This window comes from Aegilops tauschii, chromosome 1 (genome assembly GCF_002575655.3).
Source record: "Aegilops tauschii subsp. strangulata cultivar AL8/78 chromosome 1, Aet v6.0, whole genome shotgun sequence".
In the NCBI taxonomy this organism is placed as follows: domain Eukaryota; kingdom Viridiplantae; phylum Streptophyta; class Magnoliopsida; order Poales; family Poaceae; genus Aegilops; species Aegilops tauschii.
This window is the reverse complement of record NC_053035.3, coordinates 433820731-433891335: the sequence shown is the minus strand read 5'-3', so window position 1 is coordinate 433891335 and position 70605 is coordinate 433820731. Positions and strand designations below refer to the sequence as shown.

The following is a 70605-nucleotide window of genomic DNA, read 5'->3' as shown; positions in this document are numbered from 1 at the left end:
TCTTGACTAGGTCGGCTAGGTCTTGACACTTCCGTGTCCACATACTACCTAACCTATCTATCATCGCACACAATCAGTTTGCTCGCTATAGAATTCCAATTTTAAAAAATTGATAAACACCAAAAAACTGAGTTCATGGTTGCTACTACAGAACTCATAACAAGTCTGTCGAATTTCATACCAATAGTTTCTTTACCTGTTAAATATGTAGCGATCGTCCAAGATTATCTGAAACTCGGATCATCTTTGAAAAAAGGCCATGCTGACATACATAGAAGTTTAAGTGTGCTGTAGGATGGTGGAGCTTTGGAGTCAGATTATTTTCGACTAAACCTTGGCCAACCCATGTTCTAGTACTCCAGTTCGCTCAACGAATTACCACATACAAATATACACAGATGCAACAGTGTCTTCATCATTCACAGCAATAGCATGTATACACTGTACACAGCCTAAAATAATACTCAGGTTTCAATTAGCCAACAAACCAGTAGTGCAAAAAGCAATTGGTTCTTTAAGATAGCAGGCACATCGCAGTGCAGAACGTATCGATTCCCGATTAGTATGATGATGCAGCCATGCACAGAACAAACATAGAATCATATGCTCTTGCCAACAAGTAGTGCACATCAAACATTGAAATGAGTCAATCCAGAGCAGACTATGGCAATCAAACTTTATTTGTTAAAAAGGAATTCAAGATACAATATATTTAAAGCTCCAGAACCACAATTATTATCTAGGGCAAAACATCATTTACCATATCCATCCATGGACGAGGAGCACTCCATGGCCGAGATCCTAGACTAGACGAGTGGATCGAGGCGTGAGGGGGCGACCCAGAGGGGAACGAGAGAGGGCAGCACAGAGGTACGTACTGGCGGCAGCGACGACGCGTCGAGGAGGCTGCTGCCGGCGGAGGCTCGTCGAGGAGTCTGCAGGCTGCGGCGTGAGGAGGACTCCGCGGCCGGCGGCGGCGCGAGAAGAAGGTTGCGGTCTTCGGCGAGGCTCCAATTCCGCGAGGGTCTCCTCGGGCTTTCTGACCCGCGTGGATCAGGGCGAATGGAAGGGGGATCGGGTGGATTGGGCCAGCGAAACCTCGCGTACCAAATGGACCGAAGAGGATTGCAGCGGGTTCTGGGCCACGCGTGGAAAATCCACTCAAAACCCCTCCAAACCTCTTGTGCCAAACGAGGCCTGAGGGAATCACAGACCCGATGATCGCCGAAGCCTTGGCACTCCATGATGGCGTCCGGTTTGCGAGAATCAGAGGATTCAAAGATGTCGTCATGGAGATGGACTGCGCGGTGGTGGTTCACCTCTGGAATACTCGCCATAACTCACGTTCTGTTGTGGCTCCTCTTCTACTGGAAATTGGGGACTTAGCTTCAATTTTTAGTATGTTTACTATTCAGCATATTAATAGATCTTCGAATCTTCCGGCTAATCTTTGTGCAAAACGAGCTTGTTCGCTGGCAGGATCTTGTACCCTCTTTCCTGCTCAGTAGCCTCATATCTGACTGTGCTAGGTCTGCTTTTGTTGAATAAAGAGCCCCAAAGCTCCACGCAAAAAAAAACCCTTCTGGCTTGTGTCCCTCAAATGAAGGCTACAGACCAAATGGCCAGAGGATTGCACAATGGAGCTGGCATTTGAGCTAGTGGCACACGAATAACATGTTCTTCGTAAGTTTTCGTTTCCCATGCGCGCAGACGAAACAAACAAAACCGATCGAGTTCCGGAGATGCTTTGGCCTTCACTTGAGAGGAATGAACCTCGAGGAGTGGGTGGCGCCGATACCGGGCCTCCCGTGCTTGACGGGCTTGTAGCTGATGGAGAACTCGGCGAGGTAGTGGCCAATCATCTCGGGCTTGATCTCAACCTGGTTGAAGTTTTTCCCATTGTACACCGCAATCTGGCTGCCTGTCATCTCTGGCACGATGATCGTGTCGCGCAGATGAGTCTTCACAACCCCTGGCTTTTCACCAGCAAGTGCCTCCATTTTCTGTACATTTTCAGAGAAAACGGAATGAGCTTTGGGACGTCATGATCTCACACAAACAGTGCAACATAATCGATGGTTCAAGCCAAAACAGCATCAGACGTGTGCTGTTAAAACTTGATGTCGCACAGATATCTTATAACTTACAAATGTGAAAACACTCAAATCAATACCTGTACAGGTCACACATCGTTCAATACATATCAAAGAGCGTGCGCATACTTAGAAGTTCATATCATACATACCTTGACACACTAACAAAATGGATATTCCTCACAGTACTTACGGAACATTAAACATATCAGTGGATTGTATAAGATGCAAAATAGTCCGCACTACTATAGAGCCATCTAGTGGTTCGTAGTGGTTTAAAGAGCATAAGATATTCACTCGTCTCAAGGTTCACAGTATGCATTGATACTCCCCTTTCTCCAACATCAATATTCCCACAACCTCGATCCAGAACCGGAAATAATCAAGAATATATGGTATGTGCGCTAGATGAAGTTCATTCTTCTGTAGTAGCATAAGCAAGATATTTGAACCCGTTTCAAACAGAAAAGTGATGATCAACATTTGGAAGCTGCAATGCTGCAGAAAAACTCGCAAGCAATACTCCCTCAGGTCCTTTTAGTCCGCACATAACTTTTGCCTGAAGTAAAGATGTCTCTAATTTGACCAAACTTATAGAAAAAGTATCAACATTCACAATACCAAAACCTTTTTTGAGGGGGCATGATACCAAAATCAATATCTAGATTCATTATGGAATGTAGTTTCATATTATATATATTTGGTATTGTAGATGTTGATACTTCTTAACAAAAAATTGGCAGGAATAATTTTATATTCTACTAAAAGCGACGAGATACTGCTGCGCGCGGTATATCCAAGCAGATAAAATTAAGCACCTGAAGTACGCATCAACAATAGCTATATTGCCGAAGCATCTGAAAATTACTCCCTCCGTTTCGAATTATAAGGTGTTCAACTTTTTTTTCTGAATCGAATGTATGGAGATGCGTTTTATGCCTTGCCAGTTTGACCAGAGTATACTTGTAATAATATAATTTGAACTTTTCAAGGTTATGTAGAACTTGACAGTCCCGACCTAATGACATTTGGTGTGTTGCCAAACATCGTAGTGCTGCGAACAGTACATGCCAGGATTCTTAAACACACGGGGAGCACAGCAAACAGTAAACATATATTTTATTCTGTATGTACTTTCTCTAAATGCTCTTATATTTTTTTACAGAGGGAGTGCTTCCTAATCGGTAGTTTAACAGTTACAGTACAAATAGCAGGCAGTTCCAGGGCAGGAGCATGCATGGTCCATTACCGCCTTGGCCTTGCGCAGCCTCCTGATGAGCATCAATTGCTTCCTCTTGAACCCCCTGTAGAACCTACAGCAACACGAAAGCACAGCATTTTTCTTCCAGTCAAACGAACTAGCAGTTCAAGAGACCCCGCTCTCGATCTCAAGAGAGACGCACGCCACTCTGGGTTCTACCTTCTGCGGGCGCGGGCGGGGAGGACCTGGATGAGGTCGGCGGCGGACATGTCGAGGATCGCGTCGAGGTCGAAGCCGCGGTAGCTGAACTTGCGGAACGTCCTCTTCTTCGGCTGCCCGGAGGCGGCGCCTCCGCCTCCACGCCGCCGTCCGCCTGCAATGCGATCACGGAGCGCATGGGTTTTGGGTTAGCCCGCCCGGTGATCAAGAAACGCTGGAGGGTTGGTTTGGGGGGCTGGGGGCGAGTTGGATGCAGCTCACCATGATAGTTGCGGTCGATTGGGGGGGGAGGAGGAGCCGAGGAGGGGAGGCCGGCTGGGTGCACCGTGGAACAATGAAGGCGACGGCGCTAGGGCTAGGGCTAGCCCCTAGGTGAAAATGGGGAATGTTTACGCATGGTTAGGCATTTATTAGACTTTTTATTTTTTGAGGGAAGGCCATCATAGCTACCTTTAATAACTTAGATCAAAATTACATCGTTCACAAGGTTATTGACGATACATGCAGGTGATTCGTCGGTCCAACTATCTGATACTTTATTACAAAGCCTAAACTTAGCTAGCTAGCTCATGAGGTGCGGTATTCGCCGCACGAAAACAATGCTTGAAGGTGACCCTCCCAATTGATGTAACAGTATCCAGACACTCCACAAAGACTGCTGCCGATGCATCCCACCACTGTGTTTGTCCTGTGCAGAACTGAATGACTTCAAGGGAGTCTGATTCAGCCTCAACCCGATTAAAGCCTAATGAATTTGCAAATTGAAGGCCATCTCGCATGGCCCTAGCCTCCATAGCGGTAACATCTGAAGCACAATCATTGTATTTGCATTGAGCAGCTAGAAATTGCCCCTTCTCGTCTCTGATTATAGCGGCCGTTGCTCCTGCACCTGCATCTTGATAAAAAGCAGCGTCAACATTTACTTTAACAAACTTTGGGTCTGGCCTCTTCCATCTATGCTCCGTGTCCTCCCTATTTTGGTTCGACACTTTGTTATACCCGCATGTAATTGCCATCACTGAAATGGGCCATCTATTGGGAGGCGGAATTGTCTCATTATGTGTGACCTGCCTACGGATCCACCACAAATACCAATATCCCACTGCTATGACGTCAATACTTTGAATAGTAGGCATGAGGTGAAACAGAGTGGTTGGTAAGTTTAGCAAGTGTTCCAGAACTATTGATCCCGAGCGATCCACGTGAAGGGCCGATCTGATAGAGTCCAAAACGCCTAATTTCTCCCACAATTCTCTCGCTGGAATGCATTCAAAAAGCAGATGGCGCACATCCTCTGGTCCAACGTGACAGATTGGGCATTCTCCACTCACCGGGATGTGTCTATTAGCGAGTACAGACATTAATGGTACAATTCCGTGCAGAATTCTCCAGCAAAATATTTGAACTTTACGTGGGACTTGAAGATTCCATAGCATAGACCACACTGCCGGAGTCGTAGAGCTTCCCGGTCTGCCCAGGGCAGTTGCATGGCCCCCATATTTGTGTATCCACTCAATATGATATGCAGTTTTCACAGAAAAGATTCTGTTTTTATTCGGATGCCAGGCGACAAAATCATCAAATGCTTGAAGGTGTAAGGGTATGTGTAAGATCCTTCGAACATCCACGGGGTTAAAATGGTCTTGAAGCAATTGCTCATCCCACGTTTGGGTAATAGGATTAACTAGTTCAGAAACCTTTGTTAAAATAGACTGATTCTGCGGAGTAATAATCATCCTGTTTGGGCTTGAAGGTATCCACGGGTCAGCCCAGATGTCAACATTTTCTCCCGTTCCTATTCTCCATATGTATCCACGTTTAAAGCAAGCTAACCCCGCAATGATACTCTGCCAAGTGAAGGAAGATCCCTTTTTCGGCCCTGCTAGGAGAATATCACAATTTGGGTAATACTTTGCCTTTAAAATCCTAGCACAAAGCGAGTCCGGGTTCGTTATCAATCTCCAGCACTGTTTCGCTAAGAGAGCAAGATTAAACGAATATAAATCTCGAAATCCCATCCCACCTTCACTCTTTGGGAAACATAGCTTCCACCAAGAATACCAATGCATCTTCTTGTTATCTTCTTCGTCACCCCACCAGAATTGAGCTATTACATCTGTAATTTCTTTGTAAACGCCTTTAGTAAGACAGAAAACTGACATTGCAAATACTGGTATAGACTGAGCAATGGCCTTCAATAAGATCTCCTTGCCACCTGTGGATAATTGTTTCTCCATCCATCCTTTTATCCTCTGCATAACCCTGTCACGAAGATGTTTGAAACAGTCACTTCTGTCAGCACCAACCATGGCAGGTAGGCCAAGATATTTATCAGATAAGGCTTCCGTATTTATATCCAACTCTTGACAAATTTCAGCTTTCGTGTGGTCACATTAGTATTTGGGATGAAAAAGATGCTCGATTTACCCACACTGATCATCTGTCCCGAATTCTCACAGTAGGTTTCTAGTGCTTGCCGTAAGGAAGTTGCATTTAACACATCTGCTCGCATGAGAATAAGAGAATCGTCAGCAAATAAGAGGTGTGAAACTGACGGTGCATTCCTGCATAGTCTGATCCCATCAATGCCACCAACTTCTTCTTCATACTGCAATAAACTAGAAAGACCTTCTGCACAAATCAAAAATAGGTACGGCGAGAGGGGGTCCCCTTGCCTGAGACCCCTTGTAGGGGTAAATATATTCGTCTCCTGTGAGTTAAATCTTACTTTGTATCTTACTGAGCTCACACAAGCCATCATTAAATCAATCCAATTCTCATGGAATCCCAATTTACTCATCATATTTCTCAAGAAGATCCATTCTACTCTATCATAAGCCTTATGCATGTCCAGCTTGACTGCACACAATCCAGCAAGACTGCTCCTCGTATTCTTTATTTTATGGATACACTCATAGGCAATAAGTATATTATCGGTGATCAATCTACCAGGAACGAATGCACTCTGGGGAGGTGAAATAATTTCAGGCAATATACTCTTCAATCTGGCAGCCAACATTTTGGAGATAATTTTGTAAAGCACATTACAAAGACTAATAGGCCGAAATTGAGTTACCAGTTTTGGTGCATCCACCTTTGGGATCATCACAATTGACGTATCATTCCACTCAGCAGGGATTTGACGTGTGTTGATAGCATGTAAGACTTCATGAGTGATGTCACTCCCAAGAATGTGCCAATACTTTAAAAAATATATAGCATCTAACCCATCCGGCCCTGGCGCTTTTAGATCTCCAATACTTAACACAGCTTTATGCACATCTTCGGCAGTAAAAGGAGCCATCAACATATTGTTCATCTGATCAGTCACTTTACTATGAACTTTTTCTAACAAAACTGGATCTATTTGATTAACTTCCGAAGAGAACAGATTAGAGAAGTAATTCTGGACATGCGGATTTAAAGATGAATTACCTTCCAGCCATTGCCCATTATCATCCTTTAACCTTTTAATGAAATTCTTTTTTCTCCTAGCTGAAGCATAAGCCATGAAGAAACCTGTGTTCCGATCGCCACTTGTCAACCATGTAGCACGCGAACGTTGCCTACATGCAATCTCCTCCAGCTCAAGCAAATATTCCACCAGTTCAGCCAACTCCTTCCTCTTCTCTTCATTTTCATCTGTCATAGGACCAGTCATCGCCTGTTCCAACTCCCGTTGCGCCTTGCGTAATCGCTTCTTAGTTTTTTTTAAGACTCTCTGGTCCCAATCATGGAAGCGACCATGCATGCATGAAAGTTTTTCATACAGGCTAGTTCCTTGGTTCGCTGAAACATGAGCCCATGCGTCCTGTACTACTTCAGTAAATTTTCTTTCCTTCAGTCAGTACGCCTCAAACCTCCTTGGTCTTTGGTTAGGATCCACATGTTCCTGAATGTAATATTCAGTGTTCACAAGAATAGGTCTGTGGTCTGAATGATTGAACTCCAGATTTTCAAGCGCAGCATGTGGGTATAGAATCGACCACTCGTCGTTTATTAGACCCCTGTCCAATCTCTCCCGTATTCTTTCTCTCCTCCAGGTGAACATATCCCCGACAAATCCCATATCCTTGAGATTGCAATCATCGATAGCATTCTGAAATGCTGTCATATATTGCTGGGGGCGAGGATTACCTCCTTCTTTTTCCTGTAAAAACTGTATTTCGTTCAGATCACCAACTAACAACCATGGCTGACACTGTGATTGATGCAATGCCCGCATACGGTCCCATGTTTTATGCTTATTCTCCCATCTAAACTCTCCGTACATACCAGTAAGTCTCCATGTGTTATCACTTGTATCCGTGATCATCACATCTATAAACATAGGGTCAAGATCCAACCTCTGAACCTTAAATTCTTTTTTCCAAAATAGAATAAGACCTCCCTTCCTCCCATCGCCATGGCACACAAATTTTTGGTCCATCTTAAGGCGGCGACGTAAACATTCAGCCGGATAGCTTTCTAGGTGAGTCTCCGACAAAAACATCACATCGGGATTTGACTTTCGTTGGACATCGAGCAAAGCACGGATTGCCGGTTCATTCCCGAGACCATTGCAATTCCAACTCAGAACCTTCATTGTTGCTCTCTCACGAACAAGCCGTGAGAAGACAGAAAAACTCCAACCCCACCTAATCCAAAGCTGCTAACAATTTCACCACATCCAATCAGAGGACTGGATTTCTACTTCCTCAGAAATCTTCAAAATCTCCAAAACAGTATGCTCCTCCGATCAAATCGATTGAGCAGAAAAAACTGATCCAATACGGATGACCATATGCAAGACAGCGAAACCCTAGCCGCCTTAGTGATCCCTCACGGAAGAAAACGTCAGAGGGCCCGTTACTCGGATTAGACTTAGGCATTTATATTAGACTAATTAGCTAGAGTAACTTGTTACTACCTCCGTCCGGGTTTATTGGGCCCCTTCGTATTTTGAGCCAGACTTTGACCATCTATTCACTATTAAAATATAAAGTATATGCTTTAAAAAATTATACTGTTGGATTTGTATTTGAAAGAGTTTTCCGACAATATATTTTTTGTGATATATAGTTTAGATATTATTACTTAAATTTTTAGGTCAAACTTTAGCCCAAAATAAGAGGGGGCCTAATAAACCCGGACGGAGGGAGTACTCTCTTCTTTCCGGTTTATAGGGCTTATCTCAAAATCTTAGTTTTTCCATTTTATAAGGATTAATTTAGTTTTCCCGATCACACACTAGTAGGAAAAGGGGCTTTTACCCCGGTTTGTAAGGGCCTTTTGTCCCGGTTCTCGAACCAGGACTAAAGGGTCGTTACTAAAGCCTCCCCCCTTTAGTCCCGGTTCTTACACGAACTGGGACAGAAGGTCGTCCACGTGGCCGCTGCTGCCAGCCCAGGCATGGGGCCTTTGGTCCCGGTTGGTGGCACCAACCGGGACAAATAGGCAGGGCCTTTTGTCCCGGTTGGTGTCACCAACCGGGACCAATAGGCATCCACGCGTCAGCAGCTGGCAGGAGCTGAGGTTTTTGTTTTTTTTTTTGAAAGGGGGTGGTTTAGGGGTTTTGGGGGGTTAATTTAGGTGTTTCATATATTGTGTTAGCTAGCTAATTAATAGAGAGAAGTGTCCTCTCTTATCTCCGTGCTTGGTCGACGCTATGTACTATATACGTATGGAGAGGAGTAGACACGCTAGCTAGTAATCAAATGAAGGAAACAGAAGATCGTCATGAACATATGCATACAGAGAGAAGTGATATCGACCACCTCTCCTTCTCCGAGATATTGGTCGAACAACAAGTTCTCGTATATCTATCCGACACTACCGGCTACATATATACAATAATTATCTCTTACAATACAATCTCCTAATTAAATTGTAGGAACACAGGGTCCACATAGTATTCTCCGTTTTCAGCGATCACGTGGTCAAGGAAGAATGCCGCCAATTCCTCTTGAATTCCTCGCATACGATCTTCTGCTAGGAGTTCATCCCGCTTACGAAACATCTAATTTGAAGAAGGGGGTCAATACATATATATATGAATAAATGAAACTCAACACAAATGATGGTAATAAAATAAAATTGTGAATATTATTGCTTACGCACTTCATATTGTTCTTCAGTGTAGCCCCGCTCACAGGTCGTGTAGCGGATGGACTCGCAAACATAGTATCCACAGTAATTATTCCCGGATTCCTGCCACAACCACTTTACAAGAAATAGAGGTCAATCTAACTGATAAGCAAGCATGCTAAATGGTATTGATGAAACTAGCGCTTGAATCACTAGGAGATGCGCAGAACATGCTACTATAGTACTTACTTTCGGGTGATTAAATTGCAGCTTCTTCGGCAGTCCCGGAGCTTTTGAGGTGAATTTTCTCCAAACCCTGCCAGACAAAGAAAACAATTACTTGATATCAGGAAATGAACAAAGTTGCTGATATGATGGATAATGATCGATTTAACTTACTTCTCGAGCATTTGAGTCATGTTCGCATAGTCCTGGGGATCTTTTCGTCTCGAGTCTAAGACGGTTACTACTCCCTGCTCAAGCTTAATCTCTAGGAGAATATAGTGGAAGCTGCGCATGCATGCATAAGTCATCAATTACATTACCATAACCTGGACTAATAAGGGAAACCGAATATGCACAAGACAGTAACACTCACTTGAAGTTGTAAGGAAAGAGTATTATATCTTTGTTTTGATTTAATAACAACGATTGTAGCAAGTTGGCCTCGGCTTCTTTGGGATGTTTTTCAACCGTATATGCATCTATGAGATTTGTGTTAATGAACCCAATATCACCGATTTGTTTTTTCTTCAATTCGGCGATCTTCAATCTGCATAATATAGTGAGGATAAGTATAAATACATGCAATGAAAGAGCTGACCTATATAGAGAGACTTAATGACAGAAGTAGTACTACTTACAGACAGTAGCAAGTGATCGTTGTTTTATCGAGGGCCTTTTGATTGTAAAACTGGAAGAAATCCTCAAATGGAACATTCAGCAGATCAATTCCAACGAGGTCATGCTCCGGTTTAACTCTCAGCGTCAAAGTATCCATCCCATCAGACTCTCTGCAGGTTTTCATGTACCAATCATGTAGTCTTCGCATCATCGTTGATAGAGATCTTTCATCTTTGACGAGAGGCTTCCCGTAATGGTATTTGTGTTCGTCCACCTCCATGATTTCATAATAATGTACATCGTCGGGCAGGTAATCTCCAAGATTGCTATAACCGGGCACCATACTTGGATCATTAGCGACGATGTCTTTTGACACCTTGAGCGGGGGGCACGATTGGTTCGCTTGTTCGCCGAGCTGGGCAATTTTTTTCCCAGCTCGTCGTTCTTTTAACCTTTTATCACTGACAGTACTTCCCGACCGCTCCGCTTCGGCATATGTCTTTGCAAGAATGCGCTCATAGTTGCCTCTCGGCGGAGACGTTGGTGGTTTTGTCAGGGCAGCCAGAGTGCGCTTTGCTTTCACCGGATCTACCTTCTCCTCCGGAGGTGGATGTTTCTTTGCTTTCACCCCTTCAAAGAAGTTCTTCACTTTGGCTCGCACGATCTTTGCGTTCTCCTCCTCGGTCCTCTCGTATGGTAACTTCTCTGGAGTCTTCAGAGAAGGACCGAATCTGTATTGCCTCCCGCCTCTGGCAGCTGTACTGCTAGACGCCGGCAGAGCAGACGGAGCGGCTGCGGCTGTCTTCTTTCCTTGCTTACGAGGCGGAGGAGAAGGACTACGACGCGCCGGAGCAGCCGCAGCGGCGGTGGGTCTCTTCCGCCCTTGCTGATGAGGTGAAGAAGGAGGAGGCTGGCTGCTCTGGCGCGCCGGCGCTGGCGAAGAAGGAGGCGGAGTGCCGTCACGCGCCGGAGAAGGAGGCTGAGTGCCCTGATCACTCGCCGGAGGAGGAGGCGGAGGAGGAGGCGGAGTGCCCTTACTCGCCGGAGCCGTCCAGTTCGGAAGCTTGATGAGCTCCTTCCGCCATAGGCATGGAGTCTTCAGAGCAGAACCCAGCCGAGTCTCCCCTTCACCGGTAGGGTGGTCAAGCTGGAGCTCCTCAAATCCCTCCGTTATTTCATCCACCATCACCCTAGCATATCCTTCTGGAATCGGCCGGCAGTGGTAGGTTGCGCCGGGTTCAGGAGGTAAAACAGAGCCAACAACCGCCTTGACTTTGAAGTTCTGCCATTCCGCCATAAGGTGGCAATGTTGAGACTCCGTGATAGCATCCACGGGGTAGCTAGCAGGAGCCGCATGCTCCAGCTGAAGCAGCTCGGTGGAATCCACGCTGCTTCTCCGCTGAGATGGCGGTGTAGCTTCGGGGGCAGTTTCGGCATGTCGATTGCCGTCTCGTTCCTCTAGCGCTTGAACCCTTTCGTGCAGCTTCTGAATTTGGATCTGCTCCACTTTTTTCCTCCTCTCCTGGTTTTTGTAACCGCCCGCGTCCGGAAAACCAGCCTTCCACGGAACGGAGCCTGGCGTGCCTCGTGTCCGTCCAGGGTGCTCAGCATTCCCGAGGGCCATTGTGAGCTCGTCGTTCTCTCGGTCTGGAACGAACGCCCCTTCCCGCGCTGCATCGATATATTGCTGAATCTTCTTGACTGGTATTCTCAAAAGCTCGTTCGTCCAAACGCACCTCCCTGATACAGGGTCCAAGGTTCCGCCAGCCCCGAAGAACCAAGTCCGGCAACGGTCTGTCCAGTTCATTATCTGTGGTTCGATCCCTTTTTCAAGCAGATCATTCTCAGCCTTGGCCCACTTAGGTCGGGCTTTGAGGTAGCCACCTGACCCCGTGCGATGGTGAAGCTTCTTCTTCGCAGCATTCTTCTTGTTTGTCGCTGACATCTTCTTACTCTTTTCCGATGTCTTGTGGGCCACAAATGCGGGCCAGTGATCTCTGATCTTCTCATACCGGCCGATGAATTCAGGTGTCTCTTCTTTGTCGACAAACGTTTTCAGCTCATTCTTCCACCTCCTGAATAGGTCTGCCATCTTCTTAAGAGCATGAGACTTGATTAATTGCTCTATAACTGGCTTCTCCGGATCCTCCTCTGGCGGTAGGGTGAAATTTGCCTTCAGCTCTGTCCAAAGATCATCTTTCTGCATATCATTGACATAAGACACCTCAGGGTCTTCCTTCTTAGGCTTATACCATTGGTGGATGCTGATCGGGATCTTGTCCCTAACTAGAACCCCGCACTGAGCAGCAAATGCATCTTTTGTCCGGATGGGTTCAATCGGTTGGCCGTCGCGCGCGATTGCTGTGATCTCAAACCTTTCATCCGAGCGCAACTTTCTCTTCGGGCCTCGTCTCTTTACCGCAGTTGTGCTCGATCCGGAGGGCTAGAAAAAAGAAGAAAGACGAGCGTTAATTAATATGTGTACATACCAAAACAATGAATGCATCAATTAGCTAGTCAGCACAGGCTTAACTAATATATTTACCTGGCCGGACTCTGTTCGGTCACCGGAGACGTCACCACGGGCTCCTTCTTGCACCAACATTGGGTCACCGGAGCCATCATAATCATGTCTTTCCTCCTCCACTCTTCGATCACCGTAGCCTGCTTCTTCACCCTGTTCTTCCAGACCATCATTGTCGTTAAGATACGACAAGATATCACCTCCGGCTAAGATTATGTCCCCCAACACCTCTTCTGCTTGCTCATCTCGTCCGTGCTCCATTGTTTCTGCAAATATTACAACATGGCAATTATTACACAAACATGACAGCAGGTGGATATATTAGTGCAAACGTAGACCTAGCTTATTCCGGGTTTGGGGTGGCCTAGGCAACGCTTCATGGGTAGGGGTGCGGCGGGAGGGGGTAGGCGACCGACATCGTTTTTTTCTAGGGTTTGGGTGTCCTCGAGAGTTTTGGTCGAGCGAGAGGGCCGGGGGGTGCTCCCGTGGTATAAGTTATCACGGTCGAGAGGGGGTATAAATATCGACCGCCCATCATGTCGAAGTTATTTGGAGGGAGTTATATATATCGACAACGACGACATACATACATGGGAAAATAATGTTATCGGGGAGGGGGTATATCGACCCCCCCCCACGTGTTGAAGTTATCGGGAGGGGGTTATATCGACAACGACGACATACGTACATGGGAAAATAATATTATCGGCGGGGAGGGGGTATATCGACCCCCCCTCGTGTTGAAGTTATCGGGAGGGGGTATATCGACAACGACATACCCGATAAAAAATAAGAAGACGAAGAAGAAAAAGAAGAGGAGAAGAAGAAAGGAATAGAGGAGAAGAAGAAAAAAATAGATATATTTATCTATTTTTTTCTTCTTCTCCTCTATTCCTTTCTTCTTCTCCTCTTCTTTTTCTTCTTTTTTCCTCTTCTTGTTTATTTCTCCTCTTCTTCTCCTTTCTTCCTCTTCTTATTTTCTTTTTTCCTATCCTTCTTTTTCTTCTTCTTCTTCTTCCTTTTCTTCCTAGCTAGATATATAAAACTTTTCTAAAAATGTAACTTTTGCATATATATAAAACTTTTTCTTCTTCTTCCTTGTTCCTTCTCTTCCTTCTTTTCCTAAATATATAAAACTTTTCTAAAAATGAAACTAACCTAAAATGGACTAAATCAGAGAACATATATAGATAAAACTTTTCTAAAAATCTATGTTTTGCATACATGAACATATATATACACAGAGAACATACATACATATATACATTTTTATAAAAATGCAGAAAAACAAAAAATCTGAAAAGAGGACATATAATCAGATATACACACATACATATACTCACACATATACATATAATCTGGAAAAAAACATCATATATATGTGAAAAAAATAGGGAGGCAGGGGGCGGCGCCGGCCTGACCAAAGGAGAGGTGCGGCGTGGTCGGGGCAGGGGCAGAGGCACGGCGCGCGTCGGGGTAGAGGGCGGCGACGGCGGCGTGGTCGATCAGGGCAGGGCGAGGCAGAGGCACGGCGAGGGCCCACGGCGTGGTCGGGGCAGGGGCGGCTGCGTCGACGAGGCAGAGGGCGGCGACGGCGTCGACGGGGCGAGCTCGGGCAGCCTGGCGGCGTCGTCGGGGCGGGGCAACTGCAGAGATGAATCTGAAAAACGCTAAGTGTTTTCTTATATACTCAGAGCATTGGTCCCGGTTCGTGGCACCAACCGGGACCAATGCCCACCTTTAGTCCCGGTTGGTGCCACGAACCGGGACCAAAGGTCCCTTTTCAGCAGCGCAAAGGACGGGAAGCGGCGGCCTTTGGTCCCGGTTGGTGGCACCAACCGGGACTAAAGGGGGGGCATTGGTCCCGGTTGGTGCCACGAACCGGTACCAATGCCCCCTTTAGTCCCGGTTGGTGCCACCAACCGGGACCAAAGGCCTTGCGCTGCCCGCGGCCAAAAGTTTAGTCCCACCTCGCTAGTTGAGAGGGGCTCGGAGTGGTTTATAAGCCCCACTGCGGCTGCCCTCTCGAGCTCCTCTCAAATGCAGGCTTACGTGCCTAATGTCACACTGTGCTGTCTGTGGGCCTATTGGGCCTTCTGCGGGCCTGAATCCTGGCCCAGGTTGGGTTTCTAGTCGTATTCAGGCCGTGGTGGCCCAATAGGTAGCAGTTTTTTCAAAAAAAATTCCAGTTTTTTGGTTCTGTTTTTTGCATTATTTATTTTCTTTTGTTTTTTGCTTTATTTTTTAATTCTTTGTGCTTTTAGGTCAGAAAATTTATAAACTTTCTGTTAGTGCCATTAGTTTTCAAATTTAAATAGTTAAAATTTGAATTCTATGAAATTTGTGTGAATCACAAGTTTGTGATTAACTTTACTATAAAAATAGTTTTTTTTCAGTTTTTTTGTTTTGTTTTTTTGCATTATTTATTTTCTTTTGTTTTTTGCTTTATTTTTTAATTCTTTTGCTTTTAGGTCAGCAAAATTATAAACTTTCTGTTAGTGCCATTAGTTTTAGAAAAAATATAAACTTTCTATTAGTGCCATTAGTTTTCAAATTTGAATTGTTAAAATTTGAATTCTTTGAAATTTGTGTGAATCACAAGTTTGTAATTAACTTTAGTATAAAAATAGTTTTTTTGTTTGTTTTTTGCATTATTTATTTTCTTTTTTTTTCTTTTTTTAATTCTTTTTGCTTTTAGGTCAGCAAAATTATAAACTGTCTGTTAGTGCCATTAGTTTTAGAAAAAATATAAACTTTCTATTAGTGCCATTAGTTCTTTATGAAAATTCTTTTTGCTGTATTTAGTTTTTTTGTTTTCTTTTTTGCTATATTTATTTTGTTTTGTTTCTACTTACAACAAAAACTTATTTATTTTATTTTATTTTGTTTCTAATTACTTATTTATTTTACTTTATGATAATTCTTTTTGCTATTAAAGTTTCTATCAAAAAAAGTTCTTTATGAAAATTCTTTTTGCTTTTAATGATTTTGAACAGAAAATACTTCGATAATTTTAGTTGCATCAATTTTATATGATTTTAGTTTCAATAATAATAGAGGTTTCTTATAATGTTTTGAACAGAAAATAATTTGTTAATTTTAGTTTCATAAATTTTATTAAAGTTTATTTTATTTTGTCGGAACACAAGAAGTCCGGAGTTGTAATAAGTTATTAAAAATAAAAAAGAGGCGCAATGCTCGTTGATTTGCTTCAAGCCTTTCGGAATAGTGTAGACTGCACTGCACATAGCTCGATGCAGTCTACCTTATTCCTCAAGGCTTGAAGCTAAGCAACGTGAGCATTGCGCCTCTTCTTCATCGTCTCTGCACTCAGGGCTTATAAACCGCTCCTAGTGCCTCTCAGCTAGCGAGGTGGGACTAAAAAACTGCTTAGTAAGAAACTCTAGTACCGGTTCGGGCCACGAACAGGTACTAAAGGTGCTCGTGGGGCCACAGCCTCATTAGTACCGGTTCGTGGCACCAACAGGGACCAAAGGGTGGAATTGGTCCCGGTTCGTGCCACCAACCGGGACCAATGGCCTTGCACAGCGGCGTGGTGGTGAGTTTAGTCCCACCTCGCTAGCTAAGAGAGAGCCGCACCTGTTTATAAGGTGCGGTGCGCCTAAGCTGTCGAGCTCCTCTCTAAAGCAGGCTTACGGGCCTAACCTCTCTGTACATGCCTGTGGGCCTACTGGGTTTCTAATCGTATTCTGGCCGTGGTGGCCCAGTAGGTGGCATAATTTTTAATTTTTGGCCTGTTATTTTTCATGCATTTACTAATTATTTTGAGCTATAAGACCCTAAAATTGAAAAGCATTTCAAATGAACTCTGAAAAGGTTGAAAGTTGGCATGGTATCATCATTCCATCCACATAGCATGTGCAAGAAAGTTGAGAGGGTTGCGGCAGACACTAGATGCACTTCTTGTACAAAACGGACAATGGTATCATACTCGTCTATTACAAAGTTGGCATGGTATCATCATAATAGTTGCGGGAGAAAGTCTTCACTTTTTCTTCGCTTGTGCCATTTGCTTATTGCGCCGTAACCATGGATAATGTTCATCGTTACCAGGATGCTTGGGTCAGCCTTGACTTTGAAGGGAGGAATTTCATGAAACTTTTCATAATCTTTAGACATGTCTGTCTTGCCCTCCACTCCCACAATGTCCCTTTTTCCTGAAAGAACTATGTGGCGCTTTGGCTCATCGTATGATGTATTCGCTTCCTTATCTTTTCTTTTCCTCGGTCTGGTAGACATGTCCTTCACATAGATAACCTGTGCCACATCATTGGCTAGGACGAACGGTTCGTCAGTGTACCCAAGATTGTTCAGATCCACTGTTGTCATTCCGTACTATGGGTCTACCTGTACCCCGCCTCCTGACAGATTGACCCATTTGCACTTAAACAAAGGGACCTTAAAATCATGTCCGTAGTCAAGTTCCCATATGTCCATTATGTAACCATAATATGTGTCCTTTCCCCTCTCGGTTGCTGCATCAAAGCGGACACCGCTGTTTTGGTTGGTGCTCTTTTGATCTTGGGCGATCATGTAAAATGTATTCCCATTTATCTCGTATCCTTTGTAAGTCAATACAGTCGAAGATGGTCCCCTAGATAACGAGTACAACTCATCACAAACAGTGGTGTCACCTCTGAGACGTGTTTCCAACCAACTGCTGAAAGTCCTGATGTGTTCACATGTAATCCAGTCGTCACACTGCTCCGGGTGTTTGGAGCGCAGACTGTTCTTGTGTTCATCGACATACGGGGTCACCAAGGTAGAGTTCTGTAGAACTGTGTAGTGTGCTTGAGACCAAGAATATCCGTCCCTGCATATTATTGAGTCCCCCCTCCAAGCGTGCCTTTTCCAGTCAGTCTCCCCTCATACCGCGATTTAGGGAGACCTATCTTCTTAAGGCCAGGAATGAAGTCAACACAAAACCCAATGACATCCTCTGTTTGATTGCCCATGGAGATGCTTCCTTCTGGCCTAGCGCGGTTACAGACATATTTCTTTAGGACTCCCATGAACCTCTCAAAGGGGAACATATTGTGTAGAAATACGGGCCCTAGAATGACAATCTCGTCGACTAGATGAACTAGGACGTGCGTCATGATATTGAAGAAGGATGGTGGGAACACCAGCTCGAAACTGACAAGACATTGCGCCACATCACTCCTTAGCCTTGGTATGATTTCTGGATCGATCACCTTCTGAGAGATTGCATTGAGGAATGCACATAGCTTCATAATGGCTAATCGGACGTTTTCCGGTAGAAGCCCCCTCAATGCAACCGGAAGCAGTTGCGTCATAATCACGTGGCAGTCATGAGACTTTAGGTTCTGGAACTTTTTCTCTGGCATATTTATTATTCCCTTTATATTCGACGAGAAGCCAGTTGGGACCTTCATACTGAGCAGGCATTCAAAGAAGATTTCTTTCTCTTCTTTCGTAAGAGCGTAGCTGGCAGGACCTTCATACTGCTTCGGAGGCATGCCGTCTTTCTCGTGCAAACGTTGCAGGTCCTCCCGTGCCTCAGGTGTATCTTTTGTCTTCCCATACACGCCCAAGAAGCCTAGCAGGTTCACGCAAAGGTTCTTCGTCACGTGCATCACGTCGATTGAAGAGCGGACCTCTAGCTCTTTCCAGTAGGGTAGGTCCCAAAATATAGATTTCTTCTTCCACATGGGTGCGTGTCCCTCAGCGTCATTCGGAACAGCTAGTCCGCCGGGACCCTTTCCAAAGATTACGTGTAAATCATTGACCACAGCAAGTACGTGATCACCGGTATGCATGGCGGGCTTCTTCCGGTGATCTGCCTCGCCTTTGAAATGCTTGCCTTTCTTTCGACATTGATGGTTGGTCGGAAGAAATCGACGATGGCCCAGGTACACATTCTTCCTGCTTTTGTCCAGGTATATACTTTCAGTGTCATCTAAACAGTGCGTGCATGCGTGGTATCCCTTGTTTGTCTGTCCTGAAAGGTTACTGAGAGCGGGTCAATCGTTGATGGTTACAAATAGCAACGCGTGCAGGTTAAATTCCTCCTGTTTGTGCTCATCCCACATACGTACACCGTTTCCATTCCACAGCTGTAAAAGTTCTTCAACTAATGGCCTTAGGTACACATCAATGTCGTTGCCGGGTTGCTTAGGGCCTTGGATGAGAACTCGCATCATAATGAACTTCCGCTTCATGCACATCCAAGGAGGAAGGTTATACATACATAGAGTCACGGGCCAGGTGCTGTGATTGCTGCTCTGCTCCCCGAAAGGATTAATGCCATCCGCGCTTAAACCAAACCATACGTTCCTTGGGTCAGCTGCAAACTCAGCCCAGTACTTTCTCTCGATTTTTCTCCACTGCGACCCATCAGCAGGTGCTCTCAACTTCCCGTCTTTCTTACGGTCCTCACTGTGCCATCGCATCAACTTGGCATGCTCTTCGTTTCTGAACAGACGTTTCAACCGTGGTATTATAGGAGCATACCACATCACCTTCGCAGGAACCCTCTTCCTGGGGGGCTCGCCGTCAACATCACCAGGGTCATCTCGTCTGATCTTATACCTCAATGCACCGCATACCGGGCATGCGTTTAGATCCTTGTACGCACCGCGGTAGAGGATACAGTCATTAGGGCATGCATGTATCTTCTGCACCTCCAATCCTAGAGGGCATACGACCTTCTTTGCTGCGTATGTACTGTTGGGCAATTCGTTATCCTTTGGAAGCTTCTTCTTCAATATTTTCAATAGCTTCTCAAATCCTTTGTCAGGCACAGCATTCTCTGCCTTCCACTGCAGCAATTCCAGTACGGTACCGAGCTTTGTGTTGCCATCTTCGCAATTGGGGTACAACCCTTTTTTGTGATCCTCTAACATGCGATCGAACTTCAGCTTCTCCTTTTGACTTTCGCATTGCGTCCTTGCATCGACTATGACCCGGCGGAGATCATCATCATCGGGCACTGGTTCCTCTTGATCTTCAGCAGCTTCCCCCTTGCAGCATCATTGGGCACATCGTCTGGTTCCTCTTGATCTTCAGCAGCTTCCCCCGTTGCAGCATCACCGTATTCAGGGAGCACATAGTTGTCATCGTCCTCTTCTTCTTCGCCGTCTTCCATCATAACCCCTATTTCTCCGTGCCTCGTCCAAACATTATAGTGTGGCATGAAACCCTTGTAAAGCAGGTGGGTGTGAAGGATTTTCCGGTCAAAGACTTCGTATTCCCACATATAGGGCATGGACAACACATAAAACCATTCTGCTTGTTTGCCTCAGCCACTTCGAGAAAATCATGCACGCCCTTAATGTACTCGGAGGTGTGTCTGTCACCGTACATCCATTGCCGGTTCATCTGCGTGCATTATATGTAATTAAGTGTGTCAAAAACCATTACAGAACATCATGAATAGATAATTAAGTGACCAAATTAATAGAAGTTCATCATCACACTAAAACCAAAGTACATACATAGTTCTCATCTAACAACATATATATAGCTCTCCAGAGCATCTAATTAATTAAACCATACATTGAAACTATGTAAAACATTTCAATGCGAAAACAAATGCGATCATAATCGCAACCAAGGTAACAATTGATCCAACGGCATAATGATACCAAGCCTCGGTATGAATGGCATATTTTCTAATCTTTCTAATCTTCAAGCGCATTGCATCCATCTTGATCTTGTGATCATCGACGACATCCGCAACATGCAACTCCAATATCATCTTCTCCTCCTCAATTTTTTTTTTCCTTCAAATAATTGTTTTCTTCTTCAACTAAATTTAACCTCTCGACAATAGGGTCGGTTAGAATTTCCGGTTCAACCACCTCCTAGATAAATAAAATCTATGTCATGTTGGTCGGTATATTTGTCATAAACAATAAATGAACCAAATAGTTATAAAAATATAATATATACCACATCCGAATCATAGACAGGACGAGGGCCGACGGGGGCGGATACCAAAACCATCGCACTATGTAATAAGAAGGAATAATAAAAGTAACAAAATTAGACAAGTAACTATCTAAAGTAAGAATTTTTTCCTTTCAGAAAGAAGATAAGAACAAGAGGCTCACCACGGTGGTGCTGGCGACGAGATCGGCGCGGGCGATCGACGGCGGTGAAGACGGGGACGGGACGTGACGGACCGCTAAACCTAGACAAATCTCGGGGAAAATGGAGCTCGGAGGTCGAGTTTCGAGAGGACAAAGATTAACTAGTGTGGCTCAGACATTTTATCGAACACCTCATGTGCATAGGAGGTGAGCTAGAGCACCCAAATGCCCTTCCCTCGCCGGCCAGAAAAAACAGAGCACTGTGGAGTGCTCTGCTGTGGCGATGGGGTATATATAGGGAACTCAGTGGTCCCGGTTCGTGGCACCAACAGGGACTAAAGGCCTTTGGTCCCGGTTGGTGCCATGAACCGGGACCAATGCCCCCTTTAGTCCCGGTTGGTGGCACCAACCGGGACCAAAGGCCTTGTGCTGGAACTGGCGCGGTGCGGTGGGATGTTTATTCCCACCTCGCTAGCCGAGAGGCTTCGACAGTGGTTTATAAGCGCAGCTGCGCTGACCACTTCGAGCTCCTCTCAAATGCAGGCTTACGGGCCTATTCTGTCACTATTTGCCTGAGGGCCTACTGGGCCTTCTGCGGGCCTGAATCCTGGCCCATGTAAGGGTTTCTAGTCGTATTCAGGCCGTGGTGGCCCACTAGGTGGCATAATTTTTTCCTCTGTTTTTTTTTCTCTTTTGCTTTATTTGTTTTGTTTTGTTTCTACTTACAACAAAAAACTTATTTATTTATTTCTAATTACTTATGTATTTTACTTTAATTATTTTATTTTTATTTATTTTACTGCTGCTATTTTTATTTATTTTACTACTGCTATTTTTACTTAATTTATTAAGGTTTATTTATTGTAGTTACTATAGTTTATTTTATTTTATTAAGGTTTATTTAGTTTTATTTATTTTATTAAGGTTTATTTATTTTATAAATATAAAAAATGAACATAGATGCACTTATAGAGAAAATTAAACCTAAATTCATAGTAAATTTCTATGAAATTTACTGTGAATTTAGGTGAAATTCCCTGTATAAGGGCATCTATTTTCACTTTAAGAGAAGCTCAACAAGGCATAGAGGGAAGGGCTTATAAACTGGTGTGAGCGCCCTTCGGTTGACGAGGTGGGACTAAACACTGGCCGCAACTAGGACCAGCCCTTTAGTCCCGGTTTGTGGTATGAACCGGGACTAAAGGGTGGTGGGCCAGGAGCGTGGCCCATTGGTCCGGTTTGTCCCACCAACCGGGACCAATGCCCCCACGAGGCCCAGCAGGCCCCTGGCCGCACGAACCGGGACCAATGCTCACATTAGTCCCGGTTCGTGACTGAACCGGGACTAATGTGAATATTGCCCTGTGACCAAAGCCCAGTTTTCTACTAGTGACAAAGTTAGATTTCAAGATGCATTAAATAATTGCGTGCAAGTATTAAGAGAAAATTGACCAATGCATGTACTTTATGCATGCATGCATTACAATTAATACAATAATAAACATAAATTTTTGAGGAAAACAAGAGCATTAATTGGGTGCTTTTGCAAATTACAAAAAGTATTCCACCACTCATCATCTACCTTGGTTGGTGAGATTTTTGAATTGAGCCCTATAAACCGGAAAGGAGGGAGTAGGACTTTGATATGTTGTAAATTTTTATAAATACTCTCTATATTACAATTGCGAGGAAAAATGAGTCTAATACCACAATATGGCAAGCTAACACTTTGTTTATGTCATTTTCTTAGCCCGTCTTATCTTTCTCTTGCGGCAACTCTTCCAAAAGCAAAGAAATAAATGTCGCATTTGCTATTCATAGGCCTCAAAATGGCTGGGGGTATAGGTCCATTTTCCTAGGAGAAGAAGACGAGGCGGCATGGAGTTCAAAGGTCGAGACAGGGGCGACGCTACTAGCCGGAGACAGAGATGTCGCGATGTCACTGGAAATGAAGAGGAAGAAGATTCACGGGTGCGGGTGCAAGACGGGGTCCGATCACCTGCGCCAGACAAGGATGAGGCTTAGGATGACCGGGGAAGCAACAAAGTGATGCAGGAGGCGACTTGAAAAGGTCGAGGCGTGTGCGGTAACACCGCCGACCGTGGGCCGGCGGTTAGGCCTGTGTTGGAGGGTGTCTCTGGCACAATGAGGAAGACGAAAGGGAGGAAGGGGAGTTGGCTTATACCAAAATAAGTTTCAGTCACCTACATACAAAAAAACGAGTTGAGCATAGGTGGAACTATGCTCGAACTTGTTGACGTATAAATGCATAATCCACCTTTGTCCATCAGCTTGAGCTTTTGGGTGAACTGGCTGATGCGTGTAGCTCTACATGGTATCGAAGCATCCCGGCTGGCATAGTTAAATTGCAATCCACTTTCGGTCCACGTTTAGACCTGAGTGAGCCACACGTGAGGGAGGAACCGAGGAGGGGAGGCTGGCTGGGTGCACCGTGGAAAGGCGACGGCGCTAGGGCTAGGGCTAGCCCCTAGGTGAAAATGGGGAATGTTTACGCATGGTTAGTCATTTATTAGACTACTAGACTAGTAACTTGCTAGGACTTTGATATGTTATAAATTTTTATTAATACTCTAGTATTACAATTGCAAAGAAAAAAAGTCTAATACCACAATGTGGCAAACTAACACTTTGTTTATGTCATTTTCTTAGACCATCTTATCTTTATCTTGCGGCAACTCTTCCAAAAGCAAAGAAATAAATGTCGCATTTGTTATTCGTAGGCCTGAAAATGGCTGGGGGTATAGGTCCATTTTCCTAGGAGAAGAAGACGAGGTGACATGGAGTTCAAAGGTCGAGACAGGGGCGCCGCTACTAGCCGGAGACAGAGATGTCGCGATGTCACTAGCAATGAAGAGGAAGAAGATTCACGGGTGCGGGTGCAGGACGGGGTCCGATCACCTGCGCTGGAGAAGGATGAGGCTTAGGATGACCGGGGAAGCAATAGAGTGATGCAGGAGGCGAATTGAAAAGGTCGAGGCGTGTGCGGTAACACCGCCGACCGTGGGTTAGGCCTGTGTTGGATAGTGTCTCTGACACAATGAGGAAGACGAAAGGGAGGAAGGGGAGTTGGCTTATACCAAAAGAAGTTTCAGTCACCTACATTTGTCCACCAGCTTGAGCTTTTGGGTGAACTGGTTGATGCGTGCAGCTCTACATGGTATCGAAGCAACCCGGCTGGCACAGTTAAATTGCAATCCACTTTCGGTCCACGTTTAGACCTAAGTGAGCCACACGTGAGGGGGAGCTTGAGCTTTTGGGTGAACTGACTCGTGCGTGCAGTTCTACCTAACTAATAGGTAGAGGTGAGGTTTACGATTGTATGACTACAAGATCAAATTATTTCTAGCTAATAAATTCCTGATCTTCAATCGATCATGAAGCAACAACCAGAAAAAACTTATGCTTGGACTTCACCGTTGAAAACCTATGGACGGTGCCATGCATAGATAGGTACATAAGCGAATCAAAAGTCAGCCTGGTGGGCCGGCCATTAGCCCATCAACGCACGATGCGGCCTAGGCCCTCTTTTCGGTGGCGGTCTTCTTAGGATGTGGATATCTACTAGGCGATCAAGTAATGCTATCCTGGAGATCTCAAAGGATCTCCACCCGCCCGTAACCGATCCGGACTCATGTAAATCCTAGGCCTTGTCACAAATGTAAGCAAGGCCTAAGGCTAGATGATCTACCGAGGTTACGCTAGTATTATGCACCGACACCTACCATTGCCCCAAATGTAGCTCTAGGTACCCAATGAATTCTTTTCTTCAGAAGTAGAAATATGAAAACAAAGATATTACATCTAAATAAATTATTTGTGCGATGTAAATGAAATAGATCATCCAAGAATTCATTTTGCAAGACAAAGGGAACTATCATGTTAGTGTCTTTTGCATAATTGAAGAGATCACTAGTACAAAATAGGGCTTTCGTCACAGGGCAATATTCACATTAGTCCCGGTTCAGTCACGAACCGGGACTAATGTGAACATTGGTCCCGGTTCGTGCGGCTAAGGCATTAGTCCCGGTTCACCTGGGCCCTTTAGTCCCGGTTGGTGCCACGAACCGGGACTAAAGGGTGCGATGCCCATTAGTACCGGTTGGTGGCACCAACCGGTACTAATGGGCTTTGAGGCATTAGTACCGGTTCATGGCACGAACCGGTACTAAAGGGCCCATTTTCAAACTCTACCCCCCCCCAGTGGACCGCCTTTTCAGTTTTAGAAAAAATAAAAGAAAATGATGGAAATGTCAAAAAATTAAAATAAAATAAGTTTCCCATGTGATATGTGGTCTAGTTGTTGGGAAAATTAACAAATATGAATTTCGACTTTATTTGCAAAATCTCTCTGGAATTTCTTAAAATGGGCATAACTTTTGCATACGAACTCGGATGAAAAAGTTTTTTATATGAAAAATCATCTACTCGAAAAGTTACATCATTTTCAAAATCCTCAAAAACCTAACAGAAAAAAGTTACGGGGCTTTTAAGATCTAGAGAGGCAAAAAAATTCAAAAAATTTCAAATTGTGGTCAAACAATGGTCAAACTAATTATTCTAGAATATTAGTGTTATTAAATAATTATTTCAGTTTTTTTGAATTTTGGTCAAATCTGGTCAAACTGTGGTCAAACAATGGTCAAACTAATTATTCCAGAAATATTAGTGTTACTAAATAATTATTGTTTTTTTAAAACAATAGTTTCAAACTCAAACAGTGAAATGTGTCACTTCATGCTCAAGCTAAATTCCTGAGGGTTAATAGAATTGACATCTTACTATTGTCAGGAAAACAACAAGTGCAGACTTGGAAACGAGGGAGAATAGAACCCGGAAGTTAAGCGTGCTTAGGCTGGAGTAGTGAGAGGATGGGTGACCGTCCGGGAAGTTAGATGATTTGGAATGACGAGGGGTGATTAGAGATTAGAGGATAAATTGAGCAGTGATGAGGGGTGGTGATTAGAGATTAGAGGTTAAAATAATTTAGAAATTTGAAAATAAAAAAAAAAGTTAAAATAAAATTCGCAAAAAAAAATTTCAAAAAAAAAACCATAAAATTTCCTTTAGTCCCGGTTGGTAACACCAACCGGGACTAAAGGTGGAGCTCCACGTGGCCGCGGCCTTTAGGGGGAGGCATTAGTAACGACCCTTTAGTCCCGGTTCAAAAACCGGGACTAAAGGCCCTTACCAACCGGGACAAAAGCCCCCTTTTCTACTAGTGGATGTGGGTATTGAACATGTAAGCAAGCATCATGCCAGAGCCAGTCCAGAGAATAAGACACTTCTTTTTAATTCACATGTTGGAGGATGATGTCGCTTGAAGCTACGTCGGTATTTCCCCAAAAAGGAAGGGATGATGCAGCACAGCGGCGGTAGGTATTTCCCATATGAAACCAAGGTTATCGAACCAGTAGGAGAACCAAGCAACATAACGTAAACAGCTTCTGCACACAAATAACAGCCACTCGCAACCCACGTGTTAAAGGGGTTGTCAATCCCTTTCGGGTAACGACGCCAGAAATTGGCACGGAGACGGGAGAAAATTGTAATAGGTTGAAATAATAGATCACAAATAAAATAAAGTGCAGCAAAATATTTTTGTATTTTTGGTTTAATAGATCTAAATAAAAAGAGCAGATAAAATAGATCGCAAAGCAAATATATGAGAAAGAAGACCCGGGGGCCGTAGATTTCACTAGTGGCCTCTCTCGAGAAAGATAGCAAACGGTGGGTAAACAAATTACTGTTGGGCAATTGATAGAACCTCAAATAATTATGACGATATCCAGGCAATGATCATTACATAGGCATCACGTCCAAGATTAGTAGACCGACTCCTGCCTGCATCTACTACTATTACTCCACACATCGACCGCTATCCAACATGCATCTAGTGTATTAAGTTCATGGAAAAACGGAGTAATGCAATAAGAACGATGACATGATGTAGACAAGATCTATCTATGTAGAGATATACCCCATCGTTTTATCCTTAGTAGCAACGATACATACATGTCGTTTCCCTTTCTGTCACTGGGACCAAACACCGTAAGATCGAACCCACTACCGGGCACCTCTTCCCATTGCAAGATAAATACATCAAGTTGGCCAAACAAAACACAAATATCGGAGAAGAAATACGAGGCTATAAGAGATCATGCATATAAGAGACCAAAAAACTCAAATAACTTTCATGGATATATAAAAAGATATGACTGATCATATACTCAAAGTTCATCAGATCCCAACAAACACACCGCAAAAAGAGTTACATCATATGGATCTCCAAGAGACCATTGTATTGAGAATTCAGCGGGAGAGAGGAAGCCATCTAGCTACTAACTACGGACCCGTAGGTCTACAAAGTACTACTCGCGCATCATCAGAGAGGTACCAATGGAGGTGGTGAACCCCATCCGAGATGGTGTCTAGATTGGATCTGGTGGTTCTGGACTCTGCGACGACTGGATGAATATTTCGTCAACTCCCCTAGGGTTCTGGGATTTTGGGGGTATTTATAGAGCAAAGAGGCGGTCCGGGGGGCCCCCAAGGTGGGCACAGCCCACCAGGGCGCGCCTGGGCCTCCTGGCGCGCCCTGGTGGGTTGTCCCCTCCTCGAGATTCCCCTAGGTGCAACTAGGACCCAATATCTTCTTTCTGGCCCATAAAAATTCTCCGTAAAGTTTCAGGGCATTTGGACTTCGTCTGATATTGATTTCCTGCGATGTAAAAAAACAGCAACTGGCACTTGGCACTAAGTCAATAGGTTAGTACCAAAAAATGATATAAAATGACTATAAAATGATTACAAAACATCCAAGATTGATAATAAAACAGCATGGAACAATCAAAAATTATAGATACGTTGGAGACGTATCAGCATCCCCAAGCTTAACTCCTGCTCGTCCTCGAGTAGGTAAGTGATAAAAACAGAATTTTTGATTTGGAGTGCTGTTTATCATGTCATATCATATTCTTTTCTTTATAGCATGGACAATTGAACTTTTATGTGATTCAAAGCAACAGTCTAGTTTTGACATAATAATTTAGATACTCAAGCATATCAACAAACAACCATGTCTTTCAAAATATCAATGCTAAAATAAGTTATCTCTAGCCCATCATGCTCAAACATTGATCCATTCATGAAACACACTCGAATATTAGCTACACCCAATACTTAAGTACAATCATATTGCCTTTTAGTTGGCGCTTTTATAAGAGAAGATGGAGACTCAAATTCAAAAATAAAAATTGCATAAAGTGAAAGAAAGGCCCTTCGCAGAGGGAAGTAGGGATTTGTAGAGGTGCCAGAACTCAAAGCAAAAATTAGAGATAAAAACATTTTGGGAGGTGTATCCATCCCACCAACGAAAACGACTTAGAGTTACGAACACTTTCCATGCTAGATATGCCATAGGCGGTTCCCAAATAGAAAATAAAGTTTATTCTTTTTTCCACCATTCTTTCACTTTCCATGGCTAGCCGTATCCACGGTTGCCCTCCATACCATCACTTTCCAAGGAATTTATTATTTGACAACATAAAGTAAATTCATTTTTGCATTTCGGGACTGGGCATCCCTAAAACCTTTGCCTTACTCTCGTGCAATGGCATGTGAATAAACACTCATCGTGGGAATAACACATCCAACATGGAAAATATTAGCCACCCGTTACCGTTCCGCGAGCGAAATAAATACACAAAAGAGAAGTTTATTTGAAAATTAGAGATGACACATACAAATTTGCTTAGAACGACAAAAGAATACCGCATATAGGTAGATATAGTGGACTCATGTAGCAAAACTGGTTTAAAGGATTTTGGATGCACAAGTAGAGATCATACTTGGTGCAAAATGAAGGCTAGCAAAAAGATTGAGAAGCGACCAACCAAGAAACGAATAATCTCATAAGCAAGCATTAAGCATAATTAACACCGAATAATGCATCACAAGTAGGATATAATTTCATTGCATAACTATTGACTTTCGTGCATGCAATAGGGAATCACAAACCTTAACACCAATATTCTTACTAAAGCATAATTACTCATCATCATATCTCAAAACTATTACTAAGAATCAAGTTTATTTTGTCCAATGATCTTCATGACATTTTTTTACTTATCCTTCTTGGATATCTATCACTTTGGGACTAATTTTTATGTGTTGCTTTTCATAAGCTCAAACAAGTATAAGTGAAGATCAAGAGCATATTTTTTTCTTTCTCTCAAAATAATTTAAGTGAAGAAAGAGAGGATTTCTTTAAAATTTTACTAACTCTCAAATAAATCTAAGTGAAGCAAGAGAGCATTCTTCAAAAATACTAAGCACACCGTGCTCAAAAAGATATAAGTGAAGCAATAGAGCAAGTCCTAGCTCATAAAAGATTTAAGTGAAGCATAGAGAGCAATTCTAATAAGTCATGATATAATTTTGTCTCTCTCAAATAAGTGTGTCCAGCAAGGATTGATGACTTAAAACACAAAATAAAACAAGCAAAGACTCATATCATACAAGACGCTCCAAGCAAAACACATATCATGTGACGAATAAAAATATAGCTTCGAGTAAAATACCGATAGTCGTTAGAAGAAAGAGGGGATGCCACTCGGGGGCATCCCTGCTTAGTTGGTTGCTCATTCTTGGATAATAGCTTGGGATGCCGGGGCATCCCCAAGCTTAGGCTCTTCTATCCTTCTTTCATCCATCGTAAGATAACCCAAAACTTGAAAACTTCAATCACACAAAACTCAACAAAATCTTCGTGAGACCCGTTAGTATAAGAAAGCCAACCACTACTATAAGTACTGTATCAAACCAATTCATATTTTGTTTTTGTATTATATCTACTGTATTCCAATTTTTCTATGGCAAAAACTCATCAAAGAAAACCATAGAGCCATCAAAATAAGCACACAACACAAAGAAAACAAAATCTGTCAAAACAGAACAGTCTGTAGCAATCTGATACTTTCGAATACTTCTGTAACTCCAAAAATTCCGAAAAATTAGGATAACCAGGGTAATTTGTATATTGATCTACTGCAAAAAGAATTGTCATTTTATCATGTTTTGGTGATTTTTAACAATTGTTTTCGTGACTGCATAAGTTTCTGTTTTTCAGCAAGATCAAACAACTATCACCCAAGAAGATCCTAAAGGCTTTACTTGGCACAAATACTAATTAAAACACAAAAAACAAAATCATACCAGAGGCATAATTGTGCAAACACACAAAAACAGAAAGCAAAAAGCAAAAATAAATTTTATTCATTGGGTTGCCTCCCAACAAGCGCTATAGGTTTACGCCCTTAGCTAGGCGTAAGACAAGGATCTAAGTTTTGTCATCTTTGGTTCGAGATCCATAAGATTCCCTCATGATTGATTCATATGGTGGCCTAATTTTTGTTCTAGGAAAGTGTTCCATACCCTTCCTCAAAGGAAATTGGAACTTAATATTGCCTTCTTTCATATCAATCACGGCACCGATAGTGCGTAAAAAGGTCTACCAAGAATAATAGGACAAGACGGATTGCAATCAATATCAAGAACAATAAAATCTATGGGCACATAATTCCTATTTGCAAGAATAAGAACATCATTAATTCTTCCCATAGGCTTTTTAATAGTAGAATCCGCCAAGTGCAAATTCAAGGAACATTCTTCAAGATTGGTAAGACCAAACACATCACAAAAAGATTTTAGAATTATAGAAACACTAGCACCCAAGTCACACAAAGCAAAACACTCATAATTTTTAATCTTGACTTTGATAGTAGGTTCCCATTCATCATGCAATTTTCTAGGAATTGATACTTCTAATTCCAATTTTTTTCCAAAGCTTTCATCATAGCATCAACAATATGTTTAGTAAAAGCTTTATTTTGTTCATAAGCATGGGGTGAATTTAGCATGGATTGCAACAAAGAAATACAATCAATCAAAGAGCAAATATCATAATTAAAGTCTTTGTAATCCAAAAGAGTGGGTGCATCACTAGCTAAAGTTTTGACCTCTCCAAACCCACTTTCATCAATTTTCTCAACAAGATTTTCACCCTCCGAAATATTGGGACGCCTTCTACCTAAAGTTGACTCTTCTCCAGTCCCTTTTTCATCAATTTTAACTTTACTAAACAAGGAATCAATGGAAGAAACACCAATCATTTTAAGATCTTCATCACTTTTACGAAAGTAATCACTAGAGAACGCTTTTTCTAAAAATTCTCTTTTAGCTCTAAGCATAGCGGTTCTTTTCTTACTTTCATCCATAGAAACATAAACAGTTTTAATTGATTCATCAACTTTAGGCACAAAAATTTTCAACTTGAGATTTTCAACATCAAGAGCAATTATATCAACACTTCTAGACAAATCATCAATCTTATTCAACTTTTCTTCTATGGAAGTGTTGAAAACTTTTGTGTGTTGATAAACTCTTTGATATTATTCTCAAGATCAGAGGTGTTCCTATTATTATTGTAAGATTGATTTCCATAGGAATTACCATAATTATTAGAGGAATTACTAGGAAAAGGCCTAGGATTAAAATTACCTCTATAAGCATTGTTATTGAAATTATTGCGAGAGATAAAATTCACATCTATGGCATCACTATTTTGCTCAATCAAAGTAGACAAAGGCATACCATTAAAATCAATAGGAGCACTTTTACTAGCAACCAATTTCATAAGAGCATCAACTTTATCACTCAAAGAAGAAATTTCTTCAACTGAATTAACTTTTTTTTACTAGTAGGAGCTCATTTGGTATTCCATTGTGAATAATTTGCCATGATATTATCAAGCAATTTGGTGGCTTCACCCAAAAGTACCACCCGCGGCGGAATCTAAAAGATTACGAGAAACATAATTCAACCCTGCATAAAAAATTTGTATGATCATCCAAAGATTTAACCATGAGTTGGGCAATTCCTTAGCATCATTTTCATCCTTTCCCAAGATTGTGCAACATGCTCATGCTCAGGTTGCTTGAAATACATGATCTGGGTTCTAAGGGAAATAATTTTTGCGGGCGAAAAATAGTTAGTGATAAAAGCATCTTTGCACTTATTCCAAGAATCGATACTATTGCGAGGCAAAGAAGAGAACCAATTTTTTGCAGAATCACGCAAAGAAAACGGAAATAAATTCATCTTCACCACATCATTGTCCACATCTTTTTTCTTTTGCATATCACATAATTCCACGAAGGTATTAAGATGGGACGCGACATCCTCATTACGAGTACCGGAAAATTGATCTTTCATAACAAGATTCAGCAAAGCTGTATTAATATCACAAGACTCCGCACTAGTGGCGGGAGGAGCAATCGGAGTGCCAATAAAATCATTGTTGTTGGTATTTGAGAAATCACATAACTTGGTGTTCTCTTGAGTCATGATGACCACACAACAAGATTGCACTCAAAAATAGATCCGGTAAAAAAACGGCGAACGGAAAAGAGAGCGAATGAAATGACAATTTTTTGTGAAATGGGGGAGATGAAAATGAGAGGCAAATGGCAAATAATGTAAAATGCGAGGAGATGAGATTTGTGATTAGGAACCTGGTTATGTTGAAGATCCTCCCCGGCAACGGCGCCAGAAATTCCTTTTGATGTCGCTTGAAGCTACATCGGTATTTCCCTAAAGAGGAAGGGATGATGGAGCACAGTGGCCCTCAGATATGAAACCAAGGTTATCGAACTAGTAGGAGAACCAAGCAACACAACGTAAACAACCCCTGCACACAAATAACAGCCACTCGCAACCCGACGTGTTAAAGGGGTTGTCAATCCCTTTCGGGTAACGGCGCCAGAAATTGGCACGGAGACGAGAGAAAATTGTAATAGATTGAAATAATAGATCGCAAATAAAATAAAGTGCAGCAAAGTATTTTTGTATTTTTGGTTTAATAGATCCAAATAAAAAGAGCAGATAAAATAGATCGCAAAGCAAATATATGAGAAAGAAGACCCGGGGGCCGTAGATTTCACTAGTGGCCTCTCTCGAGAACGATAGCAAATGGTGGGTAAACAAATTACTGTTGGGCAATTAATAGAACCTCAAATAATTATGATGATATTCAGGCAATGATCATTACATAGGCATCACGTCCAAGATTAGTAGACCGACTCCTGCCTGCATCTACTACTATTACTCCACACATCGACCGCTATCCAGCATGCATCTAGTGTATTAAGTTCATGGAAAAACGGAGTAATGCAATAAGAACGATGACATGATGTAGACAAGATCTATCTATGTAGAGATAGACCCCATCGTTTTATCCTTAGTAGCAACGATACATACGTGTCGTTTCCCTTTCTGTCACTGGGATCAAGCACCGTAAGATCGAACCCACTACCGGGCACCTCTTCCCATTGCAAGATAAATACATCAAGTTGGCCAAACAAAACCCAAATATCGGAGAAGAAATACGAGGCTATAAGAGATCATGCATATAAGAGATCAAAAAAAAACTCAAATAACTTTCATGGATATATAAAAAGATATGACTGATCATAAACTCAAAGTTCATCAGATCCCAACAAACACACCGCAAAAAGAGTTACATCATATGGATCTCCAAGAGACCATTGTATTGAGAATTCAGCGAGAAAGAGGAAGCCATCTAGCTACTAACTACGGACCCGTAGGTCTACAAAGAACTACTCATGCATCATCGGAGAGGGAGGTGGTGAACCCCATCCGAGATGGTGTCTAGATTGGATCTGGTGGTTCTGGACTCTGCGGCGGCTGGATGAATATTTCGTCGACTCCCCTAGGGTTCTGGGATTTTTGGGGTATTCATAGAGCAAAGAGGCGGTCCGGGGGGCACAACCCTCCAGGGCGTGTCTGGGCCTCCTGGCGCGCCCTGGTGGGTTGTCCCCTCCTCGGGACTCCCCCCAGGTGCAACCAGGGCCCAATATCTTCCTTCTGGCCCATAAAAAATCTCCGTAAAGTTTCGGGGCATTTGGACTTCGTCTGATATTGATTTCCTGCGATGTAAAAAACATGGAAAAAACAGCAGCTGGCACTTGGCACTATGTCAATAGGTTAGTACCAAAAAATGATATAAAATGATTATAAGACATCCAAGATTGATAATAAAACAACATGGAACAATCAAAAATTATAGATACGTTGGAGACGTATCAGAGGGCAAACATCCTTCTTTCATAATTTTGTGTTTGAAATTTTAAATATGTTGACTAGAGGGGGTGAATATGCGCCTACAATTTTTTATATTTTCTTTACAAATTTATGGAATTTAGGATAAATCAGGTTATTTGAATATGCAACGGTGGGCATCACCCAAGGTCAGATTTGGCCACTACTCCAGCCACGGATGGTCTCTCACAGAGGCCAGGACAGTCGCGACCAAACCGAGCGACCCTAGATGCACACCGAACAGAACTCTGTGCGATTTGATGCAAGATCGAGAGCCCGAGGATCGGATTATGTTTGTCCTGCAAGATCTCTTTATTAGGCTTTGCACCCATATATAAAACATGTATGTTGTAGTTTTTTTACTCAGATTTTACAGTTTGCACATGAGCATATACTCAATCGTCACCCTAGCTATGATCCCTTGAATAGTTGAATTGATTGTTAGGGAAGAAAAAGAAACAAAATGCACACTACTTGTTTAAGAGCATCTCTAATAGAACCCCTAAATTTTAACTCTCCCAAATCCTCCTCAAATATGAGGAATTAAAACAAACATGGAGCTAACCGAACCCCTAAAACTTAACTTCCTAAAAATATGCCCATGTGGGATAGATGCCATAGGCAAAGTAGTAGTTAATCTTGTACTCATGGGCATTGACACCATAGTTGCAAGGCCGTGCATCTCCAGCAACAAGCCATCTGAACAATGGTGATCCCGAAAGGACATCAAGGTCATTATGAGGGCCACATCAAAGTATGAAAGCTAAATCCATTGATCCTTTGATGCAACTACCTTGAGAATGATGACTGAATTTTTTGAATGCCCTTTGTACCGACTTTTCCATCCCGCGGGGCAATTCTTCCATGTCCAATGCATGCAATCAATTAAAACCAGCACCCCTAGCCATCCTTGTTCTTCGCTGTGACCCAGGAGCCTCTCGGTGTCTTCATCATTTGCTACCCTCAAGTACTCCGGCCTGAAGATATCAATCACGGATTGTGTGAATCTTCTAACCGTCTTGAGGATTATATCTTCCCCAATATAGATGTAGTCATCGATGGTAGTCAGTCAAAGAGCCGTGACACACTTCAATGGACTTGCACTACTTTATCTAGCTGCATTCCTTCTCAATGAAAACCAAGGATCATGACCCTCAACAACTCTTGCAATGGCGTCAAAAGAGACCCCGGTGCATCCAGAATAGCTGCTGAAAATACTCTCCGGTTATGTTGCATTGGGCACAGAGTAATCCTTGACAAGCTTGGCATGGCCTTCTGCCCTATTATGTTTGATATAAAAGAGGCCTAATTGAGATCCTCATCTCGGTCACCCCCACCCCCTCCCGAATGATCACGTCAATGGTCATCTCAAAATAATTGTCATCTTCACCCTCTTCATCTAGCAATTGCAATGCCGAATGATTAATCTGATTGCGAAAATAGGAAATATAACCAAGAAAGGGAAAATGATCTATGTAGTACATTTTTCGGACACTTGGCGGGCAAGGGAGGCGAGAGCCGTGACGTCTGGCGTTGTTATGAGTCGAGGTTGCAAGTGGAAAGTGGGGTTGAGGGGATGGCATGCACGTGTTGACGAGCGTGATTCCCGTCCAAGTTGTGCCCAAGGTTCGCCGAGGAAGCCCACCGCAGCTCCACTCTGACGTTTGAAAGGCTGCCAGTGTGGCCGAGAACCCACCACCGTAAAGCTTGAGCGCGAGTGCTCTACAACATCCAGTTCCTCTGACGGTTTTCGTCCATGAGGAAACGAGGCGACGAGGTATCTTGAGCCATCGACAAACTCGTGGTGGCGGGCAAAGCAAAGGTGGAGTAGTAGGTCGACGGGGATGCGGTGTATCTGTTGGAGTATAATGTCTAGCCCTCTCTCATAGATCAATCTTTTGGTTGCATTGGCTAGAGCATGCACTTCTAAATGGTATCGGAGCCACACGTGAGGGGGAGTGTTGACGTATAAATGCATTGCCTAGTCTCTTTCATGAGATCGGTCTGATGGGTGAACTGCTTAGTTGCATAAGCTTGCAACCAAGAGGTTCAAGGTTCAAAACCCAGAAAATCGATTTAGACTGCTTCTGCTCAAATTTTGGGGAGTTTTTTTGACAATATTTGGGGAGTTAAGACTTATTGGAGGTTTACTTGGAAAGTTTTAGTTTCTCCTCAAAAGATGCGAGCCTTTAAGCTAGGGTTAAAGATGCACTAATAGGTGGACGTTCACCGCATACACGGGGGGCGCACTCGACCTTCCACCTGGAACTATTCCCCCCTCCTTCCCATCTGATTCTCTCTCTATCCAGCAGCCGGCCGCCGCACCGCACCGCACCGCCTCCTCTCTCCCCGTCCGCCGCCGTTCTCTTCTCCCGTCGTCTCCTCGCACGTCGCAGCCGCTCAGGGCACACACAGGTTCCAATCCCTCTCTCCTCGTCTGCCCTCGAGATTCCGGATCTAGCCCCCTCCTCCTCCCTCTTCCCCGCGCAGCCAGCGCGGCGGCGGATGTTTGATGAGAGCAATTGCTGACACCTACCATCTTCTTTTCTTTTTTTATCAGCTGCCAAACCTCCCAAATCAGAAACGGTGAGCCGCCGCCGATGCACGGATGCAGGCAGCAGACAATTTCGGGGAACAGACATCGGGGCCTGCTCCTGCAACCAATTTCGAACAAGTATGTATAGTCGCCAATAAATTTGCCTGGGGATTTTCTTGCATATCGCCGAAAATCTTGGACTGTATGAACCTGTATCTAACCACAGGTGGAAATGAACTTTCACGAAATTGGTGTAGGTTGTGATGACCTATCCGGACCGGGTTCTAGAACCGAGCCACTCAGGAGCAGGGCTGCGCGTCGAAAAGGTATCGCCTGAACGCGTCTGATCACAATGTGCATTCCTCTGTTGATTATATACTAGCACAAGAGAAATACGCAGTTATCGGAAACAAATGGCGACTTGCTCTCACGTGTATAACATGACAGTAAAATTGATCGGAAAGCAATGACATTTGCAATTAACTGATTACGGTATTCAACGCCGTTACTATATTTTCCTTCTGTGGTTGAGCTGCTGCTCAGCACATGTAGTAGTTGGTAACATTATGGGTTTCTGGTGGTAGAAACTGGGGAGGACCTAGGCTTTGACACCTTTCCCCTAAAAAACATCACTACTGTACTGACTATATCTTTTAGAATGCCCTCATGCCTGGTTTTACTAGGAAATAAATGATTACTTACACAGGAACACGCTGGCAAACAAGCAATCCTGGAAGGAGGTCTACAGCCGATTGGTGAAATTAACCAGGTATGGAAACCAAGCGAACATAACAAGTACTGCTCTGTCAAACAAGTGGAATTCAATACGGCATTACATTGTGGCTTAACAGAGATTGTTCTCTTGCCTGCAGGAACATGCATCAAATGGCATTGCCACAACTGTGCAAGGACTGTTGGCAGATATGTTGCATAAACAAACCAACTCGGTGGACTCTATAGTGCAGCACGCTGAAGAACAAGACCAATTATACGATGTTACAGAAGGGCATGAATTGTGTGGCAATGATACAAGCAGTGGAAGCGATGCAGGTAGCAGCTCTGGGAGCGAGTTGGATACTGAACTAGGAAAATGCTTTTACCCTAGTATCGAGGCATTGGAGAATTCAAGACCACCGGAAGTTGGAATGAAATTTCCTACCCTTGAAGATGCAGAGCGTTTCTATAGCACACATGCTATGCTAACTGGTTTTGCAGCAAGGAGGGGAACTAATTACAAGAGAAAGAAGTTTCACCTACTGTGCAACAGAAGTGGTAAATTAAAGCCAACTCAGGACCTGCAGAGGAAGAGGAAGGTTAATGTTTTGGGCTCACAGTGCCAAGCAAAGGTGATCGTGAAGCTCCATAACGAGCAATGGGAATTCACAGGAGTTAAGCACGAGCACAACCATCCATTATGTCCATCCCCATCGCTCACGAGTTTCTTTTTGGATCATAAATACTTGTCAAGTGAAGAAAAGTTATTTCTAAGAGTTCTGCAACAAAGTAGGGTAAATCCAAGGAAAGCTATGAATATTTTCCAGAGAATGAGAAGCAACTTTGGAAATGTATCATCATCAAACGAGAAAGATATGAGCAACTCACAGTGTGTCGACCAATGGAGAAAAGAAAACTCAGATGTTGAAACCGCACTGAAGCGCTTCAAAGAACTGGAGCTGCGGAACCAAGGATTTTCCTACACCATGCAAAAAGATGAAGATAACATAGTTAGGAGTCTTTTCTGGACTGATGCAAGGTCGAAAGTAGATTATGAGATTTTTGGAGATTTCATATCATTTAGCACTACCTATAGCACTAATAGGCATAATATGCCTTTCACCCCTATCATTGGAGTGAATAATCATGGGCGAATCCTTGTGTTTGGATGTGCCTTGCTACAAGATCAGAAAGCTGAAACCTTCAAATGGATGTTCCAAACCTTCTTGCATGTGATGAGAGGGAAACTGCCAAAAACAATCATAATAGACCAGGATGAAGGTATGGTGAAAGCAATTGCAGAGGTCATGCCACAAGTAAGGCACAGGCTTTGCAAGTTCAGCGTGATGCGAAAAGCACAGGAAATGCTAGGAGCCTTCATGGCAGCAAGGGGCAACATGAATGCAGAGCTGCACAGCTTGGTAGACAACTCACTGACAGAAAAGGAATTTGAAGAGGGATGGGCTGTGCTCATTGAGAGATACGATGCAAGTGAAAACGAGTACCTCCGACTCATGTGGAAAACAAGGAAAAGCTGGGTGCCTGTTTATTTCCGGGCAGATTTCTACCCATTCGTCGAGTCAGCTGAACATGGTGAGGGGTCAAACTTATTATTCAAAGACAATGTGCTTCCTAAGGACAGAATCGAGAAGTTTATCGAGCAATATGAGAGGATACAAGAGGGCATAGTAAAAACAGAGGAAGAGGATACATTGCAGTCAGCAACTGAACCAGCATACTTCTCCATGCAGCCAATAGAAAAGCATGCAGCGTGTATATACACAAGGCAAATATTTCTGAGAGTACAGAAAGAGCTATACTATTCTACAGCACTCAATGCACATGAGATACAAGGTGGAGCAGCGTATAGACTCGAAAAGGTCTTCGACTACGAGAACCCTGAGTTTGACAGAAACTCTTTCGAAGTGCTAGTTGAACCTGGCACCTACACATTCAAATGCCAATGTGCAAAGTTTACCAGGGATGGGATTTTATGCTGCCACATATTCAGAGTTTTCACGCAGCTTGGAGTCATCGAAATACCAGCGCGGTACATAGTGCCCAGATGGGCCCGTGAATTCAGAGAGGAGCGGCTGAAAGAGTACGAGGAGAAATGCTCAAAGAGAACAGAAGGCAGAAAGAGATGTGCGATGCTATTGGGTAAAATGGCGGACATCGGCAAGGGGATATGCGCGGACAGTGCGAAAAGCGGCTGCTTCATGCTCGAACTGGACAAGGTTCAAGAGAAGTTGGTGGGTGCCGATGATCAGATCGTGTTGTGGAGCAAATGAGAGTTGGCGAGTTTGGTTCACAGATGTCTTTATCCTGGGACGAAGTAGAATAGTTAGCATGTTCAGTTTAGCATATGATAGAGGTGAGATTGCAGGAAATGTAGGGTAGTCTTGTGTGAGACTCGATAGTGATGAGGATTGGATACCTCTGACCATCCAACATTTTTGCCTGCTATGTGTTTTCTTCTGTTCCTCCTCTTCTATGACAGCACATTCTGTCGCGTTCAGGTCGTGTATCCTGAATGTGGCCATTATTGAGGAACTTGATAAAATGGCACTCTTTTCTTTGGCGCTTGACTCAGGAGCAACACTTTCCTTTGCTTAGATAAAATGGCACGCGTTTGGCTGGCAATTAGATCAAATGGCACATGTTTGAGTTTCCCCTGCGTTTTGAGGTCTGGGCCCACACTTGTATGAAATTGCCCCTCCTGTCAGCAATAGGGCTGGCCAATCACAAGGCAGCCCCGGTCCTACCACAAGGAAGTAAACAAAGAAAAAATTCTCTTGAATTGTGTAATAGTGGTCCTCTCCTTCTGAATGCATAATAGCATGGGTGTATTGCTTTTGAAACTTGCTATGGCAGCAGGAACCCCTACTTCTCCACCAAGGGCTGCTGTGAAGGTTGCAAAGAAGATCACTCTGAAGAACAGGAAAAGAGTCTAAGATGTCATTGTGAAGCTTGGGATGGTCACGTTTTTGGTCTGAATTTGTGCTTTTCGATGTCATTGCGATGCCGTCGTGTACTAGTGGGGGGAGAACTGCTGTGTTTCTGGATGCAACTGGTGAGATGAGGACTCAAAGCTTATGGTTGAAACGTAGCTACTGCTGTTGATATGTTGATATATGGATGTAATCAAAATTTTGGCGGCATTTTCGCCAAGAAATGTTAGACATGTCCTCCCCTTGTTTTGTACCATTTGCACACGTCAAACGAAGACATTAATAGCTGCATATCAACCGAGATTTTGTCCACATTTTTTTTGTTACACGTCCATATCAACAGGCAGCAGCTACCGCCAGAATTTGATCGAACAGCTGCAGAGAAGAAGCAGCGAGCCTGGAAGGCGTGTAATTTCAAATTTCAAACCCCTGTTGAATTTGTGACAATTCACATGTTGGCACGAATGTTTGCCCTGGAAAGTTGATGCACGAGGAATGTCTGATAACAGTGCCAAAGCACATCTGGCACTGGAAAGGCCCGAGAGAAATCCAAGCATTACTTTGGTCAAAAAACATTGCAGCATTCCCGAAAAAGAATGTCCAAGGCAACCAAGCACCATCCCGTTTCTCCTCAGCCTGTCCTGTCAGGGGCTGACCATACAACGATCCTGAGAACGTCGTGCAAAAAAGTGTAGAAATTTACAGATATCTATCCAAATTCAGCGTCGCCTTACATCCTGGCGATTCGTCGGGAACTGACCGATACGACTCCAGGTAACTTCCACATGGAAAATGAAAATCGCACCCATATTTACAAGTTTCACCAGGAATGTATCCGTATGACATCATCTCATCTGCGTTTGTTGATGTCCGCAACGCGTTTGCGCGCTAACTGTTAGTATCACCAGATCCTCCATCGTCCCTAACTGACGGGAAACAGAGTGCTCAGGGAAGAAGAGTCTTCAGCTACCGTCGGCGACATCTTCCAGCCTCTGCCCGACGACATAACGGGCGTCCCTGATGGAATCATGGAGTTTGGCGCACAACGCTTTGGCAAGGTAGAAGCCGAGGCTGCCCAGCCACACGAAACGGTACACCGCCGAGTTCATGGCAACGGAGCAGCCGAATCTTGGGAAGACCCCCTTGGCAAGCACATAGGGAACACCCAGAGCAGCGAGTAGCTTCGCGACGATAGGCATGCACACATCTCGCAAGAACCACCACATTGGCGCGATCCCTGAATCCCAATCTGCCTTTGCCTGATTAAGCTTTGGGCCCCACCTTTCATCGATGAAATAGGCTCGCAAGCATCTGGCCCTTGTCCGACGAGCCTTCAAGACAAAAAAAAACCCAGAAATTAAATTATTTTCCTATTTTCGGACGATAACCTAATCAATAAAAATGTGAATGTGTTATTTCTGGTATTCACTTTAGCAGTGGGATTTTCACAACCAGTACAATTTGTGTGCCATGTAGCAATATGTCAAGTTCGGTTCATACGTGATAATAATATTGGTTAAGATGTCAGAAAGCGACAAGTGAAGTTGGACTTGGAACTCACCTGCTTCCCCCAGATTTTCAGAGATAGACACCCCAGGCCCCAATAGTAGGAAAGGCCTACAGCTGGAACATCATCATCAAGCCCAGTGAATGGTGATATTAGTGATAAATCAACCAGCACCCCGGTCAGGAAAGGAGCGATGACAAGCTGACAGCAGACACAAGTTATTCAGCTATAGCATAGTAGAAAATAAAACATGAAGGAAACCACCTGAAGTAAATTGCTCACCCATAAGAACACAACCAGATAGCGATTCAGGGCTAGAAGGTGTGTTCTCCCAGAAGTCATGTAGGCAAATGAATCTCTAGAGGCGGCAATAACAGTTGATATGGCGCCAAACCCAATAGCCAAAGCAAGCATATCTAAGAGAAAATATCGACAAGTAAGCCAAAACAAGGTTAAAACATTTTCTTGTTTTTAAGGAAGTCCAACAACAATCCAAATGACCATCTCTGAACAATCATTACCATCGGATTTCAGTCCACCTGCTAGTGGCAGCCGAGTGATGGCATGCCCAATTGAGATTGGAAAAATGAGCACAGCCAAATTGAATACCACAATAGTCAACCATGCAAGCACCAGACTTAGGATTGTAGCAGCTGCAACTGATCTCCTGGTACAATGTACAAGAAGGTAAGTATCCACTCAAAAGTTGTGCAAGCAACACCTCTTGGTTTGCAAACACTTCAATGCACTGAATTGTGAAAGTAATAAGTGAGCAGACAAGTATAGCCAACAAACAATGAGATTAGAGAAAAGATCATGCGGAGCGATTGGCAAAGGTCTGGAGATCGGGTATAGAGCATTCGATGAATAATTGACGAGTACACACTAAGAACAGGATCGATTGGCAAAGTGTCTCATAGGGAAAAATCGACTTGACCCCTAAGAACAGGATCTTTAACTCCCTAAGAAACCATGTCATTATCTTCCTATTTAAACCTATTTATTTCGTAACGAAATGTATCTATTTCCACAGACCTAACTAGAATACTTACCATCATTGACTTAATTATTCATTTTTTAATAGTTAATTGCTGCCACAAGGTGCTTTGCCATCACAGTTTCTTTTGACACTTCAAAACAAGATTGTTAGAGTACCAACGATCCAACAATGCTTGTTTCTCACAGAGCCTTTTTCACATGATCCATAGTGCTGATATGGAAGTCATGTCAGACGCAAAACCTTCTTTGGAGCTGTTTGATATATATGTGATCAGCATGGTATGATTAAGACATTAAAAAAACACAAAGACTATCTTAAGCATCATGTGTAAAATGGCAAGGTGTCATCGCTTAATAATTACCACTATGCAGAGCACACTAGGGAAACATTCACCGGAATAGGTAAAATGAGCAAAGAGAACATATTTCAGAAGCCCAGAATTGCTTCCTATCCACCAATACGCAAGTTCGTAAATAAGCAGTGAACAATGAAATCATAAGAAGGTAAGAAATAAATAACATTAGAAAATGGAACTAGATGTGTCAAGCTAAAAATGATGTGCCATGTGGAATTCCGTAAATGAACAAAACTACGGGGGTTTACCTTCCATCCTTAGCTTCATTGATCCTATCATACTGGTCTTCTGGTGCGACACTACTCCCAATCTCATCATGTCCAGATGCATCATCGGGCCAGATACTCAACGAATCTGACAAGCCTAGAGCATGTCCAGTAGTGACAAAGGAATACTGGGTTACCTTCTTCACTAACCACTCAAGGTATACAAGTGTCTTGGTGTTATCAATGAGAAACTTCAGAAGAAGAGCATGAGAAACTGAATCGACATAGTTTCGTGGTGCTTGCCAAAATGATATGCCCTTTGCACCACAATTGAAGTAGCTACCAATCGCAGCAGTAAAACAAAGTGTTAGTCTTCAAAATCAGGCAGATACATCAGATAAAATAAATTTAGAATACTCACGTGATATGAAATGGGAACAACTCCGGCACCAATAGCCCGCCAATTTGAATAGGAACAAGAATGACCAAAACCATAGAGATAATTCCAACAAAAAGGATATGAAGCTTCTTGAGATAAAATTTGTAGAATGGTTCATGAGCTTCATAGTGGACAAAGGGAATGGCAATTCCTGGCCTCAGTATCTATTGACAACAAAATCAGCACCCATTATACCCTGAACTTACTATTGACATAATGAGGTCACAGATATAACATGGTACATACCTTATCAAGAAGTCTGAAGAATCTAAGGCCTAGGTGCCAAAAGATGCATCCAAAATACCAATGAAGAACAGTTGAAGCAAAAGATGAAGCAAGCATAAGCTTGAACCTCTGGGACATTGTTGCACCAAACATTTCTGAAGTGCAGATATCAAGCGCCCAGCCAAAGAACACCGGGTGTAATATTTTTGCGCTCAGCAGATTAAGACAGAAATTGGCAGCAGGAATAGAACGTACGACCCCTCTGAGAAATATACCAGGCAGCCTTAAAATGAATATTGCGCTTTGAGCAACAATTAAGGCGACAGAGGGGATAGAACCTACGACACCTCTGAGAATTATACCAGGCAGCCTTAAAATGAAAATTGCAGTTTGAGCAACAATGGAGGCGACAGAGGGGCGGAGGGACAGCAGATGGTGCACTTGAGCAAAGGACCTGGCAAGCGCGAAGAGCCATGCCCCGAGGGTGATGAGGTACATGACGAGTGCTGGGACGAGGCAGATAAGGAGGAGCAACAGGTCCATCAGTTTGTGGGAGAAACCCGCCATGAACTCAGAAACAGGCAGCCTCGCAGGGGCGTCTGCAGCGTACACTGGTCGGATGGAGATGTCGTTGTTGCACAGCTGAAATGACACCATCAATCGCATCAACATCACAAAAAATCACATTGAAATGAACACGAAGATGAATTAAGCGCAATCCTAGCAAGAATATGACAAGAAATTATTGCATTGCAAAAGGGGGACATTTTCAGTGAGGAATCATGGCAATGGCAATGGCAATTGACAAGGGTCAGCACACAGAATCACAAAGGGGGACATTTTCAGTAGTTGGGGTTGAAATTAGTTGTGCAAAGGGTGGGTCACAGGCACACAGCAACATGATGAAGGGGATCATATATCACACTGCAAAAGGGGACATTTTTGGTGAGGAATCATGGCAAAACATTTACTAAGCACGCACGCAGCATCATATCACCTAGACATCTAGTGGTTAGTGGCACATGGGACTGAAACTAGCAGCGAACGAGATGAACCTGAACGGAATAAAGCACGCGCAACCACATCAACAGCACGAACTTGGCAACCATTCAGAGCGGCCACGGACGCCGGGAGAGGAGAAACCCTAGGCGGGCGAGGAGAGGTGACTGGAAGCGATACCTCGCATCGGGGTCCCCGGCGGGTGGCGAGCCACCGGAGCTGGCAGTCGTCGTGGACGAACCTGATGCTGCCGCGGCAGGCGCAGGGGTGGCGCAGGGGGCGGTCCGCCTCGGCCGGGAGGCGGCAGATGCGGCATTGCTCCGCCTCCCCCTCCTCCCCGTCCTCGTCTCCGGGGCCGTTCGCCGCGGACAGCGCCGTCTCCGGCGGAGAGGCGTCGGCGGCCATTGGCTGGCTTGGCCTGCCACCCGCGAAGGAAGCTTTTCCCGTCGCCTCGAGCACGGCGAGAGAGGCAGTGGGGTTTAGGCGGAAGCAGAGGAGATTGGGCCGTCTTTGCAGTCTTCCCGTTGTCTCGCGCGATTAGGAATGAAAGGACAACACTCCCAGCTTCCGGCCCAAGAAAGCTCCTGGTCTTCTTCTTCTGCTGCTGCTTTTTTTTTTCCCTTCCATTTCTTCTCTTTCTCTTTCTTTTCCTTCTTGTTTTTTTTCTCGAAAATCACTCACTCTGCCTAAAAAGATAAATTACATCAAATTCCATGGAACCGTTCTTTCTAAAGTTTTTTCATGTGTTCCATCTGTCATCAATGAATGATTTTTCTTTTATGTATTTTGTAAAAATATTTGCATGTTCACAAGTACAAGTTTTTCATTCTTGTAGTGGAATTTTGTTTTATTTTTCAACACCAATATACTCGTATAAATATTATCTCTTGTAAATCTATCATATTTGTCTAAGTTATATGAGTTTTTCCCTTGAACGCACACATATTTATTTATTTTGGATTACATTTACTTCTTAAATGCATGAAGATTTTCCATGCATATATAAGTATATAAGGCAATATGTATGATAGGGTTACCTTCTGTTCAGTTTAAAAGACCCATGCATATCCTTAGATCAACGATTTGACCAACATAGCACGAGTTATATATATATCAAAAGAATAGAAACTTTAAATGTTATATTTTATAATGATGTTTATTGTGATGTATAATTTGTATTAAATTGGTGGATTTGTCGATTCAGGGATATGTGTGGGCCTTTTAAACCAAAAATGAGAGAGTATATATATGGTAACATTTTACATGTTCTGTAACCATTTATATTTGATGATATACATCATCAAATCTCAGAACTATATGAATTAATTATAAAACTAGATGGAATCCATTTTTACCTACCAAATGTTGGAAGTATATTATATATATTAAGTAAAACCATTTTCACATATATTTAAAAGGGGACTAAAACAAGAGAAAACACATGTGTTACATGGGTCCTCCACATCCAACTACCTTGGTCGTGCCCATAGCCACTCCACCTCCTACTTCAATTTATTCTTGTTGCCTCCCGTACACCACCTACATATAATTTTTTCCCTATGGCTGGTCTTCAAAACTAGTCAGCTCCTCAAGTTGTTGACATCCAACTTAACTCTCAACCACTTATCCGTTCCTTTTCTTTTTCCACCCTTTCCATCTCCTCCCATATCGATCACCTAGCTTGAACGAAGTCATAACTTTCACTTACTAAGACTAGGGAGTGAACTTTTTTTGTTGACTTTTAATGTGTGCGGGAAGTGAACACATGGAATGCACATCCATATTGTTTGACATTCTAGTTAAAAATGGCGCAAATTACTTCAGCAAATAGATTACCGTTCAATCACATTGCCCCTTAAGGCACTAGACCGCCGGAGCCAATCGAGTGCCAAGTTTCATGGCAAGCTAGCTCCTATAATTGAGTCACTCCGAACAGTGTTGGAGCCACAAACCGACCATATGCCCTGGCTCTGGTGGCTCTCTCGGTGGCGGAGGCAACGAGCTGGCAAGAGCCAAGATTTCCTTCATAATCCCACATGTGCGCATATATGTCCTTGTGTTTATACTCTTAACCTCCCAAAATTTAGGAAAAACTGCCATTGAACCATGACACTTATTTTGTAACGGAGAAAGTATTTAGTATAATTTAACCATATTTATCAAATGTTCGACTCATTTGGCCTCTAAACGTTGATTCCCAGCTCCACCACTATGCCCTAACTCCGTTGGATCTTTCAAAGAAAGTGACAAAGATTTCAGACCATCCCACTTTATGAAGGTCTAGAGGGCAAAAAGATGAGAACACAAAAGCGATTGAAGTTTGAATAGACGGTAGCCTGCACCCGAGGCGGAACTAACCCTGGTAGAACCTAACCTATACATCTTGTGACTTGGGTAGACTCTCGAGAGAGGGGCGGAACAGAGAGAATGAGAGAGGTGAAAATGAAAACCCTATAAAATATTTGATACTTCCTCTGTCGCATAATATAAAAGCATTTTTGACATTACACTAATATAAAAGATGCTATTATATTATGAGAATAGATGATAGGATCTATTGAAGGGTACGAAAAGATTTTGAGCCACGGCTAAAGAAGAACAAATGATTTCGAGCCACTCCACTTTACTTCGAGCCCCTAGGCAAAAAAGAAAGGGGAAAGCGATTAAAAATTCGGCAGGACGCGACGGTGGTACCCCGACCGAAGCAATCCCAGTGCCTGCCGCCTCTCCCTCCGCCCCACGCAAGGCACCCGACCCGACCTCCCGCTCAAAAATCCCCCACACCCGACGCCACTCCACCCCGACCTCCTCCGCCGCATGAGCCGGGCCGCCTCCCAGTCCCACCGGCGTCCGCAGCCATGGGAGCCCAGCAGAGCGTCAATGCCGGCAAAGGTCCGTGCCCCCTCCTCCCCTCCCCTCGCGGCCCTAGCTCGATCCCTCCTCGCCCGCTCCGCCGTTTTGTCGGGGGCCGTGGCGTTCCGCGACTGCGCGTGGCTAACGTGTTTGCGTGAATGCCGCAGCCAAGGTGGATTTGCACGTCGACCTCACCCACATGCTCTGCGAGGCGCTCCTGCTGCCGCCCCTGAGGTGCTCGGCCTTTTGCCCCCACGGCCGATTGGTCGGTTTTGTTGTGGTTGTGGACCTTGGATTGCTGACTGTGTTGTTTTCTTGGCTTGTTCCTTTTCAGCAGCTCCAGCGCCACCATCTCGCAAATCGTCGGAAGGTGGGATTGCCTGTCCTGGTTCCGTCCGTAAAGTTTGTGTTCATATGGGTCACAGAATTCAGGCAGGCATAGCTGGCTGATTTGTGCGCGTCCATGTGTGTGTGCACGCGTCGGTGTATTTCGCTTCACACAGCGGCCCAGAATACCCGTCTGGATTTACGAATGATTACTCTCTGTTTTAACTTTGTACCATTTTGTTCCGAGTTCTGAAGTTATACCATTTTGTTCTGAGTTCTGAAGTTTATACCATTTTGTTCTGATTTCTGAATTTGTACCATTTTGTTCCGACTTCTGAAGCTGTACTATTTTGTTCCGAGTTCTGAAGTTGTGCCATTTTGTTCTGAGTTGTGAAGTTTGGTCTGCAGGATCTCCCTCAAACACCCAAGCCTATTTGGGAGGAGCGAGAAGTTGGACGTGATTCTGGATAAGGGTGTCAATGACTCTAATGTTGTTGTTGCCTTTAGACGCCCAAGGCCCGAATGGTTATCGCAGCAGTCGTTTGTCATTCAGGTCTGCATTCTGTCTGGTTGTATCTTGGCTTCTTAATTGAGCCTTCTGTCTGAAATTGAATAAATATGCTGCAGTGCTATAGCATAAAGTAAACATATTATAGTGTTTTAAACTGTTGCTAAGCAATTTATACTCCTTTGATCTTGTTAACAGTACTCATTTCTCATTTTCATTGTTATTCTAAGTCTGTGGTGTTCTCTGCACTAGAAATGAGTAGAAGATGTAGTAGAGTGATAGTTGGTCCTGTTAACATCTCTTCTATAGTAGATGTAGCAGTAGAGTGGTGGATACAATATCACGAGAAATAGGAAAAATTTAAACTCAAACACCAGATGGCATATTTTAACATTTAACATAAAGTTCTCAAGTTAATTTTATTTTCCTGAGCACGGAGAGATACCCTGTCTTCTTTGATCAAAATCAAAATAGGGTCTCGAGTTACCCAGAAAACATTAAAAAGCCTGAAACAAAACATACTAAGTAGAACAACACACCAGTATCTGAGATTTAGACAAATGTTTGGCAGAAAGGAGTAAAACCACACCTACTGCAGCACACATTCTCACTATCATTGTTGTGTGATGGGCCTGCAACAAAAATACTCAATGCTGTGTCTTGTTCATGATTGAAATGGAGAATCAATTATTAGGCCTCTCTAGTTGCATGTGTAGGCTATGGACCTGCCCTACTTTACTTGTTGCCAGTGCTTGCAACCAACCTGAGGTAGCCGCCCTGGCATGCTGGGGCATCGGCTCCACCAGTGTCTGAATCTGTAATGGAAGTATTAAGCAGAAGACGTTATTCGCCGTAGTAATTCTAGCAATTAATGGTTCCATTATCTCGAGTTGATTGGTTTGGTGACCACCTTATCCTAGAATGGGTTTGCCCATCATAAGACCGTCCCATGACTGTTGGTGTTGGTGTGAGGACACCATCCCTCATCTTGTGTTAATTTTGTGCTTGTGAGGGATAAGGTGGTGATGGACCAATCCATTCCGCCCTTCAAACAAAACAAGTGGGATTGGATGGTCCATTCACCTTTTGGTTCCCCAAACCAACCCCCCTGTTAATGTGCTCGTACCATACACTCGGCTTGACCTTTGTCATATTACTTCCATTATGAATGGTTATCTTTCATGCAAGTTGATCGGGTAATTATTTTTATGAAGTACTCCCTCTGTCCCAAAATAAGTGTCTTAACTTTGTACTAGCTCTAGTACAAATTTGTACTAAGCTCAAGACACTTATTTTGGGACGGAGGGAATATGTAAGTATGAACTTGTGAAAAGTGGTTACAAGTTGTATGCTGTCTTTTCTGTTCACACACCTTCTCTTGTTTGCGTGCTGGTTTGAGCAATCAGCACTCGATGACACCAGAAATTGCGGTGCATGGTTTTCCGGCTGACAACTTCACACGGTCAGGGAGCAGAGGGGTAAATCTAAGCCGGTTGTCGCTTGGGGTGGAGATTAATGAACCGACAACATCAAAATGGACTTCTGGAACTAGTGTTAAGTTTGAGGCGAGCATCTAATCAAATCCAGTTGTTTGCATCATCTTCATGTTGTACAATTTCTCTTATCAGATGTCCTTTCCCTCCAGCATATCCGTCCTGTTAATAATGATGGGCGCTCAATAGCTAGGGACCACGAAGGTTTTCCCCTAACATGCAGGTGATAACAGTATTTCTTTGGATGTGCCCTTTGATACAATAAAAAGAAGTCTCATTGTTTAATGTTCTTTTATGATGCAGTGGTAACCTCCATGACAACATGATTATCTTGAAGCAAGAGTCTGGTTATGCGGATGTTAAAGATAATAGCTTCTTAAGAGTAAGTTTGTGTTTATTTCATCTCCATCTTTCCTTGACTTGACTGTAACTCCATCTTATATAGTTCCCAATGACAGGTTAATTTCCAAATGGAACAAGGATTGCCACTTGTACCAAAATCACTAACTTTTAACAGAGTTAAATGTGCTGTTTCGAAAGGCATTAAACTGGGGCCAACATTTTTGGTTACTAGGTACTGCATCTGCCTACTGTACTGCAGCAACACTCTTCTATGAAAGTTAGTTAATCTCTTCCTATGCTGCAGCTTGACAGGCGGTTCCATTGTGGGTGACATGGCACCGTATCAAGCATTTGCAATAGGTGGACTTGGTAGCGTCCGGGGTTATGGCGAGGGTGCAGTTGGTTCAGGAAGACTGTGCCTAATTGGTAACTGCGAATACACGGTTCCTTTGGTATGTAAATAACAAGCCATATATATTATATAATCCCCCAAACAGTTTATGTAGTCCGTAAGTCAAACTTGGTAATCCAAGAACCAGAAGTAACTAGAAATTGCGTCCAAACATGAAATGGATAAAAAAATGCAATCAATTAGATGTGTACATATTTACTTGGACTGTTTTTCTTGCCATCATTATTAATTTGTATGCTTTATGCAATATTCACCTTTTTTTCTTTCTCTTTTCCCATTGTGGTCTCTTACATTTTCTCCTGTTGCATATATGGGTCAAATTTATGGGATGATAGGTGGTGTCTGCATGCAAGAGGAATATACCATATACTGCAAAGGACTGCGATGAGGAATTCATAGTCAAAGGATACAGTTTCAGGGTTGAAAGTTCAGAAGTTAGCATACATGGGAATTTCTCTCTTCTAATAAACCTGCTTAATCTTGATACTGGAAGAAAGATAAATTCAAACTATATTAGCGGAATATAACATGAAGGCTTGCAATTGGTTTTCTTCGAGAATCAGCAAGTCCCGTCTCAGTAAAACAAATTAATACTAATTTTGGTGCTTACTAGATGACTTTATCCATTTTACATTTGTATGGTAGTTGACCGGTGCAAGTTTTATCAGATCTGCATAAATGGAACCAAAGTTCTGAACAAATCATGTGGCCATATCATTTTCAGCCTTTTAAATGCAACTAGCACAACAAGAACATTTCTTGTGGTTACTTAATTTGTGCTAGAGTTTTGCTGGATAGAGTTACACACCAATCAGTTCATTAATATTAAGATATTGCATAGCGAACATACCACTCATGACTGGAACTACTTGTATGAGAATACACAATTTTCATTGAATTTACACATGCTTTGGCAAACTCTAGCTAGACTGCCAGGCAAAAAGAATTGTCCTGGGATTGTTCTACTAGAAAGTGAGCTCACCGTTGGTGCTGTCACTTAAAGTTTTCCCTAGACTAGAGGTGTATTTGACTATTAAAGCATCCTCCACCAATGGAAATCCATACCGGTTGATATTGGGTTTATCTTGTGGTAGTCTTGTCCATTTGGATTATCAATCAAATACTGAAACGTCTGTTTCTGTGAAGGCAAAGAATCTCGAAGGTTCTCTTTTCATGGATTGCGGCAGTGATTTAGGATCTGCTCGTCATGTTCCTGGTAAGGGCTTCGCTTCATCTTTGCATACTTGAGTACTTAGTAATTTCTATTTGCCTTTTTTTTCAAAATATAATAAAAATCTAATTGCAACTAGAAGAAAATGAGGCTGATATACTTAAGCTTTTCTGATGCTTTTAAAATTAACAGTGTAATATCATAAAGTAAAAATGAGGGGCTTGATTTACAGTCGCTCGCTAGTCAGCTACACTAAATTTGTGCAGTTTTGTGTCTGTGTGGAAAGCAAGCACGCCTTCCTTAAACAGTTAGAGCTTACTATTAAATTGGTTTGGAATTACAAATTCAGTAGTACAGTAGAAGCTTAAATAATAATAAATTCTGGCATTTTGTATGGGATAACCAAGATCAAGATGTCTCTGCGGTGGAAAATCATGCAAATATCATTGACGTGATGTATCAACCAATGAAGATTGAACTAAGTAAATCAACACATCACCTGATTTGACTGAAGGAGTTAAGCTTATCAACATGAGGACAATGCAATTGACATCAGCATACTGTACCATAGAGCACAAATTGGACAAGAGTTACAGTAGAGTCCTCAAACATCCTTTTGTTTTATGCCCACTCCCGGTTATGAAACATTTAGTGCAACATATCAATGCTGAGTTGCATTTGATGCTTTTTTTTTCTTCATATCTCAGTATGATAGTATTTCCTTGACCATACTCATTCGGTTCTGCTGTGCATTTTTGTTCAATGATCATGATGGCAGGCAATCCAGCTCTTCGGCAAGGGAAACCGGGATTCGGTGTCGGGTTTGGGTACGGCGTCCACTTCAACACGGACATAGGCCAAATCCGGGTCGACTACGCCATGAACGCCTTCAGTCGCAAGACCTTCTACTTCAGCATCAACACTGGCGGTGCTGGCTCATAGATCACCAAGAACATACCTGACATAGCATAGAGTTTCAAGCCATGACATGTGATCACCTCTCCGCAGTTTTCCGTTCCAACATGCCTCGGCGCAACAAGCCGGTGCCCGAGGCATTCGAGGGTTGTACAGTCGAGGTTGTTGTTATCTTCTGCTGGACGCTGAAACGACAGGCCATGAGAATGTGAGATGACATGTGCAGAGAGCAAAGCCGTGGCCTGCGGAGCTTTGGCTGAAGGTGCCCCATACCGTCTTATTCTTTGCTAGGATAAAAATGCATCATCATCCATCGGAGATGCTCAAGTTGAGCGAGAATAATATTTATTTTTATTCTTTCTTTTCTTACATATTTCATGAACTGTACAGTTTTAGGAGGAGCTGTTTGATTTGCCGCCACAGTTTTTTTCAATGTTGTCGCGATCATCGGTAATTTGACCTGCCTTGTGGTTGGGATGCGCTGATGTTGCTATACACAGTACATTTCACCAACCAACCAAGCGATGGCAGGTCTTCACCGGTGCACTGCTTGCGCCGAAAGGGAAAGAGATATTGTGACGATTGTCCTATTTTTCGGAGCTGATCGCCGTCCACAGAAGAGGTTGCACGTTTAATTTCTCGGCCTGAAAGCACCAGCTTCGCTTCACTGCCACACAAACTGGGCTCCAGTTTCCAATTTGCTGACCCTGAATTTTGAAAATGCATACACATCGTAGCGAGGTAGGTCAGGTGGACCACCGAAATTATACGGGGCAATCGAGGCTGAAGATGGTGCACGGCTACGGCCAATGTTTCCTGATGGTCTTCTTTTCTGAAATTTTGACCTTGCAATTTACACAGAAGTAAATTTGCTATCACTAGTAATGTAGCTTCTACTGCCTCTTAATTCCACGAGTCCTGAGCGATTGGATCCAGTCGCATGACCAAACCCGAATCTTTTGTAGGTACAAAACACAGCTTAATTTCTCAGTCTGAAAAGCACCGCCTTCTCTTCACTGCCACACCACGTTGTTCCCAGTTTCCAACTTGCTGACTCTGAATTTCTAAATACGCACACCTCGTGGCGAGGCAGCTCAGGTGGATCACCAATATTATAGTACGAGGCAATCGAGATACAAGACAATGCAGTCGGGCGTCGGCACTGGTTTATGCCATCGTTTCAGGATGAATTGCAGTCATTTTTTTTAATTTGACCACAAAACTTAATGAAGTGTTTGGATTTATCACATTAGAGTGGTCCTGGTAAATTCGATGATTCGATGTCACTAGTAATTCAGCGCTCGCAGTTACGCTTTGCACCAGACGTATCGCTTAATTTGCAGGAATCGTGAGCTCGCTATTGGATCCAATCGCATGGATCCGAATCTTCACTAGGTATAGAAGACTTTCATAACACTGTGTTTAATAATTCCAGATAATACTTATATAATGATCAAAACTAATGCAATAATCAAGCAGTGCAGTGTCCATGTTCACTCAAAGCTACAATCTCGATCCAAGCTTTGCTTGCTGGGCAACAATGCCAGCCAGGGGTCCGCGAGATGCGCATCACAGACCAAGCGACGACCCTGCCTGCGTAAGCCAAAAAAGAGAGGGACAGAGCTCCAGCAGGGCCTACTACACCGGCGAGGTGGCCTCGAGGAGCAGCTCCTCGCCGAGGACGCCGTCGAGCTCGTCCCCGGTGATGCGGCCGAGCACGAGCACGATCCCCATGGCGAAGGCGGCGTCGAAGCCGGCGCGCACCCACAGCACGAACACGTCCCGGCCCAGCACCACGTGCGCGCCCTCGTCCACCTTCCTGCGCACCTCCGCCACCACCGTCTCCTGATCCTCCCCCTCCTCCACCTCGCCGCCGCCGGAGGAGGCCACCGCCACCACGCGGCAGCACCGCCTCGGGAAGGACCCGTCGACGCGGAACTCCTTGGCGGCGGTATGGGCGGGGGCGAGGAGGTCGACGAGGACCCCGGCCCCGGCGCCGAGGATGGAGGAGCGGCGGGCGGAGAAGAGCGGCTTGGCGCCGCCCCCGTCGCCCAGGAAGCCGTCCCAGCGGTGGTGCAGGCTGGGGCGGCGCCTGCGGACGGTGAGCACGGGGTCCCCCGCGGCGCCCAGCAGCGCCAGGTCCCCGGCCGCCGCGCCCCCGCCGCAGGCGCCTCCCCGGCCGTAGGTCTCGAGGCGGAAGGCCAGCGCGCCCGTGCGGTGGTCGTAGGCCTCCAGCCCGTCCCCCGGCGAGAAGAGCGTGGTCTTGCGCACCGTCAGCTCCCTGTCCTCCGTCTCGCAGTGCTCCTCCCCCACCACCACCGTCGCCGCCGGCGCCTCTCCCCCCTTCATCTCTCTCCCTCGCTCGGCTGGCTCAAAGCTACTAGCTCTCTGCTCTCGTCTGTCAGTTTCAGCGCGCGCGGAACGAGGTGGTAAATAGCGTGGGCGGTCGGCTAGCTTTTCTTTCTTTCTCTCGGTGGGTTCCGGGTTCGTGGGGCCGGGTCAGCACCCACCCCACGAGCGGGCGCCACAAGGAGAAGGAGAAGGAGGGACGGCGATGGATAGGGATTGGGTCTCGCCGTGCGCCCGGGGGCGGTGGGCAAGTTCGTTATCGAAGCTTTGGCTTGTTTGGAAGGGGGGAAAGGGACCGGACTGAAGCCGCGGGAGAAAGCAAAGGAATAAGAGGAATAATGGGCTGGGCACGGTCGGCGGGGGATGCTGGAAGATAACGTAATTAGGAGGGGATTGCGATCGTAAACGAACGAGCTCGATCGGGATCATGGTTGGGTTGGATGGAATGTTTTGCTTGTGCTTTTCCTCCTCCGTACCGTACCGTATCGTGCAAGGGTGCTGGGAGTAGGAGGAGCGAGAGGTTCAGATAAGATTGTTTAGTATGGCGGGATGAGATTACGTATCAGCCTGGGCTACGAGTAGGGTTCGTCGCTTACACGAACTGACTGTACTATCGAGGCCGACGCCGTATGACGCATGGGCATGGGCACGCAACGCATGAGACAGACGGAAGGCGGCAGTGCGACGAACACCGCAAAGCTCGGCTCCGCCGCAAAGCTCGGCTCCGCGATTCCGATTCGATTCTTTCTTTTGGGGTGCGAGGGATGGGCGGGCGGAGGCTTGGGAAGGAAAGATTCTTCTGCACGCCCGCCTGAGGCGGAGAGGCCCACGCAAAGGATCAGTCATCAGCTGCCCGTCGGCGCCGCGGCCACGTGGGCCGGACGGACCTTGGGTCTTGTCCTTTCTCCCTCCGTATCTCGGGGACTCGGGGTGCACCGGCGTAGACCCTCTCTCCCTACGGTGAGCGACGCGCAGACGAATATCAGAGCACGGCTATCAACACAACCGGATGTGCTCTTTTTTTTTATGAGAAAACTTTCAATCGATTCATCAAGTGTTAAGTTTTTTTTTGAGGGATCATCAAGTGTTAAGTTAATACAAAGAATATTAGAAGTAATTGCCAACATAAATGCTAGACGCTAACAAAACACTCTTAACATTTTTGCCAAAATAAAAAACACTCTGACAGATTCCTAAACACCCTTGTATCCCTATAAAAATTTAAAAAAGACATATGAACCAGCCTTTGTACTAAATGAAGGAGAGAAAAATATAGATGGCACTTTATAGTTGGGATTGTTGGCACCAATAAACTTTCACACCCAACCCAGTCCTCCCAGCGCCGCCGCGCCACCGTCGGACTGCATCCAACTCCCTCCGTGCTGCCATGGCCGGTGACAACGTGACCATACCTTTGGCCCTCCCCCACGCGTCCTCCAAGTTGTTGAGTGTGTAGTCCCCCCCCCCCCCCCCCCCTCACCTTTCGCCACAACATCCTCCCCTAGCATGACATCCAGGTGCTTCGCGCCATGTCTCGATGTTGCCCCATCACTGCACCACCGCCGCCTTTGAGCTACTACCGCGTGCTTGGATCCAGTCGCGCAACCGTCACCAACCCTCGGTCATGGCACATGATGACGGTGTCTTGGCTAAGGGGCCTCTCACCATGAGGGTTCCCCGTCCGGTGGGCCAGGCCGAGGACCCCTTGGCTGGTTCCATCATGGGCCACTTTAGGCGGCCCATGGTGTATCACGTGAAGATTCCAGAAGACTTCATGTGCAAGACAAGAAGATGAGATCGTGGAGATTCTACCTGACTACCTCCCCGTACATAGCCGACTAGGATCCATGTACCCTAGGCCCCTCGTGTGCTACATAAGCCGGGCACCAGGCTCGTAGATATAGATCTTACAATGGTACTCTTGATGCACTCCAACGCAATAAAACATAACCAGGACGTAGGGTATTATCTCCCTTGGAGAGCCTGAACCTGGGTAAAATCCTCGTGTCTGTTACCATCACGCCAAGTAGCCTAGTTTAGGACACGCTATTGAGGGATATGTAGCTTCGACAGTGGTGGCCCATGCAGATCCTCGTAGGTCAACGTCGCGACACGATGGGAGTGTGGATCAACGCTTAAATTGGTTCCAGCCTGATCTTCATGCCCGACCAGGTGTTCGTCTTAGGCAGCGTCACCCTTGTCGCCAACTCAACTAGGCACCTTGGCCAGGCTGAGGCCTTCGCTCCAGGCCGGATCTTAAGATTCCTCAACATGGAGTACACGGCGTATCTCCGCAAAGAGCTGATCTTCTCGGGTCTGGCATCTTGTCGGATCGAGGATCAATAGACGCCGAATCTCTCGATTTTGATGTCACATCAAATGGTGGAGTTGCCAGAGGAAGTCGATTTTTTTGACCCACCCAACACCCATCTCGTTGTCGACGTCGAAGATCTTACCTACGTCCTCGAAGGAACCACCGATGAGGCTGATGATACAGAAGAGGAGGACGACGAGTCCGTGGACAGCTGATCACCAGCCATGACGCCCTCGGGCAAGTGGAAGGAGACCTCTACCTACGACATCTACATGGTGGACACGCCAAATGCCAGTAACGACAATGGTTGTGGCGTGATACGTCTCCAACATATCTATAATTTATAAAGTATTCATGTTGTTATATTATCATTCTTAGATGTATTGCAACTTTATATCATTTTTGGGACTAACCTATTGACCCAGTGCCCAGTGCCAGTTGCTGTTTTTTGCTTATTTTTCACATCGCAGGAAATCAATATCAAACGGAGTCCAAACACCGTGAAACTTTTTGTGGAATTTTTATGGACCAGAAGACATCCAAAGGGCCAGAGCAGCACCTGGCGGGTGCCCGAGGAGGGCACAACCCACCAGGGCGCGCCTGGGGGCCCAGGCGCGCCCAGGTGGGTTGTGCCCACCTCGGTGGCCTCCCGTACCCCCTCTTCACTCTATAAATGCCCAAATATTCCAAAAGCCCTCGGGGTTACCCTAGATCGGAAGTTCCGCCGCCGCAAGCCTCTGTATCCACGAAAACCAATCTAGACCCCGTTCCGGCACCCTGCCGGAGGGGGAGATCATCACCGGTGGCCATCTTCATCATCCCGGCGGCCACCATGATGAGGAGGGAGTAGTCCACCCTCGGGGCCGAGGGTTTGTACCAGTAGCTATGTGTTTAATCTCTCTCTCTCTCTCTCTCTCTCGTGTTCTTGAGATGTCACGATCTTGATGTATCGCGGGCTTTGTTAATATAGTCGGATCATATGGTGTTTTCCCCTCTCTATCTTGTTGTGATGAATTGAGTTTTCCCTTTGAGATTTCGTTTTATCGGATTGAATACTTTTATGGATTTGAGAGCACTTGATATATGTCTTGCATATGAATACTTGTGGTGAAAATGGGTTATCATATTGATTCACTTGATGTATGTTTTGGCACTCAACTCGCGGATTCCCAAGGTGACATTGGGGTAATCTATGCATAGGAGTTGATGCACGTTCTTGTCTTTGTTTCTCCGGTAGAAATCTTGGGGCACTCTTTGAGGTTCTTTGTGTTGGATTGAGTATTATGAATCTAAAATTATTTGGTGTTATTTTAGTACGAACTCTTGAATACATCAATTGGAAAGAATAGCTTTGAGGTGGTTTCGTACCCTACAAACAATTTCTTCTTATGTTCTCCGCTAGATAGGAACTTTGGAGTGATTCTTCATTGCACGTTGAGGGATGGTTATATGATCCAATTATATTAGCACTGTTGAGAGATTGCACTAGCAAAAGTACGGACCCTAGGCCTTGTTTTCAAGCATTGCAATACCATTTGTGCTACGTTTTATCAATTGCTACCTTGCTGTTTTTATTTATTCAGATTATATAAATATATTTCTACCATCCATATTACACTTTTATCACAATCTCTTCGCCGAACTAGTGCACCTATACAATTTGCTATTGTATTGGGTGTGTTGGGGACACAAGAGATTTCTTGTATTTGGTTGCAGGGTTGTTTGAGAGACACCAGCTTCATCCTACGCCTCTCACGGATTGATAAACCTTAGGTCATCCACTTGAGGGAAAATTACTACTGTCCTACAAAACTCTGCGCTTGGACCTAACACGAGTCTACAAGAATAAAGTTGCGTAGTAGACATCAAGCTCTTTTCTGGCGCCGTTGCCGGGGAGGTGAGTGCATGAAGGTATATCTTTAGATCTTGCAATTGAATCTTTTAGTTTCTTGTTTTATAACTAGTTTGGTTTATAAAAGAAAACTACAAAAAATGGAATTGGGGTTGCATCATATTATTCATCTTTATAATGTATTTCGTGAAAATGATGGAAAGAAAAATTGTGCTCAATTGAAGAAGAATTCAATAGAATGTTTGGTATAAATGATGAGGATGATTGCAATGTTGTTAGTATGAATTCATTGAATATCCATGATGCTAATGATATGCAAAGCCATAAGCTTGGGGATGCTATGTTTGATGAAGATGATATGTTTAGTCCCCCAAGATTTGATGTGCAAATTTGTTATAATGATTGCATGCCTCCTATTTATGATGATTATAATGATGAAAATGGATTTGAAGAGGTCATGACTTTATTTCGTGATGAATCCACTATTTTGGAAGAGGTTGCCATTGACTATGACAATAAAGTTGCTATTTATGATGATTATGGTGATGACATGTATGCTATAAAGAATAATGATAACAATGAAACTTGTCATCATGATTTTAATTTTCAATCACATGATAGTTATTTTGTTGAGTTTGCTCCCACTACTATTGGTGAGAATAAATTTTCTTATGTGGAGAGTAACAAAATTTCTATGCTTGTGTATCATGAAAGAAATGCTTTATGTGAAAGTTATATCGTATAATTCATTCATGATGCCACTGAAAATTATTATGAGGGAGGAGAATATGCTTGTAGGAATTGTAATAATATCAAGTTTCCTCTCTTTATGTTGAAAGTTTTAAAGTTGTGCTTGTTTTGCCTTCCTATGCTAGTTGATTCTTGTTCCCATAAATTGTTTGCTCACAAAATACCTATGCATAGGAAGTGGGTTAGGCTTAAGTGTGCTTGCCATGTGATTCATGATGCTCTTTTTCATGTTTCAGTTCTTTACTTCTTTGTGAGCATCATTGAAATCATCATGCCTAGCTAAAAGGCATTAAAGAAAAGCGCTTGTTGGGAGACAACCCAACACTTTTACCTACAGTTTTTGTGTGTTCACATGATTAGGCTACTGTAGTAATAATGTTTTATAGCTTTTGTTTCAATAAAGTGCCAAGTAAAGCCTTTGGGATAGTGTGGATGATAGTTGACTTGAATCTGTGCAAAAACAGAAACTTTTGCGCTCATTCCAGGAATTTTCAAAATTCAGTAGAACGTGATTTTGATCTGAAATGTTTACAGGTGATTGATATACAAATTCCCTACATTGTCCTAATTATTCCGAATTTTTGGAGTAGCATAAGTATGGTTGGAGTACAGATTACTACAGACTGTTCTGTTTTTGACAGATTCTGTTTTCAATGCATAGTTTGCTTGTTTCCTAGTTTCTATGGCTTATATTGCTCAATATAAATTGTGGAAATGATATGCTACAGTAGGCATTGTGTGGAAACAATTATGAATCTTGTATTTTACAGTAACAAAGTGAAATGGTTTGCTCTTTATCATACTAACCTATCTCACGAAGTTCCGTTAAGTTTTGTGTGATTGAAGTTTTCAAGTTTTGGGTGAGATGTCAATATGAGGAGAATAAGGAGTGACAAGACCCTAAGCTTGGGGATGCCCAAGGCACCCCAAGGTAATATTCAAGGAAGATCCAAGCAACTAAGCTTGGCGATGCCCCGGAAGGCATCCCCTCTTTCGTCTCCAACATTATCGGTAACCTCACTTGGAGCTACATTTTCACTCATCACATGATATGAGTTTTGCTTGGAGCGTCATTTTATTTTGTTTTGATTTGCTTGCTGTTATTTAGAACAATATTTTGCATCTTTTATTTCAATAAAAGTTGCAAGGATAGCCTTTACCATGCTTATCTTGCAAGTATATGAGTTGCTGTTTCAAAACAGAAAGTTTATCGATGTTGCAAAAATTCCCAAGAAAATTCAGAATGTGATAAAATGTTGAAACTTTTTGCAAAGTAAAATCTGATACATTTTCTACAGTGTGGTAAAGTTTTATAATTTTTGGAGTTAAAGAAGTATTGATACTCTTGCATTCTTTACAGACTGTACTGTTTTGGCAGATTGCTGTTATGTTTGCATTGTTTGCATATGTTTGCTTGTTTAATGATTCTATTTGAGGATAGGAGTGCTAAATATGCAGGGGCATTTAGTATGAAATATTGAATAATAATTTTGGTGATTTGCTACAGTAGAGAATGATAAGGTTTTGCATTGATTTATACTAACTTATCCCACGAGTTCTTGTTGAGTTTTGTGTGGATGAAATTTTTGAGATTTAGGAAAACCGTGATATGAGAGGAATTAAGGAGACACAAAAGCTCAAGCTTGGGGATGCCCAAGGCACCCCAAGATAATATTTCAAGAAGTCTCAAGCATCTAAGCTTGGGGATGCCCCAGTAGGCATCCCACCTTTCTTCTTCAACAATTATCGGTTAGTATTGGTTGAGCCTAAGTTTTTGCTTCTTCACATGATGTGTGTTATTCTTGGAATGCCATTTTATTTTGTTTTGCTTCCTATTTTAATAAAATACTTAGATCTGAAAGTTTTTAAATAAGAGAGAGTCCTCACATAGCTACCTATTTACATAACTACTCGCTTGATCTTCACTTATATCTTTTTGTGGTAGCTTGTCATTTACTCTTGTGCTTCACTTATATCCTATGAGTAAATTGTTGAATAAATTGAGTATAATGAAGCTGAAATTATATGTTCATGTCATGCCCAGTGGTAGCTTCACATTGGGTTTAGAAAGTGAAATCTTTTGAAGCTTGACAATCACAATATTGGTCATACAAGCAATTCATGAATGATTAGTAGAAGGAAGAGAACTTTCACATGCAAATACACTATCTTGGAAATCTTTTGTGATTGTGAGCCCCCATCAAAATATTATATGCCAAAATTGTTGACGTTGGACAAGGAAGACAACGTAATGATCTATGTTTGTTCATATTCACATAGAAGTTATATTGTCATAGATCCTTCAACATGTGGTGCTTGCCCCCCATCTTTGCTAGCCAAAAATTCCGCACCAAGTAGAGATACTACTTGTGCATCCAAAAACCCCTTAAACCCAAATCTTATTTTCAAGATTCCACCATACCTATCTAAGGATTGGGTAAGATCCTTCAAGTAAGTTGTTATCGGTGCAATAAGGCAATAAAAATTGCTTCTAAAAGTGTTAGATCATTTAGTGTAAAAGAAATTTGAGCGTTGTACGAACTTGTGATGGCGAAGAATAAAAGCGACAGACTACATAATAAAGGTTTCTATCACAAGGGGCAATATAACATGACGTTCTTTTGCACTAAGGGATTGAGCATACAAACAAAAAGTGCATGGCAACGTCTACTTCCCTCTGCGAAGGGCCTATCTTTTACTTTTATGTATTTACTTTCATGCAAGAGTAAAGGTTTTTCTCTCTATTCCTTTTTATTTTTCTCTTTTGGCGAGCATTATGTGGTGAGGAAAGATCTGGGCACATATATCCAGTTGGATATGGGTAGCACGAGTTATTATTGTTGACATCACCCTTGAGGTGAATACGTTGGGAGGCGAAATTATAAGCCCCTATCTTTCTATGTGTCCGGTTGAAACGTTTTGCTCATGTGTATGCGGTTAGTGTTAGCAATCATAGAAGACTATATGATGGTTGAGTATGTGGAGCTCTTACTTAGACTCTGTTGAATAAGTTGAATTGCAATTGTTTGGTGACTAAGAATATAGGTTGTTGAGTCAAGAGAATTCATTGTATGAACCTTAGCATGTGAGTTGGTTGCTACTTTAACATGAGAAATTCTATGAGAAAGAATTGCCGTTATGATGCTAGGAAAAGTGATTGAAATTATCATTGGTCAAACTTGCGCACTTTGCTAGCATTCACACTTCATAATTATTTCTTTTATCATTTACCTACTCGAGGACGAGTAGGAATTAAGCTTGGGGATGCTGATACGTCTCCAACGTATCTATAATTTATGAAGTATTCATGCTGTTATATTATCATTCTTGGATGTTTTACAATCATTTTATAGCAACTTTATATCATTTTTTGGGACTAACCTATTGACCCAGTGCCCAGTGCCAGTTGCTGTTTTTTGCTTGTTTTTTACATTGCAGGAAATCAATATCAAACGGAGTCCAAACACCGTGAAAATTTTTGTGGATTTTTTATGGACCAGAAGACATCCAAAGGGCCAGAGCAGCACCTGGGGTGTGCCCGAGGGGGGCACAATCCACCAGGGCGCGCCTGGGGGCCCAGGCGTGCCCAGGTGGGTTGTGCCCACCTTGGTGCCCCCCAGGTGCTGCTCTAGCCCTTTGGATGTCTTCACTCTATAAATGCCCAAATATTCCAAAAACCCTCGGGGTTACCCTAGATCGGAAGTTCCGCCGTCGCAAGCCTCTGTATCCACGAAAACCAATCTAGACCCCGTTCCGGCACCCTGCCGGAGGGGGAGATCATCACTGGTGGCCATCTTCATCATCCCGGCGGCCACCATGATGAGGAGGGAGTAGGCCACCCTCGGGGCTGAGGGTTTGTACCAGTAGCTATGTGTTTAATCTCTTTCTCTCTCGTGTTCTTGAGATGTCACGATCTTGATGTATCGCGGGCTTTGTTAATATAGACGGATCATATGGTGTTTCCCCTCTCTATCTTGTTGTGATGAATTGAGTTTTCCCTTTGAGATTTCGTTTTATCGGATTGAATACTTTTATGGATTTGAGAGCACTTGATATATGTCTTGCATATGAATACTCGTGGTGACAATGGGGTATCATATTGATTCACTTGATGTATGTTTTCACACTCAACTCGCGGATTCCCGAGGTGACATTGGGGCAATCTATGCATAGGGGTTGATGCACGTTCTTGTCTTTGTTTCCCCGGTAGAAATCTTGGGGCACTCTTTGAGGTTCTTTGTGTTTGATTGAGTATTATGAATCTGAAATTATTTGGTGTTATTTTAGTACGAACTCTTGAATAGATCGATCGGAAAGAATAGCTTCGAGGTGGTTTCGTACCCTACAAACAATTTCTTCTTATGTTCTCCGCTAGATAGGAACTTTGGAGTGATTCTTCATTGCACGTTGAGGGATGGTTATATGATCCAATTATATTAGCACTGTTGAGAGATTGCACTAGCGAAAGTACGGACCCTAGGCCTTGTTTTCAAGTATTGCAATACCGTTTGTGCTCCGTTTTATCAATTGCTACCTTGCTGCTTTTATTTATTCAGACTATAAAAATATATTTCTACCATCCATAGTACACTTTTATCACCATCTCTTCGCCGCACTAGTGCACCTATACAATTTGCCATTGTATTGGGTGTGTTGGGGACACAAGAGATTTCTTGTATTTGATTGCAGGGTTGTTTGAGAGAGACCATCTTCATCCTACGCCTCCCACAGATTGATAAACCTTAGGTCATCCACTTGAGGGAAAATTGCTACTGTCCTACAAAACTCTGCGCTTGGAAGCCCAACACGAGTCTACAAGAATAAAGTTGCGTATTAGACATCATGGCGACGACGATGTCAACGACAAGAACATCGCCAACGACGACAAAACCAACAAAACAACGGCAATGGCCCTTCAAGTGATGCTTCACTTGATGAGAATGGGAATCCTAATGGCGAGTTTGGTCCCTTGGATGAGCACATTCTGAACGAATCTCTCAGTAGCCCATGCCACGATAAATGTCATGAGAGGTTGGTCAGGTCGCCCAAGAAGGTAGTAAGGGAGAACAAGCGGCTGCTCCAATCGATGTAGGCTGTTGATGATCGCTGGCAGTAGATCCTCCAGTATGAGGAGAATCTTAAGAACAAAAAGAAGTAGAAGGCAACCAAGGAAGGCCGGAACCACAGTGTGGTTTCTAAATGCACGTGGGCTAAAGACCTGCACCCGATGCAGGAGATTGGCCTCCCAGTCGTGATGGCCGACTGGTTGATAAGGACAAACACGCTCCCAAGGTGGTGGGACGTCACACGGAAAATCCACACTGACGCATTGCAGGACATGGGCAGCTCAGACACCTAAAGTTGGGACAAGTCAAGCTCCCGCCCAAGATGTGCCGCTCGACATTGCCCAAGGACAACGCTCCCCAGACGATCTACCAGTCCAAGCACAACGCGCCACGGCCCCCACGCCGCCATGAGACATCGGTTGAGCAGACAGCTAGGCTATGCGTGCAGGGCAGGGACCGGTACAGGCCGAGTTTCTCCAGATACGATGAGGATGCCGGCATCAATGACGCACATCGTACCATTGACGCTCTTCAAAAAATAGGGGGCCCCTTTGGGGTGCCCGTCATGTTTCTCGGATCGGGTGGTCGCCCACCCCTTCCCGCGCGAACTTTGAGGTGACAAACGGTGTTACATGGATCCCGCAATATGGATAGGTGATTATATCCTCGTGGTCCAAGTGGCTAATGGCGATGACCTACACCTCGTGAAGCATCTGCCAATTATGTTGAAAGGCTCAGCTCGACATTGGTTGCACACTCTGATGCCTGGCTCAGTCAACTGAAGGAAATATGCCCTAGAGGCAATAATAAAGTTGTTATTTTATATTTCCATATTCATGATAAAGGTTTATTATTCATGCTAGAATTGTATTGATCAGAAACTTAAATACATGTGTGAATACATAAACAAATACCGTGCCCTAGTGAGCCTCTACTAGACTAGCTCATTGATAAAAGATGGTTAAGGTTTCCTAACCATAAACATGTGTTGTCATTTGATAACGAGATCACATAATTAGGAGAATGATGTGATGGACAAGACCCATCCGTTAGCTTAGCATATTGATCGCTCAGTTTATTGCTATTGCTCTCTTCATGTCAAATACATATTCCTTTGACTATGAGATTATGCAACACCCGAATATTGGAGGAATGCGTTGTGTGCTATCAAACGTCACAACGTAACTGGGTGATCATAAAGATGCTCTACAGGTATATCCGAAGGTGTTTGTTGAGTTGGCATAGATCGGGATTAGGATTTGTCACTTCGAGTATCGGAGAGGTATCTCTGGGCCCTCTCGGTAATACACATCCTAATAAGCCTTGCAAGCAAATGAGTAAAGAGTTAGTTATGATATGATGTATTACAGAACGAGTAAAGAGACTTGCCAGTAACGAGATTGAACTAGGTATGAAGATACCGACGATCGAATCTCAAGTAACATACCGATGGAAAAAGGGAATTACATATGTTGTCATAACGGTTCGACCGATAAAGATCTTCATAGAATATGTAGGAACCAATATGGGCATCCAGGTTCTGTATTGGTTATTGACCGGAGAGGTGTCTCGGTCATGTCTACATAGTTCTCGAACCCGTAGGGTCCGCACGCTTAACGTTCGTTGACGATATAGTGTTATATGAGTTATATGATTTGGTGACCGAATGTTGTTCGGAGTCCCAGATGAGATCACGGACATGATGAGGAGTTCGAAATGGTCGAGGGGTAAAGATTGATATATAGGAAAATGGTATTCGGACACCGGAAAAGTTTTGAAGTGCACCGGGTATTCATCGGGTCACCGGAAGGGGTTCCGGGCACCCCCGACAAGTGTATGGGCCAAAGGGGGGGGACAGACCAGCCCACAAGGGGGCTGGTGCACCCCTTCCCTTGGCTGGCCGGCCCTAGGGGAAGGAAAGGGGAGGGGTGTCCCCTCCTGCCTTTCCCTCCTCAGGAGAGAAAGGAAAGGGGGGGCACCTTCTCCTTCCTTCCTCCCGCACTCCAAATGAGGAAGGGGGCGTTCCACTTGGGGGAAGACCCCAAGTAGGATTTGGCCTACTTGGGGGCGCCTCCTGGATGCTCCCTCCACCCCCACCTATATATATGTGGGAGGGGGCGCCTAGCACAAGACACAATATTGTCTTAGCCGTGTGCGGCGCCCCCTCCACCGTTTACACCCTCGGTAATATTTTCGTAGTGCTTAGGCGAAGCCCTGCGGAGACAGCTTCACCATCACCGTCACCACGCCGTCGTGCTGCCGGAACTCATCCACTACCTCGCCGTCTAGCTGGATCAAGAAGGCGGAGGACGTCACCGAGCTGAACGTGTGATGAACGCGGAGGTACCGTACGTTTGGTACTTGATCGGTTGGAGCGCGAACAAGTTCGACTATATCAACCGCATCACTAAACGCTTCCGCTTACGGTCTACGAGGGTACATAGACACACTCTCCCCCTCGTTGCTATGCATCTCCATGGATATATCTTGCATGTGCATAGAATTTTTTTGTTTTCCATGCAACGTTTCCCAACATCAACACCTTGGCCGATATTTTGAAAGAGATCTGAAGCAACATCACATAATATTGCGCCATAACAGGTCATAAACAACTGCAGGTATATCATGTGTACACGAACAAAAACAGTGAAACACATGAGTATGCAAAAATTGCAATTGCACGTGGGTCTATAGCCGATCCTAGCACTAGGTTCAACTGCACCAATCCTGGTGTCAGGCCATAATAAACTGTAGGAATTTGTACTTCTCCAGGTAAACTGCTTTACAAATGAATGAAAGGTTGGTGCCTTTGTGCGCCATTTGCTTGTTCAAAAAAAGGAATCCGTTAGGGTGCTACTCTGCGCCGGCGCACCTGCGGAACGATTCGTCCGGTCCACCTAGGACCGTAGGATTCCTAGCGATGCAATGACTGCTAGCCATCGGATATGCCTCCCCTGCTTTTTCCTTCTTCTTCAGTGAGCGCCGCACATCAGCGACAGGAGGCGCGGTGCTGTCGCCCCCCTGCGAGGCGACTGAGTCCGAAGCACCGCCGCTCACCTAGGGCATGCCGCGGTTCGCCGCCGCTCACCGCCCTCACGCAATCTCCTCCTCGCGCTCGAATTTTTTTGATCCATGGAGCTTGTAGGTCGCCGGTTCTAGCATGAAAAATCCTCATCCGCCACCATCCCTTGCTTGCAGCTCAACTCAGCTCCGCCGTGAAGGAAATATGCCCTAGAGGCAATAATAAAGTTGTTATTTATATTTCCTTATATCATGATAAATGTTTATTATTCATGCTATAATTGTATTAACCGGAAACTTGATACATGTGTGAATACATAGACAAAACACAGTGTCCCTAGTAAGCCTCTACTAGACTAGCTCATTAGTCAAAGATGGTTAAGTTTCCTAACCATAGACATGTGTTGTCATTTGATGAACGGGATCACATCATTAGAAGAATTATGTGATGGACAAGACCCATCCGTTAGCTTAGCATAATGATCGTTAAGTTTTATTGCTATTGCTATCTGCATGACTTATACATATTCCTTTGACTATGAGATTATGCAACACCCGGATACCGGAGGAATACCTTGTGTGCTATCAAACGTCACAACGTAACTGGGTGATTATAAAGATGCTCTACAGGTATCTCCGAAGGTGTTTGTTGGGTTGGCATAGATCGAGATTAGGATTTGTCACTCCGAGTATCGGAGAGGTATCTCTAGGCCCTCTCGGTAATGCACATCATTATAAGCCTTGCAAGCAATGTGACTAATGAGTTAGTTGTGGGATGGTGCATTACAGAACGACTAAAGAGACTTGCCGGTAACGAGATTGAACTAGGTATGAAGATACCGATGATCGAATCTCGGGCAAGTAACATACCGATGACAAAGGGAATAACGTATGTTGTCATAACAGTTTGACCGATAAAGATCTTCGTAGAATATGTGGGAACCAATATAAGCATCCAGGTTCCACTATTGGTTATCGACCGGAGAGGAGTCTCGGTCATGTCTACACAGTTTTCGAACCCGTAGGGTCCGCACGCTTAACGTTTGATGACGATTTGTATTATATGAGTTATGTGATTTGGTGAACGAATGTTGTTCGGAGTCCCGGATGAGATCACAGAGATGACGAGGAGTCTCGAATGGTTGATGTCTACTACACAACCTTCTTCTTGTAGACGTTGTTGGGCCTCCAAGTGCAGAGGTTTGTAGGACAATAGCAAATTTCCCTCAAGTGGATGACCTAAGGTTTATCAATCCGTGCACTACTAGGAAAAGGGCTATAGCTAATATGGACATTAATGGCGCACCACATATGTGGTGCGCCACTGCTATATAGCAGTGGCGCACCATGTGTAGGTACGCCATTAGTGTCCATATCACTAATGGCGCACCACACCCACGGTGCGCCACTACTAACAATTTTTTTATTTTTCCAAAACTAGTAATGGCGCACCAGGGCAGAGTGCGCCATTACTAGTTTTAACTAGTAATGGCGCACCACACACTCTGTGCGCCACTACTAACAAAATTGTTTTACTTTTTTTTCAAAACTAGTAATGGCGCACCAGGGTATAGTGCGCCATTACTAGTTCAAACTAGTAATATCGCGCCACAACCACGGTGCGCCACTATTAACAATTTTTTTTTGCAAAACTAGTAATGGCGCACCACGTAACAGGTTCGCCATTAGTAACCAGGGTTACTAATGGTGCATTGTTAGGTGGTGCGCCATTGGTAACCTGAGAGCAGCTAGATATTTTGGACAACCACCTACCACACTCGCTTTCCCCACTTCATTCTCTCCACCTCCTCCTCCAAGCTTGTCTCGGCTGCCTCCTCCTCCTCACCTCATTTGCACCATAGATTCACCCAAATTAAGTGGTTAAATTTCCTTTTTTTGATAGGTAAGTAAGGGGAAAGCTTTCTTTATGTTGTAGATCTACTTTTTTCTCCCTCCAACAATGTGCACATGCACTTTTTATGGCCTAGATCTACGTATGTTTGTGGTGTTGCATATGTTTGTGTTTGCAGGTACCGGTATTTGAAATGCGATAGTTGCCAATATTTTGTCGGAATGTTGATT

General features: G+C 43.8%; 6 protein-coding genes across 11 annotated transcripts; 2 read left to right on the top strand and 4 right to left on the bottom strand.

Annotated features, from left to right (window-relative positions):
- Positions 1-1754: 1754 nt before the first annotated feature.
- LOC109763996 (small ribosomal subunit protein uS19-like) lies at positions 1755-3635 on the bottom strand. The gene is made up of 3 exons (XM_020322869.3): positions 3514-3635; positions 3343-3406; positions 1755-2003 (listed from the first exon to the last, which is right to left on the bottom strand). The coding sequence occupies exons 1-3, from the start codon at positions 3561-3563 to the stop codon at positions 1755-1757; spliced, it is 363 nt and encodes a 120-aa protein (XP_020178458.3). The 5' UTR covers positions 3564-3635.
- A 3722-nt stretch (positions 3636-7357) lies between these two features.
- On the bottom strand, positions 7358-7738 carry LOC141037166 (uncharacterized). Its single transcript, XM_073506373.1, has one exon. The coding sequence runs from the start codon at positions 7736-7738 to the stop codon at positions 7358-7360; it is 381 nt and encodes a 126-aa protein (XP_073362474.1).
- A 28698-nt stretch (positions 7739-36436) lies between these two features.
- LOC109763998 (protein FAR1-RELATED SEQUENCE 3) lies at positions 36437-40053 on the top strand. Its single transcript, XM_020322871.4, has 5 exons — positions 36437-36633; positions 36779-36892; positions 37012-37080; positions 37461-37523; positions 37627-40053. Exons 2-5 carry the CDS (start codon positions 36827-36829, stop codon positions 39757-39759), a joined length of 2331 nt encoding a protein of 776 aa, XP_020178460.1. The 5' UTR covers positions 36437-36633; positions 36779-36826; the 3' UTR covers positions 39760-40053.
- Positions 40054-41018: 965 nt separating this feature from the next.
- On the bottom strand, positions 41019-47201 carry LOC109764002 (probable E3 ubiquitin ligase SUD1). The gene is made up of 8 exons (XM_020322876.4): positions 45331-47201; positions 44173-44793; positions 43909-44090; positions 43530-43826; positions 42448-42593; positions 42209-42342; positions 41981-42127; positions 41019-41750 (listed from the first exon to the last, which is right to left on the bottom strand). Exons 1-8 carry the CDS (start codon positions 45553-45555, stop codon positions 41382-41384), a joined length of 2121 nt encoding a protein of 706 aa, XP_020178465.2. The 5' UTR covers positions 45556-47201; the 3' UTR covers positions 41019-41381.
- Positions 47202-47821: 620 nt separating this feature from the next.
- Positions 47822-53588, top strand: LOC109764001 (outer envelope protein 39, chloroplastic). Of its 6 annotated transcripts, none has more exons than XM_040389206.3 (12): positions 47822-48042; positions 48171-48237; positions 48341-48373; positions 48739-48883; positions 50245-50403; positions 50484-50554; positions 50635-50713; positions 50790-50905; positions 50978-51125; positions 51421-51519; positions 52232-52301; positions 53035-53588. In XM_040389206.3, exons 1-12 carry the CDS (start codon positions 48009-48011, stop codon positions 53196-53198), a joined length of 1185 nt encoding a protein of 394 aa, XP_040245140.1. In that variant the 5' UTR covers positions 47822-48008; the 3' UTR covers positions 53199-53588. The 6 variants fall into 6 exon arrangements, with proteins under 6 accessions (XP_040245140.1, XP_040245138.1, XP_073356566.1 ...); XM_040389204.3 differs by having other exon boundaries at positions 48338-48373; XM_040389211.3 differs by having other exon boundaries at positions 47848-48042; positions 48338-48373; positions 50306-50403.
- Positions 53589-54592: 1004 nt separating this feature from the next.
- LOC109764003 (protein LURP-one-related 5) lies at positions 54593-55662 on the bottom strand. The gene has a single exon (XM_020322877.4). The coding sequence runs from the start codon at positions 55518-55520 to the stop codon at positions 54810-54812; it is 711 nt and encodes a 236-aa protein (XP_020178466.1). The 5' UTR covers positions 55521-55662; the 3' UTR covers positions 54593-54809.
- Between the last annotated feature and the right edge of the window lie 14943 nt (positions 55663-70605).

Bases quoted from the DNA above. Each gene is read 5' to 3' on its own strand.
- LOC109763996 (XM_020322869.3), bottom strand. From the start codon at position 3,563: ATGTCCGCCGCCGACCTCATCCAGGTCCTCCCCGCCCGCGCCCGCAGA. The intron at 3,407-3,513 runs GTAGAACCCAGA...GTGTTGCTGTAG, and splicing joins CCCGCCCGCGCCCGCAGAAG to GTTCTACAGGGGGTTCAAGA. The intron at 2,004-3,342 runs GTAATGGACCAT...GAAAATGTACAG, and splicing joins GGCTGCGCAAGGCCAAGGCG to AAAATGGAGGCACTTGCTGG.
- LOC141037166 (XM_073506373.1), bottom strand. From the start codon at position 7,738: ATGCGGGCATTGCATCAATCACAGTGTCAGCCATGGTTGTTAGTTGGT.
- LOC109763998 (XM_020322871.4), top strand. From the start codon at position 36,827: ATGCAGGCAGCAGACAATTTCGGGGAACAGACATCGGGGCCTGCTCCT. The intron at 36,893-37,011 runs GTATGTATAGTC...AAATTGGTGTAG, and splicing joins CTGCAACCAATTTCGAACAA to GTTGTGATGACCTATCCGGA. The intron at 37,081-37,460 runs GTATCGCCTGAA...TTACTTACACAG, and splicing joins CAGGGCTGCGCGTCGAAAAG to GAACACGCTGGCAAACAAGC.
- LOC109764002 (XM_020322876.4), bottom strand. From the start codon at position 45,555: ATGGCCGCCGACGCCTCTCCGCCGGAGACGGCGCTGTCCGCGGCGAAC. The intron at 44,091-44,172 runs GTATGTACCATG...TGTTGTCAATAG, and splicing joins TCTTCAGACTTCTTGATAAG to ATACTGAGGCCAGGAATTGC. The intron at 41,751-41,980 runs GTGAGTTCCAAG...TTTGTCTTGAAG, and splicing joins TGAAAATCTGGGGGAAGCAG to GCTCGTCGGACAAGGGCCAG.
- LOC109764001 (XM_040389204.3), top strand. From the start codon at position 48,009: ATGGGAGCCCAGCAGAGCGTCAATGCCGGCAAAG. The intron at 48,884-50,244 runs GTCTGCATTCTG...TTGAGCAATCAG, and splicing joins AGCAGTCGTTTGTCATTCAG to CACTCGATGACACCAGAAAT. The intron at 51,126-51,420 runs GTATGTAAATAA...ATGGGATGATAG, and splicing joins GCGAATACACGGTTCCTTTG to GTGGTGTCTGCATGCAAGAG.
- LOC109764003 (XM_020322877.4), bottom strand. From the start codon at position 55,520: ATGAAGGGGGGAGAGGCGCCGGCGGCGACGGTGGTGGTGGGGGAGGAG.